This window comes from Buteo buteo, chromosome 2 (assembly GCF_964188355.1).
Source record: "Buteo buteo chromosome 2, bButBut1.hap1.1, whole genome shotgun sequence".
Taxonomy (NCBI): domain Eukaryota; kingdom Metazoa; phylum Chordata; class Aves; order Accipitriformes; family Accipitridae; genus Buteo; species Buteo buteo.
This window is the reverse complement of record NC_134172.1, coordinates 72,499,072-72,571,160: the sequence shown is the minus strand read 5'-3', so window position 1 is coordinate 72,571,160 and position 72,089 is coordinate 72,499,072. Positions and strand designations below refer to the sequence as shown.

General features: G+C 40.6%; 1 protein-coding gene across 1 annotated transcript; it reads left to right on the top strand.

The window, feature by feature from the left end:
• The first annotated feature begins 12,840 nt into the window (after positions 1-12,840).
• BCAS1 (brain enriched myelin associated protein 1) lies at positions 12,841-69,149 on the top strand. The gene is made up of 13 exons (XM_075019633.1): positions 12,841-12,931; positions 18,298-18,371; positions 18,477-18,558; positions 28,397-28,980; positions 34,483-34,638; positions 35,209-35,253; positions 40,032-40,172; positions 43,314-43,349; positions 43,685-43,888; positions 52,162-52,329; positions 58,658-58,723; positions 62,513-62,779; positions 68,247-69,149. Exons 1-13 carry the CDS (start codon positions 12,841-12,843, stop codon positions 68,319-68,321), a joined length of 1,989 nt encoding a protein of 662 aa, XP_074875734.1. The 3' UTR covers positions 68,322-69,149.
• The last annotated feature ends 2,940 nt before the right edge of the window (positions 69,150-72,089 follow it).

Below are 72,089 nucleotides of genomic sequence, written 5' to 3'. Positions count from 1 at the left end.
AACTGAGAAACGCCAGCATGCCACTCGGGCGAGAGTTTGGCCTCCAAGAATCCTCATCTGTAATTCAGAGAAACCGCGCTCCTTCCAGCTGCCTACATCGTTCACTTGTAACTAGTGAGGCACATATTTTCCCAAATCCATTTGCAGAATTTTCAGTAGCGGCACTTAATACCCACACTGCCAGACAACAGGCTCCCATTGACTGAGGGCATTCTTTCTGTAAGTACGAACAAGTGCAGGAGTTATGGATCTGTCATCACAGTGGTGGTAAAAGAGAATGACCTTTTGTCTGGCTCAAATGTTTAGGTCTTGCGCTTCAATGCGTGGGCTCAGCCAATTTGTAAATAGATGAATACAAAGTGATTCAGGTAAGGTTGCACGGGCATAAACGTATTGAGTGTGAGCGTCTAGCCAAAATCGTCCTGTTTAATAAGGATTAAGGCAAATTATTTTCAGCAGGTAAATCTTACATTGGCAAATAAAGTAGGAGGGAAATTGTTCTTAGATGTGGCTGAAACTACTTAAATTCTATGAACAATTTTGGCAGGGAAAAGAAGTAGGGAAAAAGTATTCCAATAAATGCAGAAGTTTTGTTTTCGTTTTGTAAATTCCTGACATCTGGGTTTTTTACATGGATAAGAGTGGGTTATGTCATGCATAGTTTCTGATCAAATTAAATCTTCCAGATGACCTAGCTCATTTGGGGATTTCTTTTTCGAGAATATTTTCCTTTTGAGTCAACCCTGAGTAATTTTTTCACTCATTGAACCGCAAAGCTCACGGTTAGTTGAGAGCTGTTTCCCAGATCACCTGTGAATGCATGACAGAGCTAGACAGAAAATAAAAAAGGGGTTCCCACCTTTTAGTCTAATACCCCAAATTGGTCTTAGTGGGAACATCTCACACCATTCACAGTAGCACTATTTTGAACAGAAAGGAGCACCTGCAACCCAAAGCATCCCACCCGGGGGTGCTTTTACCTGCTGAGGAAGGTCGGGGCGCTCAGCCAGTATCAGCTCCAAAGCAGATTTCCGAAATCTCTCGAGTGGATATCGCCTTTCAAACCCCAGGCACCGTTTCATTGCTGCCTCTTTTTGGTGTAAAAGGCTGAGTTTAGGGCGAGACCCCTCGTTTGCAGGCGGTCTGAGGCTGCCACCTGCCGTCAGGCTGCCCGCGACAGCTCTCATCGCGACAGCCTTCATCGCGACAGCCCTCATCGCGACACGGCCCCATCTCACTCCTGCTGCTCGCACGGTGGGGACTATGTTTCCAGCAGGGTGAATTCAGCCCCGTTTTTACGTTTCACAATTGTTGCAGTATAGAAGTTGTGGGGGTTTTGTGGGTTTTTTTATAATTTTTGCTTTGTCTCATGCATTATAGTTGCCATCTTCTCCCTAATTCATCATTAAAAAAAACCAACCAAACAAACAAAAAACAGCAAACTGCACCGCTACAAAAGTAGTGTGGGTAACTCTATAATCTGATGATATTTTCCAAATAAAATCTATAGGGTAAATTAGCTTCTATACGTGAATGAATTAGGTCAGTAACAGCAACAGCCTGATCTGTGCTCTTATTCTTAAAAAAAAAAAAAAAAAAAAGTCAATGTCTCTTTAAAAAACGCTGCTAGGAGAAGTTCCAATTTTTAATGTTGTAAAAAATGCTGCTAGGAGAAGTTCCAATTTTTAACGTGTAGTACCTTCAAACTGCAGTTCTGGACTTGCATTCCCCTGTGCTTTGTGCCATATAAACACCAGGTCACGTTGTTTCCTACCCCATTCAAACTTAATGTGGGACTAAAGGCAATAGAAGAATTGAGCAGAGAGGAACAAAAGGTGCAAAGCAGGCAACAGGCCTCTTGTAATTGTGAAAAGACATGCCAAAGGTTATCAACTTCCATAAGTAAATATGCTTACTAACAGCTGGAGAAGCTTGCTAACAGGAAGATACCTAAGCCTCTGTGGTAGAAGAGGTATTAGTTAGTGAAGAATTAATTTCTCCTTGTTTATTTCTCAGCAGAAATCCTAGGTGAAATCTTGGCTCTCTTTCAGAGGGCTGTCTGAGCTTGTAAATATCCAGAAAACAAAAATTAAAGAGCCTTGGTACACAAAGAGCTTTCTTCCTCTTTGTCACAATAGAGCTATAGAAAGCCTGGCTTTAGCGTTACTTTTGTTTAATTCATGTGATTCCTTACTAGCCCTGGCTTACCTGACAATGACTCACCTTGTTCAAGGTAAACTTTCATTTTATTGAATTAGCAGGAAAAAATTATGTGGAGAGCAGCCACCATTTATTGCACTCCTGTAAAGAGCCTATGAAGAACCGGTTTAGAGGATAAAGAATAGTTCACACTAGAAAAAAACAAAACAGACCTAACTATGACAAAAAAACATGCTTCAAAGTAGAGACTTATGGGAGAAGAAGAAAAGCAGGTTACAATCAATATGAAAAGGCACAATTAGCAAAGGATAACAAATTCATCATTTAACTTAGAGCATAAGTACGTAAAAGGCTCTTAAGCATATATCAAGCTGCATTCATAAAAATGAGTTAAGCTTCTTGTAGTTTCCTTTGTAATTAAGGTGACATTTATGCACTTAGTCTATGTGCATCATTTCCAAATTGGCAAATTAGAGAAAGGCTCAAGAGTAACACTTGAAATGAACTGGAACTTGGCAGAAAAAGAAATAGTAAAAGAACTCATGTCTAACTATCAAAGGAAAGGTTGGGTGGTTCATGGTTATCAGAGGATGATTAAAATCAGTCATGGAGTGAGAAGACTTATTCTTGAGTCTTAATTAGAAGCAATAAGAGAAAGTTGTCAACAAAACAATCTCTTACACATCTCTTGCCCTTAAGCTATTCCTACAAAGGGCAGATTGGGGGGGGTGGAAATTGGAAGGGTTTTGGCTCTCCTGAAAGAGCATGTTGTGCAGGATGGCTCCCAGTGCCACATCCAGGCACATACTCCCCATTCCCTTCATGTGAAAGAAACACACAGGTTGAGGCTACCTGGGAGACACCGCAGGTCCTGAGCAGGGACACAGCACGGTGCCACCCAGTTTAGTCACAACTCGAGGCAGGGCTGGACGCTGGCGCACACCCGCTCCCAGCTCTGCAAACAGCTCCGTCTGGGAGCAGCCTCAGTAAAAGCTGTGCAACTGTGTGGGCAAGCAATGAGAGAGGAATAGGTGCTTGTCAATTTGGGATTGCTGTGTTTTGATCACACCGTTTCACAACGTCTAGCTTTGTGTTGTTCCTATTGTGCTGAAGTTCTCCGACGACAACCCACACTATGTTGTTGTGTGGGGTTTTTAAGTATAGTTGTTTCCATGCAGTTATACCCTCACTTAGTCCTAATTATCCTTGTGAACACCGAGGTGCAGCCAGATACACATCGGGGTTCACAGGGAGGCAGGAGGATGTCCTGAACTGCGCTCACATGGACTGATTTGTTGTACATGGTGTTGCTGGTCAAGATATTCTGGCCATTTCCAGGTATTGGTTAGCGTTTATTGCCAGGGGAGGGCTAACTTGCATTTCTTACAATCAGCTGTGCCTGGATCTGTGCTGCTGGCATTTCACCTCCCCACCAGAGGATTAAACTAGTGGAGGCATTCACCCCAAGCCAGTACTGAAGCTAGCCAGCCAGGAGACGTGCTTTTCCACCCAGAAGGCATTCCCTTTGGCGCTGTTCCCAAAGGCAAAGTGCAATCACTCTGTACTAACAAGACCTGCTTTCACCCAACCCACATTTACTTCTGGGCTTTGTTTATCTGATCTATAATTTGCTTACTTTTGTGAGCGTTACTCATTCAGCTATCACCTGGATTGTTTTATTGTATTTCCTCAATGCTGATTTTCAGAGGCATGCGAGACTTTGTGATACTATACCAAAGCATTAGGGATCTGGACAATATTGGCTAAAGATGTATAATGGGAGAGAATCTTAAAGTTTATGACTTTAAAGTCCATGAAATCAAAGGGAATGTTATTTTGGTCATGCATCTGTATAATGAGCTAGTTCCAAAGAGCCCAACTGCAAAAGGTGCTTTTTCTAAATACCATGCAGTCACCTGTTCTGCATTAGAAAAACCTCTGTCACGGTGATATCAGCACCTCTAATTCAGTTGCTAATATACTCTAGAATATGTTAACAAATTAATGCAACATCTGAAGTCAAGCTGATGACATCGAGTCTCTGATGCTTAGCAGAGAGGGCAGGAAGAAATCCCTGCTGTTTGCCCTTGGAGGAATACCTGCTAGGGTTTTTAACTGGCAGTCGGAACATCACCTCTCCAAAACACACCCTCCAAAGCTTGTCTGTGAACTGAATTTTGGGTGTTATGAGGACTGCAGTGGGGCAACAGACAGGAGAATGTCATTGCAACCGGTCCTGAAGGACAGGAAAGAAAAGACTTGGCATCAAGTTCTCATCTTAAAAAACTGCATCCTAGACATCATTTTCAGGTTAATTTGTGAAGGAACACAATTTAGCTATTGAAGAGCAAACAACCAACAGTGTTTGGGGATGCACCTTTGAAATGGGGAAAGAACAAAAGTTTTTGCATTTCTTCAAGAGTCTGTATGTTTTTTTCTTGAAGCCCAAGAGTAAAGGCTTGAGATTTGGTTTCTTTGTGGACACTTGGGAGTCGCTTTGCAGTAATATCTTAGTGTTTCCCAAGCCTCTGCAAGCTGATGCTGAGCATGTGGTTAGAGGTAAAGTTGTCATTCCAATTTAAAAGTGGGCAAAATGAAGGACAAAGTTGAAAGTTACACGGAAAGAACAAATCCCAAGCCTTGGTCATGGGGGACAGGTCAGGTCATACCCTGGTCATCACACGGCACAGTGTGTCAGATAGTAACCTGTCACTCCTGGAGAGCTCCACTTAAATTAGGTGAATCTTCTTCATTTAAAGCTCAAAAACTGATAGATGATTTTGAATCCAGAAGTAATTGCTCCAAGCTGCATCAGGCCTCAAGATCTTCTAATATTTATTTTTTTACTAATTTTGAATTCAGATGTGACAAAATCAACTCAGTTTCATTTCTGCCCCAGAAATATTGCTCCTCGCTAGAAAATTAATATCAGAGAGCTTTTATGCAGCACTGGTCACTTCTGGGAGGAATCACACTAGGAGGTTAGAGCTGATACTGCAGTGTCAGAACTGCGGATGAGAGAAATTTGTTTACCTGCTAGTTTTCTTATGCATAGCTCTCACTTTTGCTTTTGAGAATTTACAGTTTTAAATATTAAATCTAGTTATGAAGTTACTATCTGGTAATATTATCTCCTTCAAAAATGTAGAATATTACTGGATTTCAGTATTACTGTTTTTAATGATAATGAGTTACAGTTAGACTGTAGATTTCTTGAACTGCAGTATGAATTCTAAATATTTGATAACAAAAAAAACCCAAAACCAAACCTATAAAAATATTTCTAAATGCATTCAAACACAAGCACCACTGAATCAATAAAACTATGAAATCCCAAGATGTGTGTCATGGTTTTTTATACACAAAGCAACTGGTTTCGTGAACCAGGAGGATTTACAAGAAGTCCTCCTGTGCTTCCTGAAATTCCTGCTTTGTTTCTCCCAGCTGACTTGTGTCACATTCACTATCTGCTGTTGTAATGTCATTGCCTTCTGTGGAGCTGTGCTGAAGGACAGGCCCATTCTGTTAAAGCTGGGACTTACCCTGAAACAAAACTTTAGATCATAACAATCAAGAACTTGCTGAGTAATATGGCAGGGTCACAGAGTTTAACTGAATTGCTGAGATGATGATTTCAGAAAGGGAAAAGAGCAGTGCAGGAGCTGGCAGAGGTCATACCTGATATTTCAGTGGAAGCTCATCTCCAGTGGTAGCAATAAAATTATATAATATTCTTATACTTCACAGCTGTTCACTGAAATTAATGTTTCCTTGCACAGTTTAAAGCTTTTATCCCTTCAGTGTAGTGAAGTTAGGGCTATCCATGCTTATGTTTTCACTTGACAGACGTTTAGCAAATCACTTTTTTCCAGGAAGAAAAATTGGCTCCAGCTGTCCCAATCCTGCAGTGACCTAAGGGATCTCTCCTGCACTGAAGAGGAATATTAACTCTGCACACCACAGCAGGAATTCACTACTGGAGTTGTACGTAGAGTTTTCCCAGATCATGCCCTGTGAGCATGAAACATCAAAACAAGGTGCCTAAGAGGCCAGTCAATATTGTTTTCTTGGGAAAAGTCCAAAGAAAAGAAAAGAAAATTTGGACATTTTCCTCAGCCCAAAGTCATGATGGCAGCTGCTGGGGAAATAAAGGCTTCAAAGGGCAGCTGCTGGTGGAATAAAGGTTTCAAATCAACAGCATGACAGAAAGGCAGGACTGCTGACACCACTTCACCCTCACAGCAGTTGGCATCAGGCATTTGCCAAGCCAAAACCTGACTGTGGGGACGTGCCCTCTGCCCGAAACCAGCATTTATCCCCAGCTCAGGCCATCCTATTGTCTGCTGGCACAGTCTTAAACTCACACCTGGCTCCTCCTCAGGACGGAAAAGCATCATAGACATGATCTGCATGGATCAAGCACCCTGGTAAAGATAATTACTTCTCTTACTGCTAATGCTGCTGCAGGTTCATGCTGATTGTGACTGGGCTAGTTTCTCACTAAAGTGAAGAATGAAATACATGATCTACAATAAGCCTTTTTCCCCCTGCTTTTTCTTTTTTAGTAAGCCAAGCTCCTCACATTTTATATTTCAGGCTTGGGAAGTGGAAGGGTGATAGACTGACAGGGGGAAAGTACAGCCAGCAGGCTTCAAAGCTGTGACAGCTGGCAAAAGTCATGACCCAGCCTTTGCAGAAGCTGTATTAATGAAGTGAAATATTTAACATAGTATTGTTATCATCAGTGCATATTTGATGGAAACATAAAATACTCATACAGGAGAGTAATTGTGGTTCAAATGCCTGTCCCACCCACTAAGGCACTATGTATACAATAACTCTCTGTTTCAATCCTGACACAGTAACCTTTTATCTGTTCTAGAAGCTCCCACATGAAGAAATAGCTGGTATATATTTTGTAATTCTCCCTCTTTTAAAAAATAGTGACAGCAGGAACCTGTTTTTTTCCTGATGGGGGAAGGAGAGACAATAACAGATTAGCAGTTCCCCTCCTACATCAACACTGTGAACCACAGTCAGCGTCTGGAGAAACTAGAGATTGCAATACATACTTTGAAAAATCATGTTCAGGCTCTTTCTGGTAAGCAGCATGAGCGAATGTTTCTCATTCAGCATGGTGTTCCAGCTGAAGCGCGTGAGCCAAATTCTGCTTTCATATTAGTGTGAATCTGGAGGGATTCCACTGGGTTTGGAGGAATTATTTCAGAGCTAGACCACAGTAACTCAGGCTGCAGCCTTGCTCATGGTCCCTGCTGAGAGGTATGGGGAGCATGGTAATAATTACTGATGATTCTGCTTCCCTGGAGCTCCCAGCACTGAAGCAATTATTCTCTCCTTTTCATTACCCATTCAGGCCTCATTGGCTAAATACAAGACAGATTCAACAATTAATATGGACTCCATAAGAGACAGTGGGGAAAACCTACTTGCTGAAAGCATAATTCTTCAGTAATCACTAGGCATCACTAACTGTAAAAGAGCCAGATCCAATAAAGCCTAAAACTTCAGCAGAACTTAAGCAGAAACAGTTTTCCCTGTAACTCTGAGTCAGGCATTTCAGTTTTGGAGGCACATGAGTTCAGATGTGCTTTTCTTTGTCTAGTTCAAAACAGCACCTGCTCTCCGAAAGATGGGGATGCTTGCATTGCTGGTGTGATGTGTCTGACTCTACCTCTGCACCATCTTTCAAGCTCATGTCTGTCCCAAGGATTATGGATTTCACTCCAGGGATCAGGTGTTTAGTAGTACCAGCATCTTATTTTGGGGTCCGTCAGTTATTGAAGCCCCAGGTCTGTAACAACATCAGTCATTGCACTGCCTCTGAGTTTCTAGAAACCTACTCTACGGTGCGTTGCTGAAGTTACTTATATTGATCTGACAAATCCGAACCTCAGAGGTCTCACTCAAAGTTTCTCAGAAATGCAAAGTTACGTCTGAAGACAGAGTTGCTGTGTTCTTTGCCATCTGCCATCTGCACTGAAGTGTTGGAGGGGACAGAGTGTCTCCCTTTTTTCTGAAATGACTGTGCCAGTGTGCAAAACACTCACTGCCAGGACAGCCTTCCCTGAGACATGGTATTAAACGACGCATTTGCCAACATTTTCATTGGGGAAAATTCCCACTGGGATATTCAGATGATATTAAATTTGGTTTGGACGTTCAGATCAAGCTGAAGCCACAGAATGGTGGAAAGGGAGAGGGTTATGTATCTCCTGACAGATTTATTAAGTTTTCTTGAGAAACGACTCTATGTCACCAACTCCATTTACTTTGGTGTCTGCTTCCTTCCAGCGCTGCCTGGAACCAAATCACCTACTTCAGACTTGCAGGCCCGCTGGACTCCTTGTACCTCAGCCTGTTTCTCTGACCAAAGGCGGCAGAAATGCACCCAATTTACCCTTTCCACGGTCTTCTTGGACAGGAATGAAATCGAACTTGGCGACCTTGGAACTTCTCACTGTAAAAAGCATCTTTTATTTCACAACTCATCCCTGTTTACAGCTGTTACTCAGGCATCAGTGCAGGACAAACCCCGCAGGCCTCAGAGGCCGGTGTGTCACCCCTCAGGCAGTCGGCCCGATCCTGCCCCAGGTGCTGAAGGTCCTGACAGGGGCTGGCCTGGCTCTGGGATTTAGGTGGCTCACACGGCTCTCCCCGCTTGAGATCCAGGGTAAATTAAGCAATGTAAATATTGGGCTGGCCCTCCCTCATCTGAAAGAAGAAGGAAGTCCGTGACTCACTTCATCCATCCTCCTGGGACTGAAATGGGAAAGGCTGAGTCAAAGCTTCGTTTGTATTTTGTCTGAAACTGTCAGAATTTGACTGGAATTATGCCCAATTTTTTTTTTTTCCTTAGCTGTTCTCCTGCAGGTTCCTTCTCTCAGCTCTCTCTAGCGTTGCTAAGGGTGTATTGCTGCTCATAACCTCCTGCTTGGCTAAATAAACCTTGACTGTAACAGCCAGATGGAAGTCCTCGCCTTAAGTTGACACGTCAGCCCCTTTCAAGAGTATATATAGCAAAAGCAGATGCAAATATAGACCAATATTAAACTGCTCTTCAATTGCCAATATTCGAATGGTGTTGGCTCTCATTCTGGACAGTAGTAAAAGAAGCTGGCTAATCATATATAATTGTTGGGAGCTCTGTGCCGTTAATTAACAGGAAGTTTTATGCAGCTGTCAGATGCAGAAGCTGAGCATTTTCTGCAGGGGAGAAAGATTTATTTGGTGACAGTTTCATTACAGACTTTAGGTAGAAAAAATAGCATTTTGATCACTGAGAAATCATGAAAGAAGCATACAGTTCCCTCTGCTTTGGAGAGGATTCTCCTCTGTGCCCATCAACCTCCCTCCCCTGCCACCCAGCTAAATAATTCCCAAGCATGAGGCAAAACAAAACTCACCGTCTGCCCCTTTGGTCTGTCCTTGATGAATTCATGGGATGTCTTTGAAATGGCTGTAAAGGAATAGTAAAACCAGAGCTGAAATATACCTCAAAGAATGGATGGTTAATTGTCCATTAGGATCACATAACTGGGAAAAATTAAATCGGTATAAACCTCACTCTGATCTCTCTAATTTAATAAGGTTGCACCAGTGTAATCAAGAATAGCATCTCCGCGACTGCACATCAAATTAGCTCTCAGTGTAATTGCACTAATGCTGGAGGAGTCACAGCAGAAAGACATTTCCTCTGATATTTGCTGTAGTTATTTCTGTTGTTGTAAGTGCTGCCAAACCAGGTCAGAGAAGGATGAGCGACGAGGAGGAGGGGAGAAATGGCTTTGATCTCAACACAAATGGCCTTGATACTGTGGAAAGACACACGGGGACACTGAGAGTATTCACATTGCCTGGTTGCAGGCATCCAACTCAGCTGCCAAAATTCAGGGATTGGACTTGAGAGAGAAAGGCACTTCAGATGGCTATCACAGCAACCTCCTGATTTGTCCAGCACAGCCTATGTAGCGTCCAAAGGAGGTTTGTCTCCTCACTTAAGCACTTATGTTAAATACCCAAAGCTAGGCAGTGACCTTTTCTTTTAAAAGTATCTTAATTATTCCTGTGCAATTCAGGTCATGATGGGGAAAAAATGCTGGATGAATAATGGCAAACACAATTCTGTGGAAAATAAAGGAAAGCATACAAACATCCTTCAGCAATAGCCCAAACTACCATCTGTTTGGGCTCAATTCTAAGAATAGCCTTTTTTGAGGAAAAGCAATATTTTTATTCTTATATTCACAGCACATGCCATAAGGCGAAGTACGTGATAATCCAAATTATTTTTTTCATGATGCACATTTTAGGTTTTAAGGCTAAATTTTGTGACATTTTAGGAGCAAATTGATTCATAGAAAGCAAAATATGATGCAAACATATACTGAATCTTAATGACATTTTCTTAAAGAAATTAAGTAATTCTGGAATTAAATATTTACATTCTGCATTTCAGAATTACTTCATGATAATATTTAAACCCAAGGAGAAAGACACACACACAAAAAAAGGCGAATGAAAACTAGTCCAGAGTCAATGAATGGTGACTGGTTTCATAGTCAGGTTGGCGTTTCATGCCTTAGCCCACAGATAAGTTTTGTTGTCACCACCACATGTGCCATCCAGAGACCCTTCCCAAAATCATATTCTTTCCCTGGACAAGATTATGAGACTGAACTTGGATATCTTCTGAGCTTGTAGTAGGCAAGGATTTGCAATACCTAAGGTGATAAAATAAGGCAAAAATGATAAAGATGCTTGACTCAATGCTTGAAGACCTCAGGGAATCAGAATATCCACTCACCTTCCCATGCACTGCTGAGGTGGTGGATGTAATCAGAAGTTCTGTTTTCATGCTTACAGTTTCCTCATTGTCCTCTGAAACATCTGACACCAGCCAGCACATCACCTTTGTTACAGATCTGTTTCTGTTTCTTTACCATGACTAACAACAGAATTCTTTTCAAAACCATAAAGCAACACAGAAATAAAAGTGCCTTCTGGATGATATAAGTCAATTGGGAAAAAGATCATGGGGATTGCAATGGTTTTCCAGTTTATTTGAATCTGGAGAAACATACTGTGCGGACAACACACTACTTGAAACAAGCTGATTAATACATCTGAACACTTGAAGCTGACAGCCAAGTGATCTATGTACACCAGGCTTGGATGAAAGGAAGCCTAAAGAGAAATTCTGGGAACCCCTGGCCTCGGGATATTTCATTAATAATTAAGGAGAAGTTGACATTGTGCTTTTAGTATCTTCACATCATGACAGTGTTAACAGCATTGCTGCTGTCACCAGCTGTGCTGGGGAGGAGCATGGTCTCTCTGAGCCTTTCAACAGGAGCTCCAGCCAGTCCCCAAACTGGTTTATGGTATCGCCCTGCGTGAGTCTTTCACAACTCTTTGCTATCGCTTTCTCAAACTATAAAATAAGGAATTTTTTGTTGGTATTATGACAGCCTGTGGGAACCCCAGTTCCCGAAACCAAGTATCATTGGCTGAGGTGGTGTGAAAACTCAGAACAAAAAGCCTTTCCTGCTCCAGACACCTCCAGTCTGAGCGTGGGCTTAGTGACTCACGTAAGGGAGCAATAAATTGTGACAATAGGTTTAAAATCTAAACACTTAGTCATTTGCACATTATGGAAGGATATTAAGATCCACTTTGACTACAGCAGTCATGTCATTAAATGTACTTTGTTTTTTTCTGCCGTTGTGGGAAAAATCCGTATTTGGAAGGGGTTTTTAGGTGTTCAGCACAGTCATGATTTCTAACAACAGAGTGTCTGTGTTGCGCTGCCCTGCAGCCATAAAGTCAAGTATGTATTTGAACAGGTTTGGGTGGCCAGAATGCTCAAGACCAGAAAATATTTCAAGAAGGGCTAGGAAGGTGGACTACTCCACCCCTCTGTGTGTTGGCACCCAGTGTTTGTGAGCACTCCCTGGGCTGATTACGGGCGGCAGAGGCAGGGGCAGAGCCGTGGGGCTGGGCGAGCGGCATCTCGCTCCGACCAGCTCCTGCTCCCAGGGGTTCTGGGTGCCCCAGCCACCCTCCCCCAGGTAACTCCCGCTGCTGCTGGTGGTTTGGCTTTTCTGGGGTTTTTGCTTTTGCTCTTCTTCTGCTGTCACTTCTGTCCCACGCTTGAGCAGAGTCCTGCATGCGCTCTTGTGCTAAATGATCTTGGGAGCTCCTGCAAGTGCTTCGCTTATTTTGTCTGGGCTTTAAAGTGCCTGGTATAAATTTTCCCTTTCTCTGCACCGGGTTTTTTTGCAAGAGAACAGAAGAACAAAAGGATCAACTTTCTGACAGAACGTTTCTACCAGCCAGGTTGGGATTGTTCACCTCTGCAGCACTGTTGAACTGTTCCTTCCCTGAAAGCCTAGGGTGTGAATGTTTGAACTATTTTGCTTTTCCCATTTGGCTACAATGCAGAGTGGCTGAAAGAATTGTATTAAAAACTGCCCCTAGAGCCTTAAGGACTGTAATTCTGCATGTCCTGGATGCACGGGCAGCTGCCAGGTTGCTATTCATATTGTTCTTGGGTGTTCCTTGTTTGCTCTAGGTGAGTCATCTCAATCTTTCCTTCCCCTGTCCCTTCACTGCTGTCTATTGTGTGTCCGCTTCTCCTCCTTAGCCACTGACGATGCTCAGATGCGCTTGTCCCCTGGTTTCATCATACCCAACACGTGTCTGAGTTATCTTTTTTCTGCAGGACAGCAATTGAGAGCTGCACTGAAGGAAGGTAAGGAGACTTTCTAAAACTCTGTCCTATTGCTAGTCCTTCCTTGTCTCCAAATGAATCAGAGCGGGAGCTTCTGCTTTTCTAGCTGGACACTGACACATGCCCATGTTCACCTGTTCTCCCAGAGGCAGGAGAAAGGGCAGGGACAGTCTAAAGAGCTGAGGATCCAGTCCTTGCCCTGCGGCCATAATGGAGGCTGCTTTTCGCATGAATTAACGCACGCTAGGTCCTTCCTCTGCCTCTGGAATATACACAAGTTTATTTAAGTCTTTCCCTGACACCTGCAGAGTGGACATATCTATAATGAAATGAGATGCAAAGAGAACTAAGTAAAGTTGATTATTTTTTCTGACATTTAAGTACATGTGGCAAGTTTTAGTGAAGAATTGTGTACTTTTTTTATTAATAGACACTGTGACATAGGCGATTGTAATATTCTAGGTTGGTCAGTACATTAGAAAGGTCAGGCTTACCTGGCTTTAGCCAGAGTATACAGTAGATCACGGATTTTGTCATAATTTTCTCTTGTAGTTTTCAAAGGTTTTACCACTCTGCCAGGACCAAACCAATTGTTTTTGAGAGTGAGAGAAAAAGGAGAATTTTACCAAGCCTTGAGCTCATGGTCGGGGCACACTACAGTTCATCTAAAGTTAAAAAAAATCTAAAAAATACAATTATTTTCTGCATTACAATAGAAGCAGTGGAGCATAATTTGGGAAAGGAACTGTTTCAGAGCTGTGTCTGATCTGGAGGCTGGTAGTTCATGTTCCTTTTTAAACCAGTCGGGCTGCATTCCAGCTGGTCTGAATGAGCCCCCCCACAGGGATAATATGCTTGAAACTTAATAAAAAACCCTGTATCTAGAAAGGAAGCCTAAGGATGAGAATGAGCTTACTCCCATTCCTCTTGACTTCTAAGGGTTTTCTTCTCATTTTGAAAAAAGTTCTTGCATCAGGATCATCTCTTTTCCTCTTAATCTCTGAAAATTGTCTTGTCTCTGTAAATGTTGTCCAATCTCCTCTCATAAAATAGACATCTTGCCAACAACACCTCCCAGGTCTAGTGGAGGTTTGCTCCATACTCACAGCTTACTACAGAGACCAGCTTTGTACTTTTAAGACATAGAACGAAGGACTCAAATAGGTCCTGCCTGCTGATTGTACCACTAATAAATAACCATGATTAATAACCGACACAAAACAAAACCACCCAATGGAGACTCAAAGTCAGCATCCCAAGAGATAGCGTAGGGTTCCCAGCTGGACAGAGGTCCTCAGTGATTGACAGTCTCTGATTCTGCCCACTAAAAACAAGCATGTGGCCAGATCCTGAGAGTTCCCCAAGACTCGCAGTTCTCAGGCAAGTCACTGCACACTGGGAGTCCTCAGCATCTTTTACAAATCCGTTTGCTTGTGAGGATTTTAGCTGGGTGCCAAGATAGGGCTTGGTGCTTAGCTTTTGGCAGCCCACATTCAAAATGGTGGTCTTCGTAAATTCATTGGTGAAAAAAGACACCAAATGAGAGCTTTGTGGGAGCCCCTTATTTTTCAGAAAACTTCTTTGGCTCCACATTTAGTAATTTTAGCTTCAACAGAAGGTGTTTCAAATGAGAGAAAAATGGATTTGTTCATATAAACTAGAGGCCTAAACACTTTGGGAAAACCATAACCATTTTATGTTAATGACAGAATTGGAGTAGCTCGTTTATGCAGCTCTAGAGCCACATACGAGTGCAATCAGGTGCAATAGTCTTTACAGCAGCAATTTCTAGATGCACTGGCAGCGACGAATAGCTGTGACATTACTTGCTTGGCAACTTGAAACTCTGCCAATGTGATACCATTTTGTATGTTTGTATTATCACTTCTGCTGATACTCAGTTTTGTCTATAGGTGGCAGTGACCTTTCATTTTTTCTTTAAAATAGGGCAGAAGCACACATACATACCTATCTTCCTAATTTTACTGAAGGAACTGGGCCAGGACTGTGAGACTGTGTGGTTGACTGAGCTCTGTACCCAGAGGAATGGCCACAGGCTTGTCACCTTTCTTCAGTAGCCACTTTGCCCCAGAGCATGCCAAATGTGTAGTTGTAATACTGCTCATACAGTGTAAAACTCAGTGCAATACAATAATCAATTACTGTTGCAAGGAAGGAAAAAGTCTGGAGACATATTATATATGTGCATGGTGGAGAACTGCATTTGGCGTTTTGGGATCATATTCCCCAGAGGGTTATGTAGCAAGTTTGTCCCATTTTTAGCAAAAAATAGCCTCCAAGACTTGTCCAGCTTTCTATGCGAGAGAGGGTTCTGGTGAGTGAAAATCTTTAAAAATTCCACATAACCACCGTGTGTGTTTTATTTCAGTGAGAATTATAAACTTCACTGTAGAGAATGGGTAATCTCTCCTAGAGCAACATATGCCAGAGACCAGAGCCTGTGATCTCTGCTCTGTATCAGTTAAAGATAACTCACCTGACGTGAGTAAAGTTGCATCAACAGGAAACTGGAGCAATTGAGAATCAAGCTACAAATCATTGTCAAAATAAATAAATAAAAAAAAGGAATTTGTTTCTCTCACTCCCTGTGGATATGTACTGATTTGACAGCACATGTGAAAAAGGAAGCACGTAACCTGCAAATACTCCATCCTCTGCTTAAGTTGTCTCCTGGCATAAACCAGGTGGCCTTGTGAATGGAAAACAAAAGTAAATCCTCCAGATTCAACCAGATACTAAATTTACCATCGAGACTAAGCAGTAGGATTTGAATCTTGTTTTCTTCTCTTCCGATAGGATAATGCTTAAAGTTGCTAGGAAACAGAATTACATAGCAAGGACAAGAGGCCATTGTACATCCATGGGGAAATGTTGGCTGTTTTCCACCATAAATCAGAAGTTCTGATTTATAGTGGAAATATCAGCTGAGAAGATAAAAACCCTGTAAAATAATTCTGCACTCTGAAATCAAGGTTCAGTCCTACAGCCACTATTTATGCAGCCATTCTCAGCAGCACACCACTGCAGTTCACGTTTCAGCATCAGTGGGGGCCGTTCAGCACGGCATTAGGCACTTCACGGAGAACAATAGCCATCTCTGGAGGGAGGCCCAGCTTAGATTTCACATCAGCTAAGATGCAGCATAAAATAGAAGCCAGATCTGGACCATCCCTGTAAAGCAAAGGTTTGTAGATTGAGGTTAGGAAAAAACCACAACCAGCTTGAGCTCTGTAAATAGTAACTGGAAGCAGACACCTGGGGCTGTGGGCTGAAAGGAGAGCTGCTCCCAGTTCTTGCATTCAAATTCTAGCGAGCAAGATTTAGCAGAACTACTCTTTTCCTTCTTTTCTCCAATTGCCAAGGGTTGTTTAATTAAAACACTAAAGAAGTTGCTCTCATCCTTACCTCAGCGCCTTCACTGATTCATACAGGCATAAACCAGAGCAATAATAAAACAGAAGAGCACTTGGTACCCGTGGTGGCTGTGCAGGACATCCAACAGCAAGAGCACTGAGGCTGGAGCTGGCTCCAGCCCTCTGCCTTCCTCTCTTTGGAGACCTTACTCCTTCAAGGTGTGCCTTAGAATAGTTTCTGCTTATTGTTAATTTGTGTAGCTTTAATAGTATATATACATATATATCTTGAGCCAAAGTCAATTGGAACCTTCCTCTTGACTTCAGTCTGATTTGCCCTTCAACCATGTTGTGGGGAGTGTGTTTGGTCTTGTCGTGGTCTAACCCCAGCCAGCAACTGAGCACCACGCAGCCGCTCGCTCGCTTCCCCCCCCACCCAGTGGGATGGGGGAGAGGATCAGGAAAAAAGTAAAACTCGTGGGTTGAGATAGGAACAGTTTAATAGGACAGAAAAGAAGAAATTATTAATGATAATAATACCAATAGTAATAATAGGAATATACAAAATAAGTGATGCACAATGCAATTGTTCACCACTCAACAATTGATGCCCAGTTAGTTCCCCAGCAGCAATCTGTCCCCCCAGTTTATATACTGGGCATGACATCCCATGGTATGGAGTATACCTTTGGCCAGTTTAGGTCAGCTGCCCTGGCTGTTTCCCCTCCCAACTTCTTGTGCCCCTCCAGCCTTCTTGCTGGGCATGAGAAGCTGAAAAATCCTTGACTTTTATTCTAAACAGTACTTGGCAACACCTGAAAACATCAGTGTGTTATCAACATTATTCTTATACTAAATCCAAAAATAACACCATACCAGCTACTAGGAAGAAGATTAACTCTCCCAGCCAAAACCAGGAGAGGCCCCAAAGAATTTACAGTCCTAAAGCATAGCAAGCTCAGAGGGTACATAAATGTATTTTAAATTAAGAGGAAAAGAAAAGAAAAAAAAAACAAAACAAAAAAACCCAACAGGTTTGTGTGTCCTTGTACATAGCAAAAAGGCTAAAATTGAATCAAATACATTGCTCCTGAACCAAAGTTTAAAGAAATCAGAACAGTTTCACTAAGTGTTGTATTATCTATGGACTAATAGTCATTAACTAGCTAAGATTATGCCTGTATTGTAGTAAGAGCCGTGACTCCAGTAGGTGTGAACATAAGAAAGCCATTTTAAAACTAAATTGTTTGGGTATCAGTAGTGCTGCACCTGTGGCAACGCAAGATGCTCAAAAAACACATCCAGGACCACAGATGAACGCTGTGGTGGCTGGTTCGTGTTGTCTCTGACTTGCTGCAGCTACAGTCTTGGCAGTGCTTGAACTAGCCAAGAAAACGTAGCTGGGTTACTTCTGTGAGCTGCAGTTGACTGGCAAAGCTGTCTAGAGCAAGCCAAATACTTCCACAGCCACAGGTGAGAATTTTCCCCAGAAGTTTTGTTATACATAACTGCAGGACATAGAGGGCCTAATTTTTCAGAGTTTACATGCATGATATCTTTACATGCTGCCTCTTTTTTCTCTTCTTTTTTTTTTTTTTAAATGAAACCCAAGCAAAAATATAAATCCCCACCAAGCTGCCGTAACTTATTCATATATTTTGGTCGTCTTCTCTTTATTCTGCTGCTAACTCCATCTTATTATCTACTGAGTCCTAACAAATGCTGCAGGTGTGACTGCATCCAGTTTTCCTCAACAAACAAGAAAAGTTTGTTAGCTTGTACTGGTTTTAGTGAGCACCGGTGAGCCCCTGTGCTTAACTGGGTTTGAGAAGGACTGGTTAGTGTAGACTGATGACTAGGGCAGGTGCCTTTGGGAAAGGAGCTGGGGCTCATTAGGAATTTAAACAGCCTGTCAAGGTCTGTCACCATTGGCTGTTTCTTAATTTGAATTAGGTGGTAAATTCATATTAATGAGAAAGAAGGGGCTATTTGGGTTTTTTCTCCATTTTACAGGAACTATGGGGAATACAATGAGTATCCCAGAGGAAGCTGAAGAAGACAATATGTGCACAGTAAAGAGCTATCAGGTGAGCAAGAACTACTCATTCTAACCTTCCCTGGCTATTGCATATTGCAATTTTTAAATCCCGTGATGTACCTGGTCCAAAGAACTGTATTATTTGCTATTTCAGGCTCTATCTGAATCTCCTAACAATATTAAAAATGGATCTGAGGCATTTGTTCAGACTCATTCTCCTGCAATGAATGGTGAAGGTATGTACTGGGAAAGGGTGGCATATTTGCACTTCTTTTGCCACCAGACAGGCAGAGAGAGATTTATAGTGGAGCAACAATAAATATTGGTGCACGGTCTCAAATTAAGATGAACCCATGTTTCAACTCTTACTTGTGAATCAGTAGGTGTGGCTTTTCAGATGCTTGAAAGTTTAAAGATAACAAAAAGCAAAATAGGAAAACATTTTCAAAGTACTCTGGAAGCTGTTTGTTTAACTGTTCTAAGAATTTTGTTCTGCATCTGGTCCACAAAAAGTGGTTTTATGGACTGAAGATTTTGGTTAGCATGAAGTTTTACAGGGCAGGAGTGGTTTGGCACTGGTCCCTTTCAGGTTGCTGCACAAAACTCAGGGTGTCCTGTGATAAACTACATCTGCCTGGGCTCTGGTGGAAATAGTGCCTCCAACAAGCCTTGGAGGAATTGTTGCTGCAAGGAGCACAAATTGGAGCTCTTGAAAGGGGCACGATGTAGCAATGGCACCAATGCAAGCATCAGTGGTCTGTTAGTGAGGTTTTGTGTTTGTGGGGGACACAATGAAATGCTGGTTTGCAGATTGGAGTAAGAGAGCGGTTCGTGTGTTGGAAGGGAAAGCAAGTTGTCTTTAAATAATGTCACGGCATCCCTGCAGCTAGCAGGGAGTTACCAGATGATGATGTTGTGCTCAGATGCCAGATTGAAATATCCACTGGTGGGGAAACTGATAGTCTGGAGCCAGTGTAGGAGACTATAAAAAAAAAAGGGGGGTGGGGTTGAGGACTGAATGCATTGAAAAAAGTAAACTTATGTAGGCTAGAAACTGAATTTGTTGAGCTTTAAAATATTCCCCAAATACTGTGGAAAAGTAACCTTTGTGAGGCAAACGTTTGTGCTGTTGATCAGGCTGCTTTACTTTGCCAAACCCATTCTCCAGTCACAGTGGGCACAACTCTGGCACTATACAGAAACTGGGCTGTTTATATGGATACCCCCTATAATTTTCTCTTTATAAAAGAAATCAGCAATGTGCCCTAGACTTAAGGGTCTATCCCCAAATTGCCTAATAGTGATGCCTGAAGATAGGCAGGCTAGAACAGTACAAAGCTTTGCAGAAAAGGAGTAACTTGGGATGGATAGAGGAGCTAAGACAGTAATGGGCCAGCAAAATGACTACTGTATTGCTCTAAGTAATGCTGAGCTGCTTACCATGGAGCTCAATGCGTCTCACTTGATTTAAGCTTTGTAAGGAGCTTGAGGAAGGTGTTTCAAGGGATACCTGAGGTTGGCACAACAGGAGTTCACCCTGCTGATCTGGCATTTTACCTACATGACTCTAAGGGGTGCTCACCAAGTGCCCCAGGTTGTTACCATATCGAGTGTAGGAAAGGGTGATGGAATCATGCAAGCCCAAAAGAAATGTATTAGTATAAATTATTTAAAGCACAGAGTAATACTGTATTAAGTTGAAAAAGGGAAAAAGAAGGGAGTAGGAAGGTGGTTTGGGGGGGACTTATTTTAGTGACTGCAATAAAAGACATTCTTTTGAAACATTCTGCATGCACTTGGCCTTCTGGGGGTGTTTTGAGCGGTTTAACTTTAATAAAAGAAAACTTTACAAAATTCTTTGCAAGCTGGTTACAAAAAAAAAGAAATAAAATTTAAAATAAAATCCAGGTCCTAGCTACATGTTCTCATCCACAAGATTGTAAAATCTTAGGAACCACCTCTGCGTTTTTTTGTGAAGCCATATTTCTGATACTTTCAGTAGCAATTTCAACAAATGATAAGATAAATGTGAGCATGTCTTTGTTCATCTAAACATTTCCATCTTGTTCTCTTATATCTGGTCCTGCGTTCTTGAGTAGGTGCATTGCTTTGACTTCAAAGATACCAAACAATTATTTGTAAGCAATGAAATATGTGTAGGGATACTTTTTCGGTCCTGTTTGTCATTTAGAAAAAGTGACTGGCTGTGAAACCTACCATAAGGTGGTAGGCATTATACCTGCTGTGAGGTTGTTACAACATAGTTGCCTCTGGACCTGAGGTTTTGCAGTGAAATGCCACTTCTGATCCTAAGCTGGGCCTTAGTGGTACCTTTCATATAGAGAAATCTACCTTGCCCTCATTTTAGAGGTAGTAGACTCTCTTGAAGAGAGCAGAGCATGTCTAATCTGCAGTGAGATCTTTGTAAACAAAATTTAACTGTGTCAACTGCCTGTGTTTGAGTTCCAGAGAACTTGGGTTATAACACAGTAATTTATAGAGCTAGATAAGTGACAGCTGGGGATGCAGCATGGCTGATGTTATTACCAAGAGGTCAGTCCTATTTACCAGAATTTATTCAAATTGTGTCACAAGACTGATGTTGTAATCCTGACCACCTCTTTCCTGTTAACTGTTATAGGATATATTAGATATAATTCGACTACTGCCAGGGCAACTAGAGCATGGGGGTTGATGACAACTTGTTTCTCTTTCTCTGTACACTAATGAAATAAAATCGATATGCCCCTATTAGGTATAAACTGTGGGTGTTAGTGTAGAAATTGCATAGTTGGTGGGGGTATGGGTAAATTGCTACTCAGTAAGGACATCCCATTTCAGACCTATTTGGGTGGTGGTCATAGCAGGACAGCAACCAAGTTTTGGAGTGATCACACCACTGGCAGGCTGGACCCTGGGCTCCCCATGGAAAGATACCTGTCAGCACCCGAGCCCCACTTCCAGTGCTGACATCTTGAAAATCTGGTGTGAACTACATGGCCTGAGCATTAAAAATTTAGCTCTAAGTAGTTTTGAAAAGTTATCTCCCAATATTCATGGGTAATTGCTCTCATCCACAGATGTGTGTCTCTCTTCTCACCTTTCAGCACCTCATTAATTTCTCCTTCCACCTCTTGTTGGCTTTGGAGCCTTTTTCTGCAGCACTCATTTGGAGCAGTGTTGCTTCAGCTCGCATCTTTGCAGATTCAGCCACATTAATTTTACCAGTGTTTTCCTTGCATTGGGTTTCTTTCTGTTTTCAGAATACAATTAAACCCAACAATTTTATCCAATCTCTGTGAGGAAAGAAAATATTATTTTATTATTCATTGTTAAAAGAACCCCCTCAGCCTGTTACATCCAGTTGAAAAAAAATCTAAGCTTGGACAAAAATAATCAAAGACTGGTATGGCAATATGCAGATGGTACTGATTACAGTTTAGAATCTCTGTTCCATGGCTAATTTCCTAATGCCATCAAGCTATAATAAGTCGGTTTAAACAGTTGCCTACTAGAGAATAAAAGCCTGTAGCTGTGTGTTTCTGCTGGTGTAAACTAGCAGATTTCTGGGAAGTAAATAAAAGCCAGATGATTTACACTGTCTGAAGACCTAGAAAAATAAGTGTACATTTTACTCTTAATATATAAAATGAAGCATATGGCATTGTTTTACTTAAGTGGATTACCTAATTAATGCAATTACTAAATCAGTTTAAGTAGCAAGTTGAAAAATTGAACTGTTTTGTGCGATATTACTTATATTTTAACTTTATTAATGTTTAAAAAGCAGTTAAAATCATTAACTACTTAGATACCACTGAAATCTCCCTGGTTTGTGTAATGTAATCAAGGTCTTGCTGAAATAAAAGTGCAAGTGCTGTTTGGACATAGAAGTTGTTCCTATAGAAAATGCAGTTGATAGTATTTCTAAAATGAAATAATGCAAGAAATAGTATTGTAATCTATTTTAAGGTCATAAAGTGAGCACTACTGGAGAAGGCAAAAGAGCTGCAAAAAAGGCAAGTGAAGCAAGAGGATTTTATTAATAGTGTTAGATGTATGTTTGTGGTATTTGTCTTGTTAGTTTGCATTTCTGTGATTGCCAGTGATCTGACCATGTGCTGTGCATTAAATGGTATAGTTGATAAATGAGTCTATGAAATCTATATCTGCCAATATAATGAAAAAAGAATCCGGAGAGTTAACTTAATATGACCAAAGGAAGTAATGTTATTTGGAAGAGCCCCGTCACCATCTGCTTCACATCTGGGTGAGCAGATTGGCGACTGGTTCCCTACATTTGCTGCTTCTGCTCAAACAGGCTGACAGATGTGTGGACTTAGGGATTCTTTCCATGACTTGCCTTTCCTGCTCCTAGTGATTATCAGGGCTGCAGACATTGCACGGAGTGCCAGCATCCATCTTCTCTTCCTGTAATGCCATTTAAATAGTAGTGGTACCCTTACTGCTACTTCATGACATGTTGCTTTGCAAGCAAAAGGGTAGCATATTTGATCCTGACTTTTTCTAATGTTTTGTGTTGGCCTTTTTGAACTTTAACTAATATAAGCACTTGGCAGACAACAGGTAGGGGGAAGAAGGCCAGAACTAAAAGCCATCTATCTCTGAGATTTGCACTACATAGAGCAGAAATGTATCAAGAGGACAAAATGAGGGAAAAAATTGTTTGTATTTGGGTGGCAATTACATGCAGATGAAAACAATGACCTGCTCATAAAAAGAAATATTACACAAGGAAGAAAAGTTCAGTTAAGATGCAACTCCTTTATTCCAGAGGATAAATCTGATTCAGCAAAATCTGCTACTAGCTGGTATCTAACAGAAAGGGTGTATTGCAATAACTCTGTGTGCCTGCAAGGTGTGAAACACAAGGCATTGTAGGTTTGGGGGGGGTGTGGGGGGGGTGTGTTTTGTTTTTTTTAAAGAATGATCTTTACTATTCTTGCTGCAAGCTTCTCTCCCTCTATTTTCATTAATTCCAGTAAATCTGTTCAGTAAACAACAATGCTAGCTAACAGTGAAAGAAAATTATTCTTAGAACATAAATGTACTGGCAACTTTATTTGCATGGGATAGCTGAGCAAGACTGCAAAATAATTTTAGTATCTTTTTTCATAAGAAAGGGGAAAAATTTCTTATTTTGGATTTCTTTAATGCTCTTGAAAACTCAGACTTGTCACAACAGTTTTTTGGGGTCTCCTGCGCAAACACAAGGTATGCTTGGGAGATCCGAAAATTGTACATCTACTGTAGCATTATGATACCAACTCAGTTCTAAATAACAGAAGGAAAAAATTAACCTACACAATATCTGTAAAAATATATCAGAAATGTAAATTAAAAAACTATCTTTTTGTTGCTAGGTATTTAGATTTTTAAGCCTAGTATTTGCTACAGTAATTCATTCAGGGCTATTATAATCCATTGTGTTGGCCTATACTGATGGACTTTAGTGCCAAATGTTGCCTTGTAGCCCATAATGGTTCCTTCCTGGCCATTAAAATCCACTGTCTCCATGATTATCTGAACTCCAGGGAACAAGATAATGCTGTGGTACTATAAATACATCGCTAAGCAAAATATCTGTTTGTAACTGGCTTGTATTCAAAATAGTCAAAGATACTAAAACTGTATTTGTAGCTAATGGCTTGTTCAGTTTAAAAAAAAAAACGGATTTTTTTTTTCTATTGTCAAAAGCAACATCATCAGAAAACATTTTCTCCTAGCATTTATTTTATGGCATGTTCACATGCTAGTGGCCTACAGGAGGAGATATCTATGCTGAAAACCTTGCCAATTCAAGTTGTTCCTCATTCAACAGCTAAATATTACTTGCACTATGAAAGAGTCAGTAGGATAAATAGCAAGAGGTGAGAAGCTGCCAATGTAAGACATCACAGGACCTTATTTTATATGTTCCCTATGTGTAAGTATTAGCCATGAGGGTGCATATAACTGCTGAAACCAGACTAGCAATCAAAGGCTAAGGAAAAGGAGCATGTTTCAAGAAAGCATTTGAAGAATTTAACTTGGGCAAACTGAGCATCAAAAATAGATGCCTACCTAGTACGTAGCTTAGGCTGCTGCCAGGAATAAAAAGAGCAAACTAAGCTTCAGAGAAAATCGGGTTATAGTGAAAGAGGAGGGAAGGCAATCTGGAAGTGCTGGACAGAATTGCTTTTGGTCCCACTTGAGGGAGTTTGGCTGCCATCTGTTATGTGCACCAGGCTGAAGTCTGGTTATGTTCCCACTGATTAGCAAAAGCAAATCAGCTGACAAAAGCTCGGGCAGCCTTTTCCTTTATGTCAGACTGGTGGCTCTGAACTTCTTTTCATGTCAGTAGCATCCTCAGGATTCCTGCCTGCATCTGCCATTCCCTCCGAGTGCTGCGTCTTGGTCCCAAAAACATGTGAAGTAGGTGCTTTGCTGCAGGCACTCTACACTGATGCTTTCTGAGCTCTGCTGCCTGCCCATGGGCTTCTGGGTACATTAGCTCCCATAATGAAGAGAAATAATTCCATACCTATATGGTCCATTTTGCAGCTCACGTGGCCTGTGCTCACCTTAAGGCTTTGTCCATTACAATATTTTATTTGCTGGCTCTGTCTATTAAAACCTAAGCACTTGCTTTTTAAAATTCAGTGCTAATTCTGCAGACTTGGTCCCAGTCTGTGTCAGCAAACAGTGCTGTTCTTCATTCTCAGCCTATGGAAGTGCCTAAAATGCTAAACTCAAGGATACAAAAGGAAAGGGGAGAAAGTCTGTCAGCAATTCTGAGCAGGGAAATGGCATTGACATAACATTGCACTAACCATTACTCTTATCTGTACAGTTTTTCTTATAAGTCAAGGAAAAAATGTCTGTCTTATCTAGCAAACTTCAGAAAAAATGTCCTTATTTTGAGCGTGTTCTTACAGAAGAGGGACTTTGCAGCTATAGTATTGCCTTTTTAACATATCCTGATGAAGTGAAGGGAAAGCAAGGACAAATCTTCTGTAGCGTGACTGTCTTTTGTTAAATACTTGAAAGGAAAATGCCTGTGTAGTAGTAGTATGGAATGCAACCTCACAGTGGTGCTGTAAATTGTATATTGATTTTAGTTTCAGAGCAGTTATTAATCTCTTTCAGAGTGAGCAGCTTTGATCTACTTGCAGACCTGGCCTAGAATTTGGTAGGTTTTGCTTCTATTCCTAATTCTGCCTCTGGATTGTGGCATAACTTTGGAAAGAATGGCACTTCTGTGTCTCTCTAAAACCAAAAATATCAGGCACTTTTCATCCAAATCCTGCAATTTCAAAGCTTTTCTCCTTCACAGTTTGCTGTGAATATGGCATGAGTCAAACTCTTCTGTTCAGCCCACCACAGTAGTGTCTCCTCTCTGGTGGTGGGATCTGCTTTGCCTGGTGTCTGAGCAGACTTTCCCCAAAACAGTTTGAACTGTTTTGACACAAGAGATGCTGCAGAGCTCATGCCAGTGATATTTTCCAGGTCTTTCATTCCTTCCATGATAATCAGAGATAAAAGGAGCTTGATAGGTTCATGAGCTACTTTTTGTTTGGTTGGTTTTCTTAATGATGAGCTTGTATTCCTATTTTTATACTAAAGACAGTTTTCCTGTGTTTCATTTTTTATCTGTTACATAAAGCAGAAGTTCAGCATCTGTTACAATTATTTTCCAATGGATATTGTTTCTGCTTTCTTTAGCTGGGGAAGGGTTTGCTTTTTGCTTCCTTCCCAAGTTTCCAACTATAATTAGAAGTTAGTGCTTCAGTACTTTTTCATATAGTACTACAGGAGGCTTAGGAAACTAACTGTTACTTAGTGGCCCTGACTGAATAGGTGGTTGAGTAGCTAGTTATTTGTGCCTTTTTTTTGCATGTCAGTATGTTGAAATAGGTGCTTATGAAATATTGCAGAAGAATATTACTGGCAAAGGATTCTTGCCAGTGTGAGTTATTTTCTTACATGAATAGTAACAGAGAGAATCCAGGGATAGAAATTTTCTCTAATAGAGTACACACAAAAGTGAAAATCTATTTACTTGAACAGAACAGGTTGTACTGAGGCGCTCTGCATGCTTGCATAGGCCCAAAACACAATAAGAAAGCAAATATCAGATTAAAAATGCTAGAAGTAAAGAAGTTAGGAGCCAGCTCCCCAGCAGCTGGTAAAATGCTGGCCGCAGCTGTGAATCCTGCCACCGCAGCCTTTACTTTGTCAGCTCTTGCCTCCACTGCTGGCAAGTATTTCAGTAAAGTCGCTTGAGATTCACGCTGACACGCCGCTACACTCCGGCACTTCTCATCTCTGGGGTTTATGGGAGCTCCCACCTCCTGTTAGTCAGGACCACCCCTGAACCACGAAAACGAGGGTCCGGTGGGGACCCTTGGTCACTGAGCAAAGGCTGTGGGGACGGGGATGTCACGGCTGGATGCTGGGGCTCTGTCCTCCTCCTGCGTAAGACCAGGGTCCTCGGGCACTGCTGCAGGAGGACGGTATCAAAGGGATACAGGGACGCGTTTGGCAGTGCCTGCTGATGCTTGTGCGTTATGCAAAATGCTTGGAGGGGGATGGTGGAAAGTTGGAGTAATTTTGCTGTGAAAAGTTAAGGGGTAGTTTTGCAAGCTGGGATCTGAAATGTTCTGCTTTCCTTATCTTAAAAAGGAATTTAAAAAATGAAACTGAACACTGAAGATCTGTACTGTGGAAGACAGGCATTTTAGTCGGGTTTTGTTGGTATCTGGGGTTTTATTTCTGTTAATGTAAAATGTGAAGGGCATAATATTGACTAGACTATTATAATTATCATTTGAAATCATTTCAATTTTGCACTGAACCTGACAATTTTAAAATTCTAATTTAGCAAGTCAGTTTGAGACTGTCAGTTTTTCACAGTTATAATTACGTAGATCTAAATGCATCCTTGAAATCTGTGGCTATGATTGACAGGGAAATCAGATATATATTCTAGTCAAAGTAGGGAAGAGAAGCTCAAGCTGAGGGAGAGCTGTAAGGTTTACCTCTTGACAAACCACCTCTTGTTTACTGGGGTTTCACACCACATAATCTGTGATTCAGTCTCCCATCCACTGAACAGATACAAGAAAGATTTTTTTTTTTTCTTTTGTCTCCTGTAAAGCAGGAGCCTTCTGCTCCTGTCTGCATATACAGCATTAGGGATTTTCACTTCAACTGTATTATCAAAGGGCTATTGTAATATAAAATCATAAAACATACTTTTCAGATGAAAGATTTCTTCACATCTGAAGTGTGATGGCCGTGTGGGTACACAAGGGGGAATCATTTGTGAGAATTTTGAGGGGGTGGAAATGTAATTAAGAGTCATATTGTTTGTGGGTAAAAAGAGTCAGAAGCGTAAGGATAAGAAGCCTGGCTCAGATGTGATTTAGAAGTATCCAAATCAGGCTTAAACTAACCTACAGACAATAGAGGAGAAGTGCAAGTAGAAACTGCACTATGGAGAGTAGGCAGCAAGGCAAGGAACAGTGTTGGAAAAATGAATGAAATGAGTTATGACTGCACGGCCCTGTGGGGAGTTTGGCAAGCCAGGAAACAAAATCGGTCCTTGCAGTTTCCATTCTTTTTTCCTATTTAGCTTTGACAGAGGAAAGTGTAACATTAATATAGAACTGTCAAGTTTTATGGATTTTTTTTTTTTTTGCATATCACTTCTTTAATTTTAATTGGAAAGTAAAACATCCTCAGCATGTCCACTGGGCTAAGTAGTCAAAACCCTGGGCTGTTACCCGAGCAGCTGAGAGGGGCTGTGGAGAACATAAACCTTGCACCAACTTCAGTGAGGAATGACAGGAAAGAAAATCAGATGGGCAAGTCTGATAGATGAGCAGCAGCTCCTATTTAGCACCAGAAGACAATGGGGTCTCTAAACAAGCTGCACTCTGTGTGGTCCTCACCAAGGCTCCACGTTTCAGAATTAGTTTATTAAAGAGCAAGGTCCCCATGATTAATTGTACAACCAGTATAACTTCTTTGCTGTGTTGGATAATTACTGTTTTATGCTTCTGTTTGTAGTGGATGCAAAGGCAAGTGTTGCACGGGATAATGTGGCCGTTTCTTCCCCGAAGACAATGGAGCAGAGCCCCGTTCCCGACGCGGGCGGGCAGAGTCTCGGGACCGCTGCCAGGAGAGCTCTGCCATCTGCTAAATCCCGCTCTGTCTTTGCGTTTTCATGGTCTGTACCAGGGCGTACTGAAGATCCAACTACAGATTCATCAGTTGGATCGGCGAAACTTGATGTCAGCTCAGAGGCGCCCGGAGTGAACAAAGCACCAAGTGACAGCGTGGAGGTTCCCGTGGCAGCTGCGCGGGAGGAAGGCACGCATAAAAACCTGACCGGGGCCCCGGCAGCAGCATCGCTTCGTGACATCGATCTCACGGCCCCAGTGACACCTGAGGGAGGGGATGCGGCTGCCTCAAAGCCGAAACAAGTAACCTTCTTTGACAGGATCTTCAAACTGGAGAAGGGAAAGGAAAGGAGTAAAACGCAAATTGATACCCAGGAGGAAAGGCAGACTTCAGACCTTCCTGACGGGTCCATCACAGCGAAAGAGGCTGCTGGATTACAGAGCACATCAAACAGTGTCCCGCAGGGGAAGGCAAGTGCTTGAGTAGGAATATCCATTTCACTCTTAATGAAACCTCTTAGGAATACTAATAGCGCAGGACAACTCCGTGTCATGATGGCTGTGTGAATGAATCGGTGTTGCTCTTAAAAATTATTGCAGGTAACCCCCCGCAGGGGTGGCTGAATGGAGGTATGGAAGAAGAACCCATGGTGGAGTGGTAATCGCTCTGATGTCTGCCTCATGACTAAATGCTGGCATCTGACATCGAGTTTAAATTCATTTGTATTTCTACGAAAGGTTTGGGCAAGATAGCTGTGTTCATGCTCCAATTGCCAGGATGATGAACAGCAGCCAGCTACATATGAAAGCAAAAATACCTGAAAGTCAAATTGTTATGCTTTAGGAGCTTGAAGTTTGACACTGGATGGTTTTAAAGAAGTTCTTTAGCATGTTTTGTGCCATTCTTAAAATAGTCACTACTTGAGCAGTAGCTGCTTGTTGCATACCCTATGTACCAGTATAAGGAATATGCAGCAGCAATTTTTGCACTTTTAGCTATTGTGAATTTTTAGTCAAGGAAACATGTTCCCTTAGAACTGACTTTACAGGATGAGAATGCAATATAAGAAGTTAAGTAACTTATCTGAGAGCACACTAATCAAAGAAAGGAGCTGAAAACAAACATAAGTTAGATTTTACGCTTCCTGCAAAGCTTGATATCAGCAAATATAGGATTAATTTTCAGGTAATTAACTACTGAAAAGCCCATCCCCTGTATGGGGATAAGTGGCATAACTCTTATTAGTTCTGCTGGAGAGGTGCCAGTATACACTAATTGATGATCTAGCTCAAATCTTGTCCAATGTCAGGAACAGGAGGGAGAACCTAGTTGCAAGGCTCCCTCATCAGAATCTGTGTGTAAATGCCATTTTAATAGTAACTGCTTTTATTGGCCTTGTTCAGGCTTACAAGTAAGACTGCTGTATGACTGCTGATGCTTTGAATAGTGTTAGACATAGATCACAATGCTCACTGCTTGCACTGACAATATTGCAGGTTGTCCCCAAAAGTCTCTTCAATTTCTATTCTTCTGCCTTGTCTTCTCTATCTTATGCCTTCTCAAATTTGAAGATCACATTTGTTGTATAAACTTATAAATGGTAATATTTTTCTGAAGATTCATTTTTAAGACTAAACAGCAGCATTTTTGACTGTTGCCCTTCAAAAGTGGCACCCATCGCTAGTACTTCAGACAGCTATATATGCGCATTTAAAGAACCTGTAGTCTCAACCTAGCAGAATATTAAGTTATTCACTACATAAACAGAACAGGGTGAACAATTCAGAATGAATAATCTATTCAGTCCATACTGGCACTTCTGTTTGTAGCTTATAAGACTGAATCTTTTCAACACTCTAAATTCCTGCAGATATTCTTGACTAATACACACAAAGAGTAAGTTTTGCCTGTGGCTTGCAAGAATTGTTACTTTTACAATCAAATGCAAAATTCATCATTTCCTATTTTGCTGTGATTCTGACCTTTCACACTCTAGATTGCAGTTTGTGCTGTTGAAGTAGTACAGTGTGAAACTCTCTGTAATAAAATAATGTGAAGTAGCTTTAACCAGAAGTCAGTTAAACATTTGCTGGTAGCAAATAGTCATGTTGGCAAAGCTCAAGTAAGCAAGTGTGTGTAATGAGCAACCATCAGGGGATGGGACAAGATGATCTAAATCTTATCGTGCCAGTTCAAACAGGTACTAGAAGCACTTCTCATTCAGATCAAGCTTTTTTTATATCAATAATGCCTAGCTTGCTTATTAATCTTGAATTCTGTTCCAGTCTTCAGCTTTTACCTATCCACATCCTGAACCTCATTAATGGCAATAACCTGGGAATCCCAGGCCCTCACCAGCTGTAGATTGTTTGGTATGTGTATAAGTGGCTGCAGGATCCTAGCCCACACAACAGCTTTGTGGTGCCTCGGGGCCTGCTTGAGGCCAGGTCTCCTGTTTAAAAAAAGTGCCTGTACGTCTTTTGCATGTGTGCTTAAAGCTGTACCACTGCAAATCTTTGAGGACTTGGAAAACAGGGGTTCAAGTTGCTCAGCGTAAATGAGTGGCAGAACTGTATCACAGGGGAGAGTGAAATTTTAATCTTATCCTTGAATTCCTGGACTATAATTTTTTGTCTTTCATTCTTCAAATATGAAAAGGAATATATGTTCAGGGTGGAGTGGAGTTAAAGACCTTTTCTGGGATAAATGCTGCTGGTATGTTGCCAAACTTACTTTAACTCTGTTTGTAAAACAAAGGCACTGGCTCTGCCTTGCAGCACAGTTGCCTTCTGTTCCCTCTAAACTTGCTAGTTCTCATGTGGGATGCAAGAATGACCAAGTCTAATTTAATTGCTGTTACTGTAGTAACTACAAACTGTTACCAAATAATCGTACTAAAAATCCAGATATTGCTGCCAACAGTTTCTTTTTTTTTTTTTTTGGATTATGACTTGTAGTATCTGTAAAAGCTAAAAGCAAAGCAAAGTTTCCCTGAATTGAGTGCCAACACAAAACAAACAGCATTGCTGGTAAGTAAGAGAGAGGCTCCACAGTTGTAGCTTAAGAGCTGCACAAACATTCTGTGTTTGGTGAACCACTCTTTATTTTTGTGGTCTACAAAACTACATTCAGAACACAGCATAATTAAAACAAGGACAGAATTCATGAATTCATGAAGCATTTACTATGTAAGCCAAAGAAAAGATAAATTATATGCCTGAAATGTTTCACTGAGCCATGATTCATACAAACAAAAGTGCTGGCAGGAATACATTCTTTTGATATGTTTTTCTAATGACTGAGCTGAAACTACAGTGTAAGTATTTAAGGTGTTTATCACCTCTAAATTTGGCTCCTCAAAGAAATGAATTGCACATTTACATAGTATCTGTTAACTTCCAGTGCTGACTTTCTTCTCCTATTTTTAGAGTTTTCGTTCATTATTTGCCTCTGGGGCTTTGTGCAGCATATTATGCAGTGAGCTGCTGCAGAGGTTTTTGTGGTTATTTGACTGTTGCTCTGAAAATGGGATATTGTAGGACTCCACATTATCTCTCCCTGATTTGTATGCTGATGGCCTGAGTCTGTGCTCCTTCCTACAGCAGTATTCCCACGAAAGCACAAGATGGATCACAGCATCTCTCAAAGTCCAGATTTGAGTTTTATCTCAGTAGCTAATGGCAGCCTTGCCTTGGGAATCCTGGCGTAGGGCTCCTCGTGCAGTAGTGGGTCATTACGGGGCCCATCTGTGCTCTGCGAGTTGGAATTCAGGGATTTTTGAACGGTGTCATGCCTCAAGCTCTGTACAGTCTCACTAGCTTTCACTTCTGCAAGGCAAAGTGTGGCTTTAGCAGGGAGATAACCTGGAACAGCTGGTGCTGCTGGTGGTGGTACCTGTCACCTTTGCAGTTGTCCCAGCTGGTATCTGCTGCTGGTAGCAGCTGTTTGCTACAGTCCTTGGCAAAAAGATCCCTTCCTCCTAAACAGAGTGCAGCCCAACACCACAGCTTGGGCTTGTGTGTGTAAAAACTAGTTTGCTTATTTTTGATAGCATCAGGTACTTCAGTTATGAAGCTAGTTTTGTTTAGCAACATACCTTCTGCCTCCTGCTTCTTTAGTCTCTTGCCTCATGCCTTCGTTGCCAATTTAATATCTGAAATAGAGCCAGCATTTTTCATATGACGAGAGCTCTTTAGATGGCATCCCTGGAAGCAGGGCTGCCGAAGCTGGCGTGGCCACGCATGTTCTGCATGGGACACATTGTTCTTGGAGCCACTCTGGCCTGTAACTGGCAGCTGGACAAAGTGGTGTGTTAGACCCTTGTAAAAAATTTCTAAATAGCCCGTTGAAGCACTCTGAACTACTGTGCTGTGTTTCTTCCTGGGTAAACTTGGAAAACAGTGGGTGGAGAATTAGAAGTCTGTTCTTGCAAGTAAAACCTTGCATATTTTAATTCTTTAAATGCTGCGTGGAGACTGGCCACTCCATGCTCAACTTTCCTGATGCCAAATTAGCCCTCTGAAGTTTTAAAATGTTTACGCATCTTTAGTCTACTCCTTCCTTTAGTGACCTACAGAAACGTATGTCCTATACAAATATTGTGGTTTTTTTAATCGCCCAGTACAAGGAAAGGTTCTCAGGAGTACAATTTTATTTTAACTTTTCTGAGTGAAAATGGCATTGAACAACTATGTCTAACTGGCAGCTTAGGAAGAAACTGTTGGTATTGCTTAGACCTCCGTGCAGTCTTTGAAAGCAGTGATTCAAAGATGCTGTTTACTGGAGACACCTGGACAGGCTCATCAGTTTTATTTCTTGTCCTGATTTTTCCTCTGGAGTAATCTGAGCATCTAGTATCCTAACAACTGCTTCTCTAGTCACTGTTTCCTAAGTGACCAGATGCGTACTGCTGTTTAAATAGTTGGGGATGATAACTTCTGCTGAAGAATTATGGCACTGCTATGATTTTCTGTTCAATAAAGTCTCAAATCCCCTATCAAAGTCGAGGCCACCATCATGCTAGGCACAATTTACTTTAATAATAATTGACAGATCCAGCCCTCTACTTACAATGTAGACAGACAGAAGGGAGGAGGATTATTGGTAACAGACTCAGACATTACTAGCCAGATGTAGTACTCTTAAATATTACAAAAGGAAGTGCTGAATGGGACATGAGGACTTGTCTCAAGCTACTCCCTCCTGCACAACATTTGTGTTGGCTTTACCTGTGCAGGCTCAAGGCAAAAGGGGCCAGAATGGCAGGCAAATTCAGTGTAAAAGGGTGCCAAGCTCTCCAAAACTGGCCCAAGAAGAGTTTTTTAAAAAAACAGACCTTTGTTTAGGTATCTAAACAGAAACTGAATAACTTGTAATATTACACACTTGTGAGTGTTTGAGCACTGGAAAACTATTTTTGGGCTCTGGGAACTGTAATTCCAGGAAGAGAGGAGGCAGCTCCATCTGGCTCGGAAGAATTACTTCGGGTTGTTGCTTTTTTCCTTCTTTTAATCTGTACCATGTTTGTGTTTGCCAGATAAAAATTATTTCTGGAATTGCAGAATACAGAATATCGGAAGCAATCTTTGTATGGTACAATCAGACACTGAGCCATCAAAGGCCAAAATCTCAGCGTTTGTTCCTATTCACAAGTTCAGCCTTGAAAAGAGAAAAGCAGTGTTGTTTGGGATGCCGTGTGCAACTTTACTTGTGTTTGTTATACTTGGTAGCTGAGAACAATGTTCCTCCAACCAACAGCAAATGCTGAATATATTAGAAAAGAGGGGAGAGAGATGTATAAATGCTCGATTGTTCTGAATACGTAGGCTGGAGAAGTATGGTTGGAATTAGGGTTGTGACTCTCGGAGCAACATAATGCAAGTCACAAATGTTACTTTTGCATTCCACTGGAAATTAAGCAAGCTAGGACTGAGGAAACTCTGCCCCCGACCCCCCTACCCTTTTTCTTTTAGGAGATAGATGACTGCAACCAAAAAGACCTACGGCAGGACTCGGCAGGTGTCAGTGGTCTCACTGCTGAGCAACCTGAAAAGGCAGAGGTAAAACCAGACAACCCCCAACCAGCTGCTGCAGTAGATAACTCCGTCATGAGTTTCCTTAAAACACTGGTAAGCTTTTGCCTTTCCTTTTCATCTTTAGGCTATGCTTTAACTTGCTTATAAAAATCCCATGTGGACATGTTGAGTTAAATGTAACATGTTTGCTGTCAAGGGCACTGAGAAGTCATGAAGCCAAACAGATGCCTTAGAGAATGACCTGAGAGTGATAGATGTGTAGGTACAGTGCAGTTATGACCAAGTGATGATGACCTACTCTGGAAACTTCCTCTTCTGCACAGATACTTGTAGACGTGGAGGTATTAAGCTGTCTTAAGGATTTTTTGTATGATGAAACTTTATGTTGTAATAGCTCTAAAAGTTCACTTTTATGGTTAATTGGATGTATAAGCTTAAATAATATATCTTTGGTCCAGGTATTTTTCATTTTAGCCATTGACTTTAATGTGTTCTCAAGAAACATTTGTAATATAAAATTTTCCCACATGGGTGGGAAACCAATATCTGTATGTCTTTCACCTTTGTGCTAGAAAAAACTGCTAGTTTCAAACATATGATCTTTCAGACCTTTTGAAAGACTGAGTTGGGTGTGACTGTTTGTTTTTCTCAAATACATTTAAGGTTTCCCCAAGTAAAGCTGAAGCCAAAAGTGATTCTGAAGACAAGGTAGGCAGATTCCTCCTTCTGTCACTGGTCACTAGATGTTTTTGGCATAGTTATTTCCTCTTCATTGTGTTGCCTTTTCCCCTGTTGATGTTATCATTTGAAGTAATTTAAAATATTTTTCCCCTGAATAAATTTGAAAGGAAGGTGAGCATAAACAGTGCAATTCTTCATATCATATGTTACAATGAAGATCTGAACTGTAGCATTTTCTGCAAGGTTGATGATAACCTGGTAGCACTTTTGGTTGTTACTCTGACTTGTCCTTGATCTAAAATTACATGTCCCTGCAGTGAAATCCTCCTGAGTCCACAGAAAACTCCATTGGCTCGCAGGCCTGCGTAAAGCTGCTGGCTTTCCATTTCCAGTTGCGTATATGCGTGTCTGCCTTATCTCTCTTCACACCCGCTGGAGCTGCCATGTCCTGGTGGGGGGGACATGTGAGGAACCCTGCCTGTGGCAGCTCTGTGGCTGGGTGGGCAGGAGCCTGCTCCCACCCTCCTGCCATGCAGTGCATCCACAGCTCCTGCTGGGTCCCCCCTTGGGGTGCAGAAGGACGGGCAAGGGTCAGCTTCCCACAGAAATCAATAAAAAGCAGAAGGAGATCCCAGTGTTTCCTCTCTGGGACTTTTCTGGGTGAAGCACCCCTGTGTGGAGTGGTCACGGCTGACGGGCTGTTTGCATGCAGCAGCTGAACCATCAGGAAGATGATGGAGCTGGTCTGAGCAGGACTGGGACTTGCAGGGAGAACTGTCCTTCCCTGACCGCTCAGGATTCTTCCCTTTACATGCAGAGATGAGGATCAGGGGGTTTAAGTGTGGAGAATTGAACACTCAAGCTGTTCTAATACAATGCATCAGGCTGCCAGTGTGTATGATGTTCCTGAAATCTGTACTGTCTGACAGGTACAGAACCAGAGAAACTCTCCTCCAGGTAACAGGCGGATGTGGCCTCTTGCTTTCCTCTTTACAAACCGCTTGTTCTTAGATTCCACTGGCAAGAGGAAACTTGTTTTTAGAGTCCATGAGCAGTGATGGTCCTTTATATGCGAGTTCAGAAATGCTTCATTATTAAGCTTTCATTTGCTGTTAGAGGTATTGAAAATTTCAGATTGATCCAATGTATTTAACAAACTTGTAAAAAAAATTGTGGAAAAACTGGACTGTAAAAATTTTAAGTTGAAAACATAATCTTCTGAAATGGAAAAATATAGGTGTTTAAAGGCTACTTCTTTCCCCTTTTTTCCTCTTCTGTTAGTACCAACACTTGCAATAGTTTCAACAGAAGCAGAAGTGAGACAATTTGTATTAAGCTGCCTTCTATCTTCTCATGTTTCAGTGGCTTACAGGCATGTTACTGACTGCATAACTGGGAACTCCCACAGTAAATATCCTTACACATTGTTATGACTATAAGAACTAAAGGTTTTCTTGCAATGCCTGTGATAAAATTTAATTAACACATAAGAAATAAAACCCTGAAAAAGAAATGGTCTTTCCATGCAACGATTAGGTAGCCAAAATTACTATTGGCATCAACATTTTTGTTTTCTATCCTATTTTCTACCTTTTTTGTTGCATTCAATTTTTTATATAGCCTGGTCCTAAAATGAAGTCAGTCTTTCCAGAAAGCTTGGTGAGTACATGGGGGATACACATCACTCCCCAGTTATAGCTCAATAATTCTGGAAATTGTCAACCAGGGCTAAGGTATTCCAAGATATCCAGATACAGTAGTTATCAAATTGTGCTGTTTCAGTGAGACTTGTAGCTCTTTCAGCAACTTCTGAAAAATCCAGTTGTTCAGTCCCGTTTGCATACTTGACTTTATCAAGTGCACCCATGTGCTTCTATAACAGGTGCAGGTGTACTGTAATTTGGAAACAAATATGCTGTTTGGGTTTGGTTTGCTATCACACCTGTGAGGGTAAACAAATCCAGATGACTAGCAGGATATGTGAACTCCATTATATAGAGGTTAAATGGGAGTTGTTTTTTTTACAAAGAACTCCTTTATGCTCACTGTCTTCCCGATACAAAGAATGACATTTTCACTATATTCAAGGAAAAAATGTTAAAAAGGTTAATTTATTAACTGTCATATAGAAAAGCTGCAGATTTTTTTAGCTGATCTGTATCATGAAATAATGGTCACTTTTCCCTTGAGAAATAACTTCTGTCCAAGTGGTGAAGATGTGTTCTTGAGTGAGGCTTTCCCCTTTGTGCAGTCTGAGCCTCTCGTGAGTGCTGTGGGGCTTTCGCGTGGTTTGGCTGGTGCTGGGACCTCTGTGCCTTGGAGCCCTGGTCGTGCTTTCATTTTGGCTCCTCACGCACCCCCTTTGCAGGGAGGAGCTGTGTTTTATCACACGAGGGCTCGTACATTCCCAGTGTCTCTTAGCAGAGCTCTGCCACGGCGAAGAGGACAGACGAGCTTTCTCATAAATCTAAGACAGCCACAGCCTGCTTCTGCTTTGCAAAGCGCGGCAGCACGCTCCCTCCTGCTGAAACGCAGAGGTGTGTGGCATCAGCAAAGCTGAACTCAGTGGTTTTTGTAGCAACGTGCTGTCATCAGCGATGCCGCTGGCTCTAATCAGCTGGCTAAAGACAGGTATGCTTTCAGCAGCCTGGGCACACCCTTAACAATTATCATTTCATCTGTGTAAACACAGGAGTTCAATATGAGTTGAGTCATATTTCCTTGGATTAATTGATCCTTTGTGAGTTTATACTAACCGACGTGGCATTCAGATCTGATCTGCCCCAGACCACCTATTTGAGCCTTCTGTAGCAGATCCTGACTTGTTCCCGCATCACTGTAAGTTTGGGAATACTAAGAATGGTACAGAGTACTGCAGGGAAAAATGGCCAATTTTGATGCAGCTGGCCACAGCCTCTTCCTAGTACAAAGCACTTTATAGGAAGCATGTAACTGCACCGAATGAAACGTTTTTGAGACCAAGATCTCAACTTCACATGCTGGTATGTGTTACATTCTGCACTCTGGACCTTTCCTCCCACCCTGTCAGTTGTGGTCAACCACAGTGCTTGATACTTCACACTGTAAATACTGTAGGCTGATTGTTCCTTTGGAGTTTGGGTCTCTTCATGCTTCCATAGGTCCTGGAAATTTTCATCAACTCATTTTAAAGCTTTTTACTGGTCGAAAGCTTTTATTTTTTGCCTTGTTCAAGTGTAAAAGAAAACAGAATGAAGCTTGCAAAGGGACAAGTTAATTACTTGAAGGGTGAACACTTGAGTCATTTGTCACTGAAATATCTTTTTAAATTTGTATTTCTTCACTGGCCTGTTTCTTAATTAAATTGAGAAATAAATTGCCAAAGGGAGATCAGAATGAAGTCCAGGATACTAGCAAGTAGTAAGTAAAAAAAAATACTACGTCCTCCTTTGTACTAGGTAATCAAAGGCATCTTACTGCTTTAAAACCTGACACTGTGAGACACTGAAGAGTGAAGAATGCTACCCCATATTATTTGTGATTAGTCATATGTTGTAGGCATATGTACCGTGCAGTTACTGCAGAACAGACTCTTGTGTTAACTTGTTTGTAAGTTGAAGCTCAGTTAAGCAACCTTAGATACTTCTGGGTTTGTCTCCCCTCCTTTTTTTATTACTGAAAAGATGAAAACAGTGGGGAAGGAAGGGGGAAAAAAAAAAAAAAAAAACAACAAAAAAACAAACCAACAAACCCTCTTGTTCATAATGTGAGAACTTAAGCTTTTTTCCTGCACTGATAAATCCAGAGGCTTGCGTAGAAGACTGGGGGTAGGGGGAGGACAACGGTGATTGAAAAGTGAAGTTTTGAAAAGGTGCTTGAGTTATGATTTAAAAAATATTTTTTCCAATGCTGTGAAAAGTTAAATGGAACACTTTAGCAAATGTTACTTAATTTTTTCCAAGACTTTTCTACAAGTCATGTATTTGAACCGGCCCACCTCTACCCTGTGCAGGGTAATTTAGTCTGCATTGAGGTGCAGGTAGTCTGCTACCACTTTTGAAAAACAGCCTGATAATGCTTTTTTTTTTTTTCCCATGTAGACATCTATCAATATTTCTTTATTTTATAGCCCTTTGTAGTGGATTTTTTGATGTGCCACCTAGTTTTTTAGAGATCCACTCCCTAACACCAGTGGGCAATGATTTCCAAAACTGCATCTTGCAGATATTTAGAATGGAATGAAAAGGAAGCAGTGCTTATTCAACACTTTTAGTATCAGTCTATCATTACTATTTTTCTGATACTTTCATTTCTAACTAAATTCACGAACATTAGTGAAAACTTGAAATATTTTATGTAGCATATATCATTAATATTTATACTGCCCTTTTCCTAAATAATGCATTATGCAAAACATTTTAAAGTCCCTACAATACTGCAATAAAAAAAGGAAGGTATTTTCAAAGATTTATATATCTGCCTATTAAAATTATAAATCCCAAATTCAGTTTGTTACTTGAATTTAAAATACAGAAGTCTCAGTCTTTGGGGGATTTGGGTCTCAATTTAATGAAGATTTTAGGGGGCAAATTGTGGTTTAATTTTGAGTCAACTTGATTTCCCTAGCTTTCATATTTATTTCACTACTCATGTGAAAGAAAGACTAAGGAGAACTGAGTGATAACTCAGAAGAAAACAGTTTGTTGTCCAGGGCAAAAAGGAAATGTTTGGTTTTAATACTACATGTATGAGTGTTTTAATGTCTTTCATGAACCAAATAAGAACTTTGCAATAAGTACTGAACTTCAAATGCTGTTGTACAAAAGGGATCGAAAGCGGAAAAAGGCCATGGTGGGCAACCTGCTCCGAAGACAGCGGCAGAATCCCAAACTAAAGGAGCCAAGAAAAAGAAGGCAGAGAGTCCCAAGCTAGGACACAGTACATTTAGTAAACTCTTTAGGCATAAGGTCTGTACGAAACTCTAGCAAGAGCAGAACCCTGAGCAGTAACAGATGGCTCCTGTCAGAGTGAACTTAATTGGTAACTGAAATCAGCATCTGGCCAGCTGTGCAGTGCTCTGAAAACTACTGGTGTGAGCCTTTGTGCCATGCATTATGAAAACAATCTTCATGTGCAATGTTTCTCTTGTTATACCATCTGTGAATTCAGGATTCTGAAAATGCCTCTAACCTTCCCCACTATGTGCTTCCCAGTTACTAACACTGACTTGGCCACTAAACTTCCCTGGCCACTTAAAATAAAAGGTACGGACAAGCAATGAATTATGCAGATATGAACAGTGCCTGCAGTTGTAGGACGTGTTTAAGAGCTCAGGCCAACTACAGTTAAGGCTTTATGATCCACGTTGCCTTAATATGCACTGTCATGTGGTTAAAATTGGTGGTTTGGTGAAGTGGGTCATCTGATATGGCACAGAGAGGGTTGGAACATGGAATTTCCTTCAGAAATAGTTACTTTTTACTGAACACAGAAAAGAAGCAAATGTTGATTGAATTCTAAGTGTAGTTTGGAGGGGAAAAAGTCTGGTTTTCAAGGATACTTTAAAGTTGTTCAAAATGCATACTTTTTGTGCAAATGGTTGTTTCAGAGGGGATTATCTTTTATCTTAAAAAAAAAAATCACTGACAACTTTTCATCTCAAAGTCCATATTTGGGCATTACTGCATTCTCTGAAGATAATCTGCCATGATGTTCTGTGGCAGGGAAGCAGAGAATTTTAGCTTTTTAGCCCAAAGAATGCAGAAGCAGAGACCCTTCCACTGGGGGAGGAAAGTAATTAAATATTAATGCTCACTCAAAACACCCACATGGAATTTCTGGTGAGTAGGGGGCTTTATAATCAAGGGCACAAGGCAAAGGGAGGTCTTTAAGATATTTTTAAAACAAAAACATTCTTTCCACTATCTCATTTTTGAGATAAAACTGTCATCTGCGTATTACTGAAGGAATAATAATCTTCCCAATGGCTTTAAGTTTACAGTTTTTGCCAACAGCTTAAAGTTAAGATGTCATCTAGTATATACTACCTTGATAGCTAATAGTTTTGATATTTAATACAATTAAAATATGAATTACTTATTCATAAGGAATTAGGGCTTCCTGGTAAAAAAACATAGCTAGCATTTTTTAAGGTGCTAAGCCTCTTCTCTAACAATTCAAAATCTTGCAATGAGTTGCGAGAGATGATTGGTTTTGATTAGGCTATTTTATAGAATTTTAAAGACTTTTGCTCTGGAATGTAAGCAGTTATCTTGAAGAAACACAACAGCACTAAATTTTTACAGCAATAAAATGTCTTATAAAATGTCATTATTTTTCAAACAGTTTTTTTCTTGCTTCTAAGTTTATTTTCACAGCTTTCTTTCCACATACAAAATACAGAAGCAATAACTGAGGTATCACTTATGACATATTAAGAAAAAAAGAGGTGGATTAAAATGGTGCCAACAGTTTGTTTGTAAGGCTGATTGAAAGTGGAAATTCAAATCAGAGCACTGATGTGACAGGCAAGCCCTGAAGTCATCACCTCTAGTAAAAAAAAAAAAGTTCGGTTTATCTCATTTCATTTGAAATACCTTAGCGTGATGTGTCAGCTGGATGAATAGGTAATGAATTCCTTTATTTGAAATTATCATTTTAATATATGTATTTATATTTAATTTTAAGCACTTCACTGTCTCCTCTGAAAGTTCTTTCTCTGCAAGTCTTCCAAAATTCACTTCTCTGTACCTTGGTTTTTGTTGTCCTGTCTTTACATGAATACTAACTTTAAGGCACCTTGTGAATGTTGTTCTCAAATAGCAACATGCATGCTAATATAAATCCATAACATAGGCTGATGCGATGTGATTTAGCCATTTGACATCAAAGACTGAGTTTGGATGGCATTTAGCAGTTGGGTCCCTGTCTGTCCTTTTATTCCCATTCATGTGTATTTGCCTTGCATTGCATGCCAGTTTTGCAGTATAACTGTACTGATTTATGGAATTTTTACTTGGAAGAGAAGGGTTAATCACTTATTTTCAGCTTTAGTACTGAAGCCAGCTTGTGACATTACACTACTACTTACCACTTGCTCTGGGTCTTGTTTGTTAGAGCTAACCACAAAAAGAAGTTCTTGGCTCCTGCAAAATACCTCTCACTTATTCTTTCAAGAAATCTGCAAAGCTTGTGGTGGGCTGCCTAAACCCAGGGGTGCTGGGCTCACATTTACCTGCGTTTGTATCTTGCTGCTCCTCTTTGTACAGCTCAGATACTCATCTTCAGTGCAAGCTATGCTGGATGTTAGGGTCAATAGATACTGGTATATATCACTGGCCAGGAAGGAGTTTAACAAACTGGATCCCTCCTGGCTTTGTGTATTTTGATGAAACCAGGAGACCCATTACTGTAAGTGATTTTTTTTTTTATTTTTTTTTTACAAAAGAGTAAATCCCACCTAATGCACCAAAGTGTGAGTGGATGGACTAAACCAACCTCCAGCACCTGCACAGCTTCTCCTTGTAGAGCTGCAACTCCTGTTTCTAAGTTATAAAGCCACTGGTGTTCTGTGCCCTTCATTTCCAGGCAGTCATCTGCCTATGTTTTGTATCCCAGAAAGCAAAGCTTCCTGCTTTGGAGGTGATTTTAGCACGTCCCTGACTGGTATGCAACTGCCCCAGTGGAAAAGACCCAGCTCTGGCTTGTAAGTGTGCACTGGAAGGTACACATGCAGACCCAGCTCAGAAAAATCTCTGCTAATATCTTAAACCCCTGTGTAATGTCTTACCTGAAGAAACTGGGAATGCATATGTAAATACACATATTTTTAAAGAACAAGTTGAGGACTGCAAGCACAGCAGCATGAGCACAAAGCAATTCAACACAGGGCTGCAGTGCTGCTGCAGGTAGAAGGATGCGAGCTGGCAGTCCCTTCAGGCAGCCTCGCCTCTGCCAGAGATCAGTTTCCATGGTTGCAGGAGCCAGGACTTTCACAAACATTCACTAAAAATAAAATAATTTGTGACACAGACAATTCCTGAACTGTGTAACTGTGAGCACTGACATTGCCGGAGACAGACTTGTCTTTGTGTTTTGTTTCCCTTCAGGCTGCAAAAGAGACCCAACAGACAACTAATACCAAAGTGAGTAGGATGATTCAAGTTATCTGTATGAATAATGCAGTCAAAGGGTAATTATTCTTGCTGTCATTTTCAGTCTCAAAGAGTGGTTTAATTTCTTTATCAATTAATCACCTCTGTTATGAAGGGTGGGTTTCTATGTAATTTGCTTCCTCTATTCAAGACATTACTTAATTTGAAAGGACTGGCGTGCAACTCATATGCTGCACCTTGCGTGTCCTGGGCAGTGGCGGTCCGCTGTGCACTTACCTCTTGTACCAGGGGATGCCTGAACGTTCAGCGAGTATCTCGTCCTTCACAAGTTTCCAATAGCTTTATGTGTTCGTGTTTCTTTCTAGAGCACTGAACAGCAGCCTGTTACCTCTGTAAAATCAGACAAAAATGTCCCTTCCTCTCAAGAGCCGCAGACAACTAAGCAGAATACAAAAGTCCCCGAGCCTGCAGCCCAACAGCAGGCAGCGGCCAGTGAAGCCCCCAAAGAAGTGACGAAGGAGAAAGCATCATCCACTCCTATGCCACTGAGCAAGCTTTTTTGGAAAAAGGTATGTCTGGATTTTCGAGCTGGCCCATCCCACAGCTCCATTTTCACACAGCATCTAAAGTTATTGCTAAGCATAGAGTTACAGTAAAGCAGTCAAATCTCCAAAGTTGAGCATATCCCATGCGCTAAATGCACAAGGAGCATGAAGGATATACACACACGTACAAATGCATATATGAGCTTTGGGCAATCACATATGCATGTGGCTAATAATGGCAGTTAGACTCCTGCAGAAGAATCTTATAGAACATAGTCTTTTAAACTTGTCTGTATTAAGTGATATTATGGAAGAAGGAACATTGTCTGTCAATTCAATGCATTTGTTAAAGATCCCACAGAGATTATAGCATTCTCTATGAAATTATATCATTAATAGAGACATAGCTATAAAAAAAACATTTTGTTTTTGAGAACTGTTTGCTTTAGTTCTAAATGTCTGAAAACCTGGAATCTGGTGGGTCTATTCTTACTCAATAGAAAAAGTTGCATACCAGAGTGGATCAGTCATTAAGTTTGGGGATTGAGGTCGATTGCTTGGGAAGACACATTTTTCCTTTGTTAAATAATGGTTTTAACTAAAATTAGGACTAACTTTGAAAACATAGTTCCTGTTTCCACGGTCCTTATGGTTTATAAGCTGAAGGCTTATTCTTTTCTCGTTCTGTTTAAGAGAAGAGCTCTATTAAACTTTACTGAATCACTGTATGTTGAATAACTGCTTTCCTGGGCTTCCGTTCAAGTTCAAATCCCAGAAATTAACTGCTTCCAAACACACAGATGCTGCCTGAGCAGCTAGCCCTGCAGCTTCTTTAGCTGTATTTTCCCTACTGGGCAGTGATACTGGAGATAGAGTTTGGGTATGTTACCTACACCAAAAAAAAGGTGTTTAGATATTTACAGAGTAAACATGCTTAAAAACAAGCTAAGCTTGAAACAAGCTTGTTACTTGGGACTTAATTTCCTGTGGAACTGGGCAAATCAGGTACTTAGATGAGAGGAAAGTTGTGAAGAAGAGGCAGAGGGAGGTATTTTTTTATATAGTTATTACTGCTACAGAAACCTTCTCTGAGTAGTCTGGCTTATTTGAAAACAGAGATGGGAAGCAAGATGTATACTGAACATGAAGATGAAATAAGAAAAAAAGCCGCCTAGCAGATGATCGTATGCAGTTTCAGTGTAAAACTGAGTAATAAATCTTAAGTTCAGTAATTTCATAATGAAGTAACAAGGTCTTTTGTGTTTGAAAAGGAAAAAGCATGTAAGAAAGGAACATTTTTCTCACAGAAAAATAGTGGAAATCACTTCTGTGGAAGAGAAACTGGTGGTGATGGTTGGTTTAAAAAAAATCTGATAAGGTTTTGGTAAGACTTCAAAACCTTGTTTTGAAAGATTAACCCAAACTAATGTAGTTATAGATATTTTACTGCTCGCATAATGTAGGTTCTGCCCCCAGTGAACACCAGGTCCCCATATCTCATAGCTAGACTTAACTAGGTCTAGGTACATACCCTGTGTTTCTTTAACCTTACAATAATCTTCATGTGAAGTCCTGTGTTCTCAAACATCTCAGGGGTATAAATCTTTTACCAAAATTGTCTTTTACTTCTGTTTGTTCATAATGCTGGGTTTAACTTATTCTACATCATCATTAGCTGCTTATGTCAGTGAATGGAAAGTGCTGTAGAGAACTTCCTACAACTCTGAGCAGGTTTTGGTTCCTACAGAAAATCTTAAGGGCTAGTTAAATCATTTATGCAAATGCACAGAACTACAATAGTGTGTGAAATCTGAACTTTGTAAAATGAGCCCATTTCTGCTTATTTAGATCTTCTTGGGTCTGGAATTGTGCTGAGACCAATTGTTTTTGCAGGTTTTCTGGAGTAAATTTCTGCAGCAGAGGACTAAATTTGGTCCTAAGAATTAAAAAAAAAAAAAAAACAAAAAAAAAAAACAAAAAAAAAAAACAAAAACAAAAAAAACAAAACAAAAAAAAAAAAAACAAAAAAAAAAAAACAAACCCTGCATGCTTCAGCATTGAATCCTTACCTATAAAAGGCTGATGTTGCTTTACTGGATTTTCTTGACAGAGAATATTATATTTCTTTTGATGAAAGACCCTGGTGACCCAGTCAGCTTGAAGCTAAAAAAAATGAGGATAGATGTAAAAAAAAAAAAAAAAAAAAAAAAAAATCCTTAGACTACAGGTTAGCCTCAAACTCAGCTTGGTTTGAAGATTCTGTCTTTTTTTTCTGCAGTGATTTTATCTTTCTGGCACACTTAATGTACTGTCCTTTTGCTAGGATAGAGAATTGAAGCTAGCAACTGTTCCAAACAGGTGTGTAATTCAGAGTCATGTGTAGTTTTTCTTTTGAACTAACAAATAGCAACCACAACACTCAATAGATCCAGGATTCAGATCTAGCTTCTCTCTTTCCAGGCAGTCTCTTAAATATCTATCTTCCGACGAGCTTTCACTTCAAAGTAAAGCTAATGAAGTGCCTGTCAACACATTGCAGTTAATGTTGCTGCTCTGACTACAGATGAATAAATATGTAAAAGCAAAAAGAAAAAAATCCTTATTCAAGTTCTCAGATAGAAACCACTTTGACTATATTTGCCCCATTTCCTGATCAGTCTGCGGAAGGATTTTCATAACTTACTCAAATGTTTGTCATGCTAGCGTGGTTTTTTTGTTTGTTTGGGTTTTTTTTGCAAATACTAAGGAATAGTAATAGAAAATTACAGTTAGTAATTTCACATATTTGTGTTGGAAACCTGGTTTCAAGACCTTGTAGATCTCCGATCGGGGCAGAGAAACATGATGCTTCACTTATATCTGACTAAAGCATGCCAGTAAGTGATGGAGGAAAGTTATTGAGGGACTACTTAGACTGCTCTGTGAATTATCTTTAAAAGCAGATATACTTTTTAAAAACTAGAATTTTAAGCTGTTGCAATTCTGTTGCCATACAAACGCAGAAAAATCGTGCCCTTTTTACCGAGGTGTATTTATGCACTATAATACAGACAGCAAACTGGTTAGATATTAAGTGAAGCAGAATAACACCTTTTATTGCTGAGCCTGCAACCATACTCTGCCGTAGGAAAGCAAAGGTAAATATTTGGGTGGAGTGTGTGAGATTAAGTTACCCGGGATTTACTGAGTTCCTGCAGTAGTTTACCTGCTCCCATCCTGGAATATACCACCTATCAGGCAGGAGAGAAGGAGATTCTGGCCTTTTTTTGCTGGGCAAATGGATGAAGGAACTGGAAAGAGAATTGCCCCTGCCTGAGGGAGTGAGGAGGGCAATAAGCGATGGGCTTTTGGGGGCCATTTCACAACCTGACTACTGGTATAGCTGCGTCCTTACAGCAGAGAGGGGCCTTTATCTCCTCAACCCAGCAAATAAAACCAATAGGACTTGTGAGTCAGATCCACACTCCTGGCCTGTTTACAGCCCAGTGTGGTTTAACCATAAGCTGATGGTGGTTAGTACTAATTGGTTAATAGTCTGAGCTGTTATAGCTCAAGATCTGCTGAGCGGCACCTTCAGGCAGCAGCTGCAGGTCACGGGGGGCGTCAGGGTGGAGGTCCAAGAGCGTGTTGGTGGCTAAAGCTGAGCTACCTTAACTGCAGCAACCTCTGTCGTCTTTGCATTGGCAAAGGAGGGCAGGAAGGTGGATTAAAGTCTCTCTAATCCTCCCTGCTTCCCGCCCGTGAGCCTGCGAGTGAGCGGCAGGAACAGATCTCAAGCATGACTGCTTTTAAGTGGAAATTTCTTGACCAAAAGGTCATCTTTCATATGTATTGTTAAGATAAAAGAAAAGCTGCTTCATAAAGAAGGTATGACCCAGGAAAAACAGAAAACCTGTTCCTTGAGTCTAATGAAATGCAGTGGAGAGTGCCAGTTCAGACTCTAGCACAAGATCAAAGCAGGGTACAGTGTTTACCTCAACTTTGAGGAAAGATGCAGCAAGCAAAAGGAAAACTCCTATCAAAGTTACCGAGGTCACAGAATAAGTAAGATTCTCATAAGGCAACAATTTGTATGGTCGCGAACCTAGATAAGAAAACCACCGTTTTTTAGTGACGGTTCCCCAAAACAATAGGAGGGTTTGTAAGAACCAGAAGACGGCTCAACGAGCAGACAAAACTTCCCACCACAACTGTTTTAAGTAAGCTTATTACTAAAACAGAATTAGGGACGGGGTCATTTAAGAAGTGGAAGAATGCTTCCCAAACATAGTGAAATAAAGAGTCTAGTAAAATACTCTTATAAAACACAACTTGTGAAGATAAAATATTATTTTGAAAAAGAAAACAAAGGTAGTTCTGTAATAGGAAGAACAAAGGATGGTGCTCATCTTACTTCAAATAAGTGTATCTTGAAATGTTTTCTAAGCTTGGCAGAGTGCCTTTAAAAAAAGAAAAATAAATAACCCAACAGCACTTCTCTCTCTGTGGTGCATAACAAAAATAGCTGCTGACTTAGGTTGAATTTATTACGATTTGTGTCTAAGGAAACCAGAGGCAGAATTTGGACCCATGAATTCAGCAACCTCAGTTGCTGCAATTTATAGGTATAAGGAGAGAACTTCTATGAGAGCATTTATGCATCAAAGCATCATGAAGCTCGTAGAGCTGGGCTGTTTGCAAATTATTCTTCTATACAAATTGCAGTTTTTTCCCAAAACTAGCCACAAAACTTGATATAACTTTTGGGTTTCCCCCAGGTGAAGTAAAGAAACTGAACCCCTTGCTCTAGAGAACAGTTTAGGTTAATGTAACATCATTCAAAGTTCATTGATTTCATCTTTGTCAGGCTCTTCCTATTACACTTTCAATTCCTGCCAGAAACACCTTGGTGATTCTCTTGAATGCACAAATGGAAATTTTTCTTCTAGCTTCTTAGGGGAAACAGGAACAAAAATGAAAAACTGTTCTTAAAAGTATGTCAGAAAACCTTCTTTGCTGCAAGGGGTTTTCCCATCTACTGTGAGACTATGCATAGGCATCCTCTGCCTCTCTGAAGTATGCAATATATCACAGTCATGTGTCATCAGTCTCCAAGAATCTGCCACCTTGGTCAGTCTTGTTTGAGAAGAAGATTTTGTGATGTCTCTAGAGTTTCCTTTTGTTCCAGTGTGTCTAAATACCCTGATCTGATTGCACAGAAGTTGTGGAACTCCAGCCTTGGAGATACTAAAAGCTCGACTTGACAAGTTCCTCAGCAACTCTGAGCAGGAGGCTGGACTAGGTCTCCAGAGATATCTTTGAGATTACAAAATCATGAAAGAATATTCAACATTAGTTACTTCAGTCTTACAGAGGGAGGTGGATATACAAGAAGGATTCTTGGAGATGATTACAAGAAATTTATCATAAAACTTTTAATAGCAGGCTTAAGATCTCAAACAAGATAACCTGTAACTTCTGCAACAACTTTATGCCTAATAGTACCATATGTACATTAGATATCTAAGTTTAAAAAAAAAAAGTAAAAATAAGCTATTCTAAAACAGGACTTAAACTTTCCTAAAGCCTCCTATGGCTTCCATCAAGAAATGTACAAAAAGTCACTGATTACTTTAAACAAATCCGTCTCTCTGAATAGTTGACTATCACTTAGCTCTTTTCTTTATTTAAATAGACAGTGCTTTTCAGAGTTTAGGCATTTTGCCCCAGGATGCATTTGTTATCGGTAGTGACACTAACGCCTTTGCATAGACATAGCTTGAGAGACAAAACTCATTTGGGTTGCAGCTGTAGCAGCGTAGCAGTAATATGATCCCAAACTGTAATCTTTGAATGATGAGCTCCCAGAAGCTAGGTTGCTGCTTTATTGAGCCACTGTTTCAACTCCTGCAATGAATCATTTCCTTCAAGCAAATAGATGGCGAATTGATTAGATGTATGTGTGAATAGGCAGAAATATAGATGAAAATTATTATAGATTGATTATCTCAAAAATGTTCATAAATATAAATTAAATCTACAATTCCATGGGGAAGCTGGCTGTGCTGCAGTCATCTCAGGCAGCAGGGGACAAGGAATATTCATTCTCTCGTCATTCTTCTCCTTTCCCCTACCCCATCCCAAAAACATTTTTTTCTTCCACAAAAGAGGAGTAAAGAACAAAGTGAAATCTCTCATGCTGCTGTAGAACTCCATGGTGTGTCCATATCTTCTATGTGGGGTCCCCTTCAACTCAAAAAGAATATGATAGAGCTAAAAGGTATAATACTGAGAGAAAAAAATGCATAAATATATTGAATGGCTTCTGTATGAAGAACTACATAAATTAGGATATTTTTTTTTTGGCTCAGAAAGGAGTTAGCAGAAAGGAAGATGACAGCAGCATACAGAATGACTACTGTAACATAAAAGGTGAACAGGAAAGAGCAGTCATTGCTCAAAATAAAAGCAGTAGAGTATCAGATCATTTTATTTGGTGACAAACAAAAATGAAGTGCTTTAAAAAAAAAGCATACTTAAGCTGTAGAATCCTTTGCCGCAGGATGCTGTTGGATGTCAGAAATTTATATTTACTCAGAAAATGTTCAGCTAAATTTCTGTAGGAAAAAATTCATCAACTAAAGATACTACTTGGGAATCACCAAGTTGAAGACAATTGGAGAAGTAGACAAGGACAGTAGTACTGTAAGCTGCTGCTGGAGGAGGCAGCCATTTTTCACTGCTCCCAGAGTCAGGATCTGGGGCTGGGGTGAATCTTTGGTATTATCTTTTAAACTGTTTTCATGTTCATGTGGCTAAAATTTGGTCAAAATGACTGTGAGTATAAATTACATGTGTGTTCTTGTAAGTACATGTAAAAACTGTGAAATATCATTGAGATTTATTTACAGCAGTTGTTTCCTATGGTAACCATAGTAAGACATTTCAGCTCTAACTGTGCTGTATTTTTAAGCAGCAGCATGTGTTAAAATGCCAATACCTAGGGTAACTGCTTCTGTTTGATTCAATATTGAAGTTACACTACTGAGGGTGTACCTTATCCTGCTTTTATAATGTTCTGCACCTTTCTGCAATAGGCTGCAAAATGATCAAGGCCTTGCTCCAGGTCAAATTACCTGGTTATTAGCATAATAGCTTCTTTTTATGGTAGAAGGGAAGATACTTCTTTACACAGTTACAGTGGGATGGGAATTAATTAGTGGTTCTTGAGGGCACAGAAGAATGTTATTTACCAGGGCATTTATAGAAGGCAGAATAGTCAGCTAAGGAAATGCATGTTCAGTCTCCTGCCCAGCTGTGCCTCCACCTCCTACAGCAGAAATGTGCCTCCTGCTCACGTATTCTGCTCTGCACAGGTCTTGTTCAGTTAAACACATTGAGCATTCCCAGGATAGCCTTGAGAAGGCTGTGGAATGAGACGTGCAGGAGATTAACCAATAAATCTTATAGGGATCCATATTTCAGAGGAATTTGCCAACCGCATGCCCCTGGTTGAAGTACTGTTATAACAGGAGGAACTTTCCAGTAATTCACAAAAGCTCAGTGGGACCCAAAATCCTTCTATAGAGGCAACATTGCTGAGTACCCAGCAGCTTTTCTTGAACTCAAATGAGGGTCAACGCTATCAAAGAGGGTGACTGTGACCTATGGGATTGGGTGAAGTAATAGATGAGCTACTTAACTACCTTGTACCTCAGAAAGTCATTTATATCTTCACAACTGGGAAGAGGAGCTAGTGTTGCAAATGTGACCAAGCCTGAGAACACTGTGCCTGTGATGTTATACTTTTGTATTTCACTAAGAAGGGTGCTAGAGTTTTAAGAATTAATAATATCCACTGTGTGTTTTAATTAACCCTATTCCTGCTTTTGTGTGCAAACTCTCGGGTACGATCTTTCTTATTTTTACTGGTTTTACCTGAGTGTCGTCTACTTGGGGCACATATTACTGTATGTAATTTCATTTAAATTTCCTTTTAAAATTGTAATCAAAATAAAATTATTGTTTAGGAGATGGTACTGCAATTCAAGAAAGTCTATTTCTTCAATGTAAACAAGTGCTTAAAATCCCACCACCTTATATACTTTTTTTGAATTGGGATGAATCAAATTCCTGAAGAAACCTGTACAGATACAGTGAAGCTGAGAATGCTTTCATGCCACATTAGTTCCTGATGTACCAACTTAGAGCACTGCTGAAGCACTTTGATTGTAACCTCTTTAAAAACAAACAAAAAACCAAACCTCACTTAAGTTTGTTTTCCCCACTTTCTTAATATTTACCCAAAATAACCCCAGAACGCATCAGAAGAAGCAGAGATCGTAAGCAATGAAAAAGCGGACGCATCTTTAGAAGCAGGGGCTCCTGACAAAGGTGAGAGTAAGAGCCCAGAAGCTGCAGAAGTGAAACCTAGAAGAGAAGAGAGTAAAACCCCCAAAGCAAACCTGAGGAAGTTTTTTAAACTGGTAAGCAAGACCCTCAGTTTCACGAGTTGAGCGCGACGTGTTCAGTGCAAGGCTGGGGGTGGGAATTCTTGAAAAAAACCTTTGGAAAAATCAATGTCTGTAAGAGAACAGGAGCGAAGCTATGCCCCTTTCCAGAGGTGGGTGTGTGACCTCGTCCTGTCCCCTTGTCCCCTTGTCCCCTTGTCCCCTTGTCGACCCCAGCGCCGCCCACCCTCCCCCGTGCGCATTTCGCGTTCTGCATCTCCCTCTGGCGGCCGCGCCCGGGAAGCGCCCGGGAAGCGCCCGGGAAGCGCCCGGGAAGCGCCCGGGAAGCGCCCGGGAAGCGCCCGGGAAGCGCCCGGGAAGCGCCCGGGAAGCGCCCGGGAAGCGCCCGGGAAGCGCCCGGGAAGCGCCCGGGAAGCGCCCGGGAAGCGCCCGGGAAGCGCCCGGGGGCTGCTGCAGCTTCCAGGCTCCGCCGGGGCCCTTTGTCCCCCACCGGGGGGGGGCCCAAGGCAGTTCCAGGGGTTTGAGACAGAATTCGGGGTTGCCACCGAGGCAACTTCCACTGGGCGATGCGACACCATCTGCTATTAGCCCACCGTTGTCAAGGCCCGTGCTTGCTTCGGGGAGTCCTGGTTTTAGTAGTGAAATTATTTTTTTTGGCAGCTTACGTAGGTTAGTTGAACCGGTATGTGAAAGGGTGCAATCGCTGCTTTGAAGATGCTATGCATTAGGTGGAAAAAAGAAAGGTACGAAGTAGAATCTAATTCTCCTTCCCAGAAGGAGACTGGAGGGAAGAAGGAAACCGCTGAGGCGATAACGTGGCTGGTATCGGCTTGTGGTTATAGATATGAAGCGATCCTGCTGATTTGTGTACAAATGACAGCCAGACAGTATTCCTCAACAGAGTCTAGAAAAGTCGCCAAGAAAGAAAATAATCCAAGTCTAGAAGGCTTCTCTGATTAAAATTGTAGCAGACCTTTGAGGATTTATATAGCAATTGATCTATTTTGGCAAGGTTTACAAATGCATATGGAAGATTTCTATTTTTAATCATGCTGGTTTATTTTCAGACAGCTACGGGTGGGTGTCAGAGTAGTTTATACATTAGAATGTGAAAAATGTAGTTTCTTATAACACGATGTAATAGACAGCCCAGGTTGTCTGCTCACAGGTATGTGCTGGTACATACAACTGTGAACAGTCACATTGTCAAAGGTTAAAGTTTGTGAGTCAGGCCAAGGAAGGTACACTCAACAACCCAAATCCTGATTATTTTTTATCTCCAAAAGATTGATGATTCTTTTATTTTCAGCTGTTTGTTAGCCTTAGCCCAACCCATGATGAGTGAATTTACTTTTTTTTTTCCTTCAGAGTTACTTTACTACATAGCCACTCTGGTGTATTTAAGAATCCAAGCTAAAATTCCTACTATCAGCCAAGAATTGTGCACCCAACGTGCCTTTAATTCCACATAAGATTTCACAAAACTAGTCCATTTGGAAAAATCTCAACCTTATTCCTTAAATCCAAGGGGACTTGCGGTCATCCTGCATAGAGGCTTGTTACTATGGGAGATGCTAGACATGCAGAAGGTGACTTGGGACGAATGCATATCAAACATTGATGTCTGTGGCAACTGTAACTTCATGTCACCCTACCAAAAAAAATACCACCAATTAAAAAATAAAGCTGTTCCACACCCATCTTAGTCATCATGGAAGAAAACAGAGCTGTATTAAAAGCAGTAGATGTAATGCTGCTCTAATCAGAGCAGGAGTTTGATCCAGATTTTGGCCTAGAAAGACAGAACTAGTATGTAGGCAAACATCTACCCCCATGGGAAACTGAATTGTATTAACTGTGTAACTGGTTTTGCAGCTTTTTGAAACCTTTAGTGTTCATCTGCTTTACTTTTGGCTATCAATTTCCAAACAGATAGTGGATTATTTTAATATATTTATTATCCCTGAAGTACGCCCCAGGCTGTTTCCTCTGAATAACTTTTGGACTACTGGATAGCTGCGAAGCTGTCGTGCACAATTGGAGCTATATAGCTGCCCTACAGCTTCATGCCAACAGGTCAATCAGTATTTCTGATTCCTAAGGTAGACAGAAGGATTTTAAGCTACTACTAAACAACTAGCTTCTGTAAAGCTTTTGAACTAGTGGTGAGTGCTAAAAGTGCATGAAATGTTTAAGACCAACACAGGCTTCATTTTCTCACAAGGAAAAGGGGGGAAAGCTCCAGTGCTGTGGGGCTGAGAGCTGAGCTGAGTACTGTAGAGATGTCCAATAGGGTTCTCTTGCTCAGAATAGCTGTACTGGCAGACTGTGTGCTGGAAGGTATAATTGGTATAATTTCCACTATAAGGAAGGTCCATTTCCACAGTAGTTTTCTCTGGAGGTCTGGCTACCCTACAGCAACAGCTATAAAGTAGAGGAATTCCCAAGCCAGCTTTGCAATAGCTAGCTGGCATCCTGGTAGCAGCATAATTCTGGCACTGTGAAGCTCAGAGAAGAGTAATTTGCGCATTTTGGGGGGCTGCCATTTGCAGCCTCCCCAGTCCTCACGCTAATGTCATTAGTCTGCTGTTCACACTAATGCTAGTTAATTTAAAACTAACTCAGACGTACAAGAGTTTACACTGCAGCCCTGGCCACAGCATGCATGTATGTTTGAGGAGCACAGCAAAGGGCCTTATATCGGACCATCCCCTTGTGGTGTCTACCTGTGTGAGGAACTCAGTCCTTAGCACCTCTTAGCTGAAGCACTGGAGATAAAATGGTTTCTTCATGTGGTTGCATCTGTTCAACCTCTTCCACTTGCAAATCTGGACAAATCTCAGCTAATATATAGATGTACCTTGCGGTGTTCCACCTCCCAGAGGTGGCACTGGGGCAGGAGGCTTCCAGAGGTGTGGGAAATGCCTTGAAGTGGCATCAGAGCCTGTACAAACCATGCCATCCATGTGATGCAGGTCACTGACTCATCCAGTCCTCGAGGAGAACTCCTCCTGCCTTGTTGCAGATGGAGCGGCCGTGAATTCTTGTAAGATAGGATCTTAACAAGTACAGGTACTTACAGTCTCTGAAACAAACCCGTGCTTGTTGGTGAGAAGGAATGTGGCAGGACTTCTTTGATAAAACCCAGACTCCTGTTTACTGATATACTTTGTTGTTTAGTCTCCATTCTGGCAATAGATGGATTATTGCTCTGGCTGCTGAAAGAGGTTGACTTTTAATTTTACATTAATATGATTGTTTACTGGGTTTCTCTTCCACCTGCAGAAGATGACCCCAAGGGTATTCTGATAACATCCACAGTTATGTTACACAGGTCAACCACTCAGGTTCTTAAGAAAAGGAAGCTTATCTTCTTAGGATTCAAGACTGGGACTCAGAAGTTAAGTTTACTTCTACTTAGTCTATTATGAGCCTCAGACAGGCAAGTCACTTATTCTCCATGTGCCTCAGTTTTGACATATTCTGCTCAGAGAGCACGAGCACAGGCCAATAGCAAGTAGACATTTAGATCCATAGCACTATAGTTGCCACTATTGACACAAGGATAGCCATTGTGAGAACTAGGAGTAATTTACTTTGGAAAAGGCAGTGTGTATCTTGAAGTCTGCCTGCTGACTTGCTCAATACAGACATCCCTTCTTTGTGGTCTGTTTGCAATTGCAAAGGTCACAAAAGCCATTGCTGTGGTTAAAATGGGAGAGGGTTAACTAATGCTACAAAAACTATTGGGAAATTATAGAAAGATATAAAGTATTAGTTTAAAGCCCTGTGCTTCAATAAGAGATGAAGAAATACCACTGCTCTTTTATCTAACTAAGCCACACCTACATGAATGTGAAATCCTGTGTTGCCAGTTGAAAGGCACGCCTTATCAATGAAAATCAAATAGCTATCTTATTTACAGGGTAGGATACATCAGACCCAATGCAGATGTTTTGATAGAAATGGCTACACCTGAGCTATTCACCCCAGGTTCCCTTTAAAGGCACTGGTTAGAGGTGAGCAGGTCTGAGAGCCCCTTAGGATCTAAGACATGTCAGATGATGTGAGCCCTAAAAGCTCCTGCTGTTCTCCATAGAATATAAACAAGAAGCAAAGCTAGGTAAGATAAATCCTTTCAAAATGTCTGTTTTGAGGTATTTTGTGGAGATAAGGGTGTAAAATGGCATTTTTAAAACAGAATAAGCAGAATTACCAATTCTAAACTGAGGCTGTAGCCTTTGTCTTCAGCCAGGAAGTTGACTGGAAGCATGGTTGGTTTGAGATAGTGTTGAGTATAGTCTCTGCAAATAAAATATCCTATTTCTGGATTAATGAAGTTGATCCAAGAAGAATATATCTTTCTGGAATAACAAAAAATATTATTTCCAAATTGTCTGCGGTGTCTGTGCTGGCCTACTTCCCCACGTAAATAAACTTTTACATAATAAATAGCATTTGGAATTAAGAATAGGTAATTTATGTTGTCCCAACTTAATTTTCCTTCATTACTCATGAAAATGTAGCAAGTCTATTGCCTGTCCCCACCCTCCTCCATTTAAAGATATACTGATCCACTCTTATTGCCCCAAAAAGCAGAAAACCCTTTCAGTAAGCTTTCAGCAGCAGCAATCCTAAATGACCAAAGGCAAGGATGAAAGGTCAGCAGTGCTCTAGAGAGAAATCCTTGTGATCGTTACGTATATGTTTCACTGAAGGCAAGAGAGAACTTTGTCTAGGCAAAGACCTCAAGGTCTTTACTCTGTTATTTATGTTCTGATAAAAAAAAAAAGATAGATTACTAAAGGTTGGATAAAGCAGGGTGGTTTTTTTGCTGTTTTGTTTTGGTTTGGACTTTTTTTTAGGAAAAAAGGTAACAAAGAGGTTGCTGTTATAGCATAAACTGTTTTTTTTTTTTTCCTGAAGGTATTTAAAGACCTACTGAAATAGAAATGCAAACCAGATCTTATCACAATACATCTTCATACACTCTGGACTGAGTTTCTATCCTGTAATGTTAAGACAGACCACACTGTGCTTCCTCCCCTCCATTTCTGCAATCTCTTACACAGATAAAGAGTCACGAGCACAAACACACAAGAGAGTGCACAGCAGCATGTTCCAGAAAGAGAATTTTTTCCTACAATTTGTGACAAGTAATGAATTGTCATGGAGTGGTTTAGTTTTCTATCATGCTGTTGCTACATAGTGATTTTCTGTGGGTTTATAGGAAAATCAGAGCCTGAAATAGGTCCTTGCAATAACACCATACATAGGATCAAGCTGATACTGTTGTGCTTCAAGTAACAAATCTACAAGCTGCAGAAAACCACAAATCCGCCTGATCTATCTTTAGAACAGAAGTCACATCCTTTCATTGTTTTCATTGAACTTATGCAATGAAAAATGACATTTAAATTTGGGCACTTTGAAATTCCGGAGTTTATTTTATGCTTTACTGCTAAGCTCTGTGGCTTATATGGTACTTAAGAGAATGCCACATTGAACCCTCCAACACACTTTTTAATTAAACATATATATATATTATACCTTTCATTTCTTTTATATTAGTAATTATAACTAAACCTTAATCTAATATTACAAGATTTGTGACAATTTGAGCTAGTTTTGTCAAACAGCTTTTTCTCACTTTTAAATCTAGATAGAAACGGGGGGATCATACCTTAAAAACATATTTCCAAGTCAAGGTTTGCTCTGAATGACCTGCCAGTGGTACAGCCTCAGGGTCTGCTCTGGTTGTCTGGGCTGGGAAGAGTGGGCACCAAGAAGGGCCATTACTTAGATGTATAGAGAGAGAAGGCATAAACTGGAAAGGAAAAATGGATGCTGATGATAAAATACAAAAATATTTCTATAAAGCTGAGTGGGTTTTAATTATTCACAGGGTATGCAAGCTTAGTATGATTGTTAAATAGAAAGGAAGTCCCACTAGATCTTATAAGATAGATTTGCCTCTGAAAAGCAAGCAAAAGCTCTCTCCTAGAAAACTACAGTGGCAGGGCTGATAGCACTGTCTTGTTTACTGGCTGATGTGATCTCTGGTCCACTAAGACCTCATTCATATTTCTCAGGCCTTAATGAGAAAATTGACTTGCAAGAGACAATCACTTCACATAGGAAAGAACTAGCAAAAATCTACCTTGGAGATGTGGGTATTTCGAAAATGTTAGTAGAGTTTCTGAAATGTCTGATTCTGGTTTAGCATTGTAAAGAGTATGCTTAAATCAAATCTTGCATTTTTTGATTCATGTGTGTTTTTGTGTTGAATTAATGCCTCAAACAGGAACCCAGTTAGAAGTCCTATAATCCTTTGTTATTTTAGTCAGTCAAGGGTGATGGAGGGACAACCAGTTCAGAAGAGGTAAATGGCCCAAGCCCCTGTCACCAAGTAAGTGCCTGGATTTTTTTCATCTTTTGGTGATGGGTTGTTGTCACCTACTTCCATACAACTCTAGCTTTTGAAATGTAAAAATCCCTGAACGAAAAGTGCTACATGCTCACTGAACTTCATATTTTTACATATTTCTTTACTTATCTATTTATTTTATCTCTTCATACTATTAAACAAGATTTTAAAGAGTCACTATCAGATTAAAAAAAAAAAAGCTTTTTTTCCAGGTTTGTTCCTTTTCTTAAAATAATTAGTGCCTTTATGTTCAGTTTTATTCCTAACCCTTGCTATTATTTTACTTTCTGCATGCACCTTGGCTTAGGTAGTGAAACTAAATACACACAGACAGAATAATTTTTACTTTGTTGATTTACTTGTCTGCTGAGGAAAGGATCGTTTAGGTGGAAACTCCATAGAAAAGAAATTGAGAATGAAAACCGTTCACTGCAATTTGACAAAAGCCATGAACATATTTTTTCTTATTCAGCTTTTGTTTCTTTCATTCTATGCTCAGAAAAGCTAAACCAAAACTTTGGATGTGACCTTTACATTATAAGCTTTATGGCTTTAGAAAAAAAAAATCACATTTTCATTAGAAATACAAATACAGTTACCTTTTCTGAGAGACAAACCCTCATCTGTTGCAAGTCAAGATATCCAGAATAATTACATTCAGTAATGAGAGATAAAACACAGGTTCTGTGTATAGACATAGGGTTTCCTTTAACCTGAGAGCAAAACTGAAGTCATACTGAAAACTGACCTTTCAGAATTTCCTTTTTTATTTCCTTTTTTTAATTAATAGTAAAATTTTCTCAGTCTTCCTATTTTCATGATGTTCTATGATACTAAGGTTAATCTTTATGAATTATTTCTCTAAAAGCATCCCAAATATAGAAGGTCTTGTCTTGTGACATTTATTCCTTATTTCATACAACAGCATTGTGAAATGATCTGAGTAAGTGACTAAAGTTACAGTCCTGGATCTGTTTTTTATTATTTTAATTGACAGCCAGTTTCCTTCCATTTTTTTAAATCAATTTATTAGTCTCCCTACTTCTCTCATTTGCAATAGTGTAAATTAGCACGGTTTTATTATAGAGAAGAGCTCAAGGAAGACTGTATCTGCTGTTGACTCTTTCCTTTTTTAGAATTTTTGTGAAATGATCTCCTTAAATTATGCTATTGCATCTCTGGAATGCTGTGATTCTTCTTCACTTTTCATCACTGCTATTCTGTATGTTACAGAAATACATTAAAACACTGATCCAAAATCTGTGTAAATTTAGGGGTCTGCCTTTTGCACTTAAAATGCAGCCTTGTATTAAGGTCTCCTGTAATATGATGGGGAAAAATACTATCCTGTTAATCTTTTTTTTTTTAGTGGCACTGTTAACATTGAGCGAGTAAAAGCAATCTGTCAGGTGCAGATCACCCTTTAGAATAAGAAACATTAACATGTTTCATTATTCATAGGCTTCACTTTGTATTTCCTGAGCTGTTCCCATCAATATAAAATATGCCAATTTCCTGCCTTTCAAGGTTAATATGAAACACCTCAAAGAGATTATCTGATTGGAATTTTTTTTCTTATTTTGCCTGGAAAATGTATTATGAATATTTTTAAAGTGTTTTGTTTGACTAACATCAAAGGCCAAAACCTGCTCACAGAAATAGTCCTGTTGCATCCAGTTCAGATTTAGCTGCAATACTGTAACTATCAGGCACCTACACAATCAAACACGTGTGGTGAGGAAGACTCGACTCTAATTTTACACCCGCAGAGTAAACCCACAGATTTCACAGAGTGTTAATAAGGGTTAGAAGTTGTTCTGGTACCTTTGAACTCAGACACATCCAGTCTCATAGCTGTATTTTGGGTGCTGTGGTTATTTTTGAATTGAATGTGCACGTTTGCAATTGTACCAGAAAGAAACATTTCAAAAGCGAGCTAAGGCAAATAAGAGTAAGAAGGATCTCGTCAAACTCACCAATGGGTTCAGCAACTGAGAGCTTCCTGTCTGATAGTTAAAATGAGTCAGAGAGAGACAGAATTAAATTTGGGGGTTTGAAGTTCTGTTCGTCCTCGTGCTGAGAGAGCTCCTGCATCACTCGGGCACTCAGACGTGCGTCCAGGCAGGTGTCTCTCCTCAGGCGGGGTGGACGAGATGCAGGTAGCGTGCAGTGTCTGTGCAGCCCCAGATGACAGTTCTCCTCTACTCTGAGGCTGTTGAATTTGCCTGAATAAACTATTGACGCTCAGATGGTGCCTGGCTGTGGTGTATGGAGCTACTGATCACCTGCATCTCCAGGTTTCATGTGCTCTCTTCATGTGTCTCCTGCAGAACTAGAGCAAAGACTAGCTTAATGATGGTATCTTTTAAGTCTAAAAGCAGACAAATCCAGATGTAAGCAAATATATACCCATGTATGTCTGTCCTTTGGAAATGGAAATAGTTAAATACAAGCACGTATTTTGTTGAGGACTTAAGCTAACCGGTCAAGACAATGTATTACATGGTTGTAGGTTCTATAATTGAAATGTGGGGGTTTTTTAAGATTAGGTGGGGAAGAAAGGTGAATCAATTGAAAAAGGCCAGTGGTAGTATTGCTACCCCCTCTCATTCTTGTTTCCCCAAAATTAGAGTGGCTTGAGGTTTGTTTTATTTTTTTAATAGATATGAGAGGTGTATTTGCATTCTGTTTCTCTAGAGTTTCTGCTTTCAGTTTTCCTCTGAAATCATGATGTCTAAAATTGTTGGGTGTTTTTTTTTAATGAAAGCTAAGCTTGTCGTGTAAGTGTACAACCCTAGGCCTTTAGAAGAACACCAAATATTTCAAGACTAGTGGTAAAATCCCCAAAGCTGGAAAAATTACAGAACTTTAAGCTCTAGGCTGTGCCTTGAAGACAGATGTAAGATTTCCAGATTTTCAACAAGGCAAATAGGTGTGCAATTTTAATTATTACCTTAATAAATAAGGAAATATTATTTTTGCATAAGAAAAAGAAAATCCCGTTTGCAAACAGGTCTCCTAGCAAAACCATATCTAGTCATTTGCTACTCTGCTAACCGTGACAATTTCATTGTCTTATCCTTTGTTTGCCAGATCTGATTTTTCTCCTGTGAACTTCAAACATATCCCTTACTTCTCTGAGTTTCAGAATCTTTTCCTTTACTATATATAGCTGCTCTGTCATTGTGTTTGTCTTTGGAATGTTTTCTTATCTCTTCTTTTGCATTTGTGCATGAAATTTTCTATGATGCTGCGACCTTCCATAGCCAAGCTCTATGTTGTTAATTTTTTGGTGGAGTGTTGTGGTTTTATAGCGGAGTTGTTTTTATCCTTTGCTTTATGGTGTCTTTTACTTCCTTTCTCTCCCAAATCTTTCCCTTGCACTTTTTGGGTGCTTTCACAGCCTGGGATGCAAAAACTGGGGGAGTCTCAGTTGGAAGTGCATGCTTGTGACTCTCTACATCTTTCCATGCATGTTTTCTGCCTCCTAAAACAGCTTCAGCATAGATATGTGTGTAAATAAAGCAAATCTATGCAGGTATGGTTTGATCTTGCAGTCTTTGCTCATGTAAGTAATTCTATCGGCTCCCTGGGAGTCCTTCCCTAAGTCAAAGCTGCAGGAGTTCATCCCAAACTCTGTAAACGAAAACCTGTTGGACAGCAGGATTTCTCCCTGCCAGGTGGCCTTTCATTTTTTAATATATTTATGGATCGCCTTCCAAAATGTTTACATTTAACACTAAAAATAACCATTGTTTGAAACTGCTTTAGACATTAAACTCTACAGAGAAGCCAGTTGCCCCAGCTGAAAGTGAACCTGTGGGCCAAAAGAGCAAAGAGAGTTCAAAAGACAAGAAGTCTACAGTGGAGCTGAGCAAGCAGAAAGGCAGCAAACAGGAAAGCAGGGAGCAGCCAGACTCCCGGGAGCAGCAAGCAGCCGAGACCGACTCCATCCAGAACGGAGGAGATGCTTCAAAGGAACCCTCCTTCAAGAAGACAGAGAAGAGGCAGTCACTTGGAGGGTTTTTTAAGGGCCTTGTACGTTAACTTGATCTTATCTTTTTAGTCATTTTTCAGCTGATTTAAGTACCCAGCCTGCAAGCCATTAACCATGCGAGACTTGTGCTCGGATGGAGTGCAACTTCACAAGCAGCTTGCAGGACTAAGGCCAAACAACAGCAAGTTTTTGGGCAAAGGCGAGAAAACTTGGGCCTCAGGGTACTGATTCACAGGCAGGTTCGGTTTACTATGGGAGAGCTATAATTGTTCCCACACCCCTGTTTTAGAGGTTCATGCCTTGGCTACGGGGATGACTCAACTCTTCCTGTAACAGGTACTGAACCACCTACAAATTACGGTGTGTTTATTAAGGAAAAGCGGAGGTGGTGCCGGTTTACCAGAGTAACCCGCCTGCCACAAGGGTGGTTCAGCTGCTGCTTCAGAGCAGCTGGGACATCCCTGCAAGGGGGGAAATCCCTGCAAGGAAAAAAATCAAGGTAGACCACTGGGTGGGTGGGAGCCAGCAATAGTGGTCACAAGATAAGCACCTCATGTTAGCAATCAATTATAGGCAAGTTAAAGCACACACAAAAAATACACATGGTATTTCTATTCCTGCTTTATTTTGTTAACTCTTACTCTAAATTTGCTATGCTCCCTTCACTGATACCTGAAATGTAGCAATGAAAGAATTCAGCATACTAAAAATTTGGGTTTCTACAAGGCTTGGTGTTACTGATGCAGCTAGAGGTTCCTCGGAGAATTAAATAGATGGAAAGCTGCTTTTTTTTTTCCCCTTGTCCATATTGAGGGGCCACTGCAGAAACAAAAGCATAGGTTAGACCTGGGACTGTCTCTCAAGCCTCTGCAAGAGGACAGATTTCCATTGCTTTTTATAAATCAATAGGAAGGATGCAGTTTGCTCCTCTTTCCTCACACTGTCAAAACAGCAATGAATCCACAGAGCTGTGGGCTCATTTTGAGCATCTTTTGGAAACCTTGTGTGTAAACTGCGCTTCATCACAAATTTCAAGTGATGTAAAGAACCTAAAGAGATTTGACTGTTACCTGCAATGTTTCCCAGTGCAGCTGGCCCTGAGAGACATACAGCTTTTGTTCCTTCCTCCCTACCCTGCTTCTAGGCTGTCAGCAAAGACAGACAGGTAGGCAATCCTCCAGGCCTGAAAGAGGAAAAGCCAAGCAGTATAGATTGAAATGGTAATGCAGATTTGAAAATTAGCCCTGTTAGGACACTGGGTTATAAAGTTAGGCTGCCGTGCAGACCAGTATGACTCATTCAGGGGCAGATGTTCTTCCACATCATAAAAAGTGTTTAATTTGCACGCATTTCACAGAATTACTATGTATCCTACAGAGGGCAATTTGCATTACCAAAGTAATTATACATTAGAAGGGGAATTAAGAACAAAAGAAAAATAACTTTCTGTAATATTGATTAGCAACAGTTCAGCCACTTCTGCTTTTGCCACTTCTGCCATTGTTCTGGGGTAAAATCCTGGTCTGCCACAAAATCAGTGAGGTTTTCCTGTAGTTTCAATGGAGCAAGGAAGTCCTGGAGTGCACCTGGAATAACTACCAACTTGCATTGGCTTCCAATCACCTTGACTCCCAGTGAAATCAAGAGGAGAAATCATTTTGCTTAACACAATGTGAAAAACCCAGGGTATTGTTTTATATGCACCTGTGAATTATACTAGCTGACTGAAGTTATCAAACACATGCACTTTTCTTTCCTCACCCCCTTTGCTTCCGAATCGCATATGAAATTTCTATTGTGTGCAACATCGGTGGGTGTGTGTAACACCTGATCTGTGCTCACAAGTATGCTGTGTAGGTGTTGCATCCCACTCTGGGTATTGGCAACCTCCCTCCCGCCCCCCCCCCCCAGTGAAATCAGGAGTTCTCTTACTTAAACCACTCAGCTGATCGTAACAGATCTCTTAAATCAACTGGAGGGGAAGAAGACAGCCACATTTTTCTGGCATAGGTTGTCTAGAAATGGGGCAAATGTTAACTACCTCTATTATTTCTAGATATAATTGAGATTTGTTTCTCTGGTCTAGAGATTTGTTGAAATTAAGCCCTAACAGGCCTCCTTTGTCAAAATTCTTACTGTAGCCACTTGTGAGAAAGGGTTTATCTGTTGACAATTGCACTTTATGTATAGTGTCATTCATCGAAGCTGTATCAAAAAAATCTTTCATAGAGTTTAATAACATACACAAATTTAGAATTATTCCAGAAAGGGAGAGTTGAGAAAGTGCAAGCTAGGGAGGAAGCATGCTTTCAAGTTGCAAGTTCATGAAAGACACAGAGAGAGGCGGGAAAGGTGTCTCTGATTCAAAGGGCAAGAAAAAGCTTTTTTTGAGCAAGAAAGGAGATTATGAAGAGGTAAAAAGACTGTTTGAGGGGAAAAATGCAGAATAAATGTAGAGGAAGTAGAGATGTTCAGTGACATATTTTTGCTTGCTTGAGTAGTATGCCAGACAGTTTGGCTGTGTATAGTCCCTCATCTTCTGTTGCTATTATAGAGGCCAATAGTATTCCTACAGCTTCTCTCTCCCATTAACAGAAGATGGCATTTTAAAAAAAAAATTATACCAGTATAGCTGATTTGGTCAGTTTATTGTGCTTTTGAACTGGGAGGAAAAAAAAAAAAAAACACCAAAACCAAACCAAAAAAACACAACTATGAGGTCTGTGTATGGAAAATATTTCATAGAAAATGGCTACCTCTTTTTGACTATCCCAAAGAAGATTACCCACACCTAAGAAACATAGCTCTGCATTGCTTCTAAAAAATAATCTACACATCTCCTGGGTGATCATACTAAGTCCCAGGAAGTTGTAATCATTAATCTAAAAGTATTAGATCACACGCAAACCAATGCCAGAATTTCCATTTCAAGATAACTCAAATATCTGGTAACAACTCAGCAGAAATATTAAGCTTTATGCTGATAAAATGGAAGCAGGAGATACTTAACAGGGAATCCAGCAGGCCTCACTTGCTCACATAACCTGTGCCCACCAAGCTCCTCCTAAATTCTGGTGAGCTATTTCCATAGCAGCTATTTTAACACTACTCTCTCCTGAATCTGTCAATTCCTCTGGGAAAGGGCACAGAGTAAGAGGATGTCATAGTACAAGAATGCAGCTGATGAGAACACTGCAGTTCAAACATCTGCTCCCAGTTGGGCTAACAAATGCTGAAACTTTCAACACAAATGGAGCCACTTATGCAAGCAAACAGTGTTACGGCCTGGCTGCGTGGTTTTAGCACAGACGATAAGATCCAGTGGTTGTTCCTATGGTGAAAGAGATTAATTTATAAGCTATATAAAATGCAAAGGTATTTAGTGAGTCTTAGGAAGATTAGATTAGAAAGAAAATGAGGGGGAAAAAAAAGATTAATGACATTGTTTTCTGAGCTGGAATAACTCATACTTAACTTGTCAGAAGCTGGGAGTGCTTAGCATGTGGAAACTATTCTGACCTATTCTGATCAGAGTATCTGGTATACTGACACAAACTTCTCCTGAGCACAAGCTGGAAAAAAAATATACTCCAATACCATGACATTCCTGTGTGTGCACTTTAAAGTGCTCTGTCCAAAATAATATGTTCCAGCTTAGCTGTCACAAAGGCAGACAACTTCTACTGCACTAAAAGGGGTTATGCAAAGTATCTGAGAGCAAGATGTGAGCCGGTGGTACCTGTACTTCTGAATCTGAGCGCAGAGCTGGAATTTGTCCATTAAAAGGGCAGGAACAAAGTTCTTTATTTCACATCAGGCTTGGAAATTCCAGTTTAACAAGAATCATCAGCCAGTCTCCCTCAAAGCTTCCTGCTTTAATCAGCAATCACCTTGAAAATGGGTGCAGCAGGGAGACTGTAGTATAAGCAAATAACATATAACTCTTCTGCGAATGTGCTAAATGAGTCAAAATGGGGATTATCTCAAATGAGCTCCCCCTCTTCTACTCCTCCCTCCACCTATATATAGGAAGAATGGTAAATAGTATAATCTTGTTTCCTAGATTTGTCTAGAAATGGCTTAATATCTTCATGCAGCAGACAGGAACAGCTACAGCTGACAGATTCCATTACTCTTGTAATGTGGGAATTTTTTAACTGATGTGTAGGTTTTTAGGGTTGCTGGATAAATTTGGAACAACTAGCTGGTTTGGAATTTTTTGATGGATATTAGAAACTGTTACTATTTTTTATGTGTCTTCCATTTACTGCTACACATAAGTGGCTAAAAAATCTTATTCTGTTCTAGACCATTTTCCAAACTCAATGTCGGTGTAAGCAGAAGCAAACCCATTGTGGCCAGTTGAGCTGCACAAGATTACAGTTAAAGATGGGATTCTTTTAGTCCATTATGATTTTTGGCTGCTCTTTTTTATACTTAGATTTTCAAAGGTGAAAAATTAAAAGAATATCAGTGAGTCGGAGTCTAGTCAGTATAAAAGCCCCACTGTTTTTACTTCCCTGAAAGGGATGAGGAAGTTTGAGATCTTTTACTCTCCCAGTCTGACACAGAATAGTCCTATGGTTACCTGAAGTTGTGAGTCAGGTTTCCAGTGTGAAGCGTACTGTGTGAGAGGACAATTCCCATATGACTGCACAGTTCCTATTGTAGGGAAAGCACATAGCAGTCACCTTTAGATTTGTCATGCTGATTTTTCTGTTTAGCATGTAATGATTTAGGCATCTGGCTACAGATAGGATTGGCATCCTACAGTGTTAACAGTGACCTCTGGAACAGTGTTTGTGGATCCATTTTGCTGTCACGTTCTGAAGTTTTGATGGTTTCAAGGCCAGTAAAACTAGGTCAAGGCATCTTAAATTAAAACCAAGTTTTTATCAATTACTAGTAAAAAATTTAGTTGGTATAACTAGATCTATGCATTTCCTTCATCTAAGCCGGATTAGTATCTTGAACCAGTTCCAAAACCAGAATTATATTTGTAGTGTAAAAAAGCTTTATCACTATAACATTGTCAAATACCTGTCATGCATAAAAATATTTAATGTTCCTTTAACTTAGAGCAGACCAAGGCTGGCTATAATACACTATTAATCATGCTTGAAGGACTCTTAGCATGGTTTCAGTGAACCGTTTAGGCCAGGGAAATTTTAGAGAGAGCTATGCCAAAACTACAATACTACAAGTACACAGCAACATGTCTCTGTATGTTAGTCCAGTTTCTAAAGACAATTGCTTTCCATGCTGACTGGGAAAATTATATTAAAATAACCAACACATTTAGGCAAAGTTGCAAGCAGTAGCTTTCTGGGATTGTCATGATACAGATGGTGCTCGTATACTTATGCATATTAAATAAAGGGCAAATAAAGAAAAGCAGAGAGGTGAAATGAGTTGGAAAATATCTGGTAGCAAATAGCACATAATGACAGACTTAAGTGTTCTGAAATATTTGAAAATTGTTACAAATTTCTATATCTTATTCCATAGGGTTCCAAAAGGATGTCTGATGCGGAAGTGCAAACAGATCCAGTGTCTATCCTACCTGCTGGGAAATCCAAGTAATGAATACACTTGGCTGCTGAAGGATCAGCAACTCTCTGTAAACTCCCTTGCAGTAGAGATGACTCATTATTTTCCTTTACATGGCTGTCATCAAATGCCTGAGGCTAAAGCAAACATTGGTGTATTATTTAAGGTATATCATTTACAGGGTTTGTTCATTAAATGTTAGAAAGCAACTCTAAAGATTATCAAGCAACTTGTAGTATATTTAAAGAAAGGTCATGTGGATGATTTTAAGTCTATAGAGGGTAGAGTATGTAAGGTAAGAAAGTGGCAGCGAATTAAATAAATGGCAGAAAAAAAATGCATGTGACAAAGGAATGCAGTTTGTGCGGCAAGGCATGAGCAACAAATCCTCAGCTTTAGAGAGCTTTAAAGCAGCCAGGAAAAAAAAAAAAAATCTCCTTTGATAAATGTTATACTTAAGTGTAAAAACAACCAAGTCACCTTTTGTGGTTTTCAATAGAGCTGAAATTAGCAAAAAGTCTGCAGTATAATAGAATCAGTGGTTATAAAGTTATGCTTCATATTGGTTATTAATGTAAATTAAAACGCTAAAATGCAAAGGCTTTACGTGATTGAGACAACTTCTCTCTCGGCTTGGTGAGGTGGGATAACGAATTAAAAGCTATTTAAGTTTCTAATAGGAACACAAGGGGGCACCCGCGTCCCCACCGTAGTCCTAACTTCAAGGCTGTACCTACAATCCTGTTATTAATGTTTTTCAGATGATAGGAAACTTAGTTGTTTCATCAGATATTTGTTTATATCCATACTTGTAATTAATTCTAATAAAAACCAAAATCCAGGCACCTCCCTGCTTTACAAGACTCCTGTAATAACTGTAGTTAATAAATTTTACAGAAAAATAAGATTTCTGTGGTTTATTCAACCCTGGGCTAACCTAGACAGGGAAATGTGGGCCTGACATTTTAATCCACACTAGCATTTGAATGATACAGTACTGTATATTTTGACCTCCTTATGATGAAATAAACAACTACTTATCCTTTCAAAAAAATCATTTGCTGCTTTAATCTTAAAACAAAGTTTGTTACTTACATCCTTGTTTTCTGATGATTGATGTGACATTAAGGCATAAATCAGCACATAAAAACCCTGCCTGCGGAGTGAATAGCTGTCATTCTTTATGTGAGTAAAGATTAAAACTGGAAATCAAGTGAGAATTCTGTAAAATCTGCAGAATTACACTTCTAACTAGTCATAGAAGACAGTGGTAAAAAAGCCTTGTTTCTCTGTACAAGGCATTGTAGGTAGATGATATTTTTTCACCGGCCTCTGCAAACCTGTGGACATGCTACGGACAACAAAAACTTGCTGCTGGTTCTATGCACAGGAGCACAGACAAAAGGTCCTTTAGTTATAATAGTACTTTCTGTTCTCCTCCCTAGCACAATGGGCCTTTGATGCCATATAAAGTGATATCAATCAAGAGTGACTGCTTACAGATTTCAAATCTGATTTGTAATGACCTACATCTGTGTAGGACTGGTGACTTCTGTACATCCCCATTTATGGTAGCATGAGAGAAGATTTGGGCTTGTTATATCCAGCTTTGCTCCACAAAAAAGTCTTAGGCTTTGTCTACACTACAAGAGTATACAGCTTTAATTAAATCAATGCATGTAAAGCTACATACAGTGAGACAACCACCATGGTTACATGCTGGTATGAAAGTGCCAGATGTCAGCATAGTGAGTGTTATCAGAAAAGAGGAATAAGCTATCATGCTATTTCCTGACTTCATACTGCTGTAATTGTCTCTGTATTAGAATAGTATTTAAGCAATTTTCAAATAAAAATATGTTCTGGCTAATTCATTATATTATAGACTGTATGTATATATATTATTATTTTATGGATAGATCAGGCTTTCTGTGGAAGAGAACTGTTCTTCCCCACTCCATGCTTTAGGACTGGGACTGTGTTAATTGAATTCTGTATTCCCAAGGCAATTAGGACTGCTGACCACGTGATTTGACTGTATCACTTGGCAATGGGGCTAATTTCAGGAATCAGGAAATCCTCTTGGCAGAAAAACAAGAAAAACAGTAAGTTTGGCTGTGGGTGCCCCTTATGCCACTGAGCTATTATTGCAGATGAAATAACGGTTAGTGTTGGCACTGCCTCCCACGTGGAAACTCCCCTTTTTGTTTGATTCCTCTCTGATAACAGGAACAACACAAGCTTTGAAGAAGCAAGTCAGCCTTCTCATAAAGCGGCAACACGTGGAGCCCCAAGAGGAAGAAAGGTCTTAGGAGATGCATCCACAGTTAAGTTGAGCTTCCCCATTCCACACGCCGCATAAGAAACATAAAAGTACAGCTTTTATGTTCGGGCCCGGTAAAGCTTAACAAGTCATTTGGAAATCAAAGCTTTGGAAGAGGCTGCAATCCAAGGCAAAGGAGAAGAACAGCCAAAGCAATACATTGCATTTAGACTCTGTTGTCAACAAATAAGCTCTGGTTTTGTGCATAGGACCTTTTGAGGGGAACTGAAGCAGATCACAGCACTTCAAGGATCTTAAGGTGTGTTTCATGTAGGCATTTCGGAAGAATTTTGAGAAGCTAATGCAATCTCATAAATATAAAAATCCCAGCGAACGGATTCAAATTACTACTTTTTGGGTAAGAAATGCTTCCCACCAATGGACAGGTGTATACCTTCCCCCCACTCCCATGGAAAAGCACGCTCCTGGGTGAGATTCGGGGCTCTGCCACGTGTGTCCCACTGTCTCCAGGATGAGTCCTCCGGGACCCAAGCTCGCCATCGCAGCACGGAGAAGCAAGCGGCTTCGTAGCAGGTTGGGTGCCGCAGGTTTCATAACCTGAAAGCAAATTATCTCCTGCGAAAGTATAGCTGAGCTCAATTGTTCTTCTCTGGAAGCTGTCCAGATGCTTAACCTCACTGCACTTCAAGAAGGTTTTTATAGATAACTCCTGCAAAACTGCCCCGTGCTGACTCTGACAACGCGCAGCCCGAGTAGAACAATGCGATTTCCGGTATTAAACAGTCCACCCATTAATTGTGCGCGTAACCAGCAGCTAATTACCAGCACACACAAAACAGGTAATAGCACTTTAGCAGCTATTATTATTTGGCGTAAGCATCGTCTGCTGATCCTTGCCTAAAAAGAAAACAAAACCCAAAAGCCTGGTGTTTTTTCAGCCTGCCCTGTCCACTGGTTGTCTTGGGGGTGTCTCGGAGGGGGTGTCTCGGAGGGGGTGTCTCGGAGGGGGTGTCTCGGAGGGGGCCCCGCTGGAGGCAGAGGCCTGGCCAGCCCTGTCTCCATGAGCAGGCCTGTCCCCATGGCCAGCCGACTTCGGCTGGCCCAAAGTTGCGTGTCCCCAGGGTTGTCACACTTCCCCGCACGTCTTAGGGGATAGAGGGAAACTGAGGCAGTGGTGAGGGCCGTGCCTGGCCCTCGGGGACAGTAGGTTTGTGATGGCTGCCATGACCCTGCCTGGCTTTTCTCAGGTGGAAGTGCTGGGATGGGGCCTGTTGGCATCTGCAAGATGGCCGTGAAGTATAAGGAATCGCTTGGTGGGTCGCAGAAAGAAAGAGGCCTTGCTGCATGCGAGCTGTGGGGGCCGAAGTGTTGCTTTAAAGGCTGGTGCCAGAGCAGTGCCGGCTGTCTGTGTGGGCAGGCACCACACCTCGGTGCCCCGTGTCCAGGCCCACACTCTTTCAGGTCCCCTCGGCCTCCTCCGCCTGCCGCTCCTGCCCCGGCCAAAGCGGGGGGACTGC

What these genes read in the sequence shown, in the direction of transcription:
- BCAS1 (XM_075019633.1), top strand. Translation starts at nt 12,841, where the DNA reads ATGCGCTTGTCCCCTGGTTTCATCATACCCAACACGTGTCTGAGTTAT. An exon ending in GCACAGTAAAGAGCTATCAG is followed by an intron (nt 18,372 to 18,476) that starts GTGAGCAAGAAC and finishes TTGCTATTTCAG; the next exon opens with GCTCTATCTGAATCTCCTAA. An exon ending in TGAGTTTCCTTAAAACACTG is followed by an intron (nt 34,639 to 35,208) that starts GTAAGCTTTTGC and finishes AATACATTTAAG; the next exon opens with GTTTCCCCAAGTAAAGCTGA.